This window comes from Papaver somniferum, chromosome 9 (genome assembly GCF_003573695.1).
Source record: "Papaver somniferum cultivar HN1 chromosome 9, ASM357369v1, whole genome shotgun sequence".
NCBI classification, from domain to species: domain Eukaryota; kingdom Viridiplantae; phylum Streptophyta; class Magnoliopsida; order Ranunculales; family Papaveraceae; genus Papaver; species Papaver somniferum.
In genome coordinates, this window is record NC_039366.1 from 69,205,573 (window position 1) to 69,277,661 (window position 72,089).

The 72,089-nt window shown below is 38.4% G+C and overlaps 2 protein-coding genes, 1 long non-coding RNA gene, 1 other non-coding gene and 1 pseudogene across 4 annotated transcripts; 1 reads left to right on the forward strand and 4 right to left on the reverse strand.

Moving 5' to 3' along the window:
• Window positions 1–18,580: 18,580 nt before the first annotated feature.
• LOC113309584 lies at window positions 18,581–19,739 on the forward strand. The gene is made up of 4 exons (XR_003340681.1): window positions 18,581–18,671; window positions 18,842–18,932; window positions 19,042–19,328; window positions 19,522–19,739. It is a non-coding gene; the product is annotated as an uncharacterized LOC113309584 (long non-coding RNA).
• Window positions 19,740–34,098: 14,359 nt separating this feature from the next.
• Window positions 34,099–36,158, reverse strand: LOC113309209 (GDSL esterase/lipase At1g28590-like). The gene is made up of 5 exons (XM_026557620.1): window positions 35,847–36,158; window positions 35,479–35,691; window positions 35,232–35,383; window positions 34,855–35,128; window positions 34,099–34,672 (listed from the first exon to the last, which is right to left on the reverse strand). The coding sequence occupies exons 1-5, from the start codon at window positions 36,121–36,123 to the stop codon at window positions 34,416–34,418; spliced, it is 1,173 nt and encodes a 390-aa protein (XP_026413405.1). The 5' UTR covers window positions 36,124–36,158; the 3' UTR covers window positions 34,099–34,415.
• A 6,991-nt stretch (window positions 36,159–43,149) lies between these two features.
• On the reverse strand, window positions 43,150–43,254 carry LOC113314515. Its single transcript, XR_003342454.1, has one exon. It is a non-coding gene; the product is annotated as a U6 spliceosomal RNA (small nuclear RNA).
• A 353-nt stretch (window positions 43,255–43,607) lies between these two features.
• Window positions 43,608–45,635, reverse strand: LOC113308006 (GDSL esterase/lipase At1g28600-like). Its single transcript, XM_026556477.1, has 5 exons — window positions 45,149–45,635; window positions 44,789–45,001; window positions 44,486–44,637; window positions 44,113–44,386; window positions 43,608–44,029 (listed from the first exon to the last, which is right to left on the reverse strand). Exons 1-5 carry the CDS (start codon window positions 45,414–45,416, stop codon window positions 43,767–43,769), a joined length of 1,170 nt encoding a protein of 389 aa, XP_026412262.1. The 5' UTR covers window positions 45,417–45,635; the 3' UTR covers window positions 43,608–43,766.
• Window positions 45,636–51,555: 5,920 nt separating this feature from the next.
• Window positions 51,556–57,610, reverse strand: LOC113312097 (annotated as a pseudogene).
• Window positions 57,611–72,089: the final 14,479 nt, after the last annotated feature.

Sequence of the window (72,089 nt, forward strand, 5' to 3'; positions counted from 1 at the left end):
TCACAAAGTTGACCACAATAATAGTCATTCTTAAGAAAATGTTTCAACCCTAATATCCTAAAGTAATTAGGTTTAGTTTCAAAACTTAATAACCGACACATCTGAAATTCAAATGTTCCCAGAATTGGAATAAAAGTTTTTTGTGGGAAAACAAAATCAATCTGGGTATCATAGCCTGGGTAAACCACATCAACCAGAGGATGGGTTTCTAACAACTGAACTTCTTCCTGGACATTATTAGGTTCGGGAGAGCTAGTATGAAGGTAAGAGCTAAAGGTAAGGTATCTATGTAAGAGCTAAAGGTAAGGCACAAGGAGAATGATAATCACCCCCAAACTTAGAGTTTTGGGTGTCTCTAGATAGACTAGCTACAATTTCCCTAATTTCTAGATCATCGGAATCCTTAAAATGGTCAATTTCTTCGTGTAGATTATACTCATATGATGCATCCTCACTCATATTTAAAAGCTCTATGAGTTCATCTTCTTCGTCTAAGACTAATGTTTCTAAATCGCTAGACTTTAAAACAATATTCTCAGAATAAACTCGTTCCTCTAAACTATCGTTGGCTTCGTAAACATAAGGAAATACTACATCGTCTAAAACGGGAGTATCTCTAGTCAAATCCTCGTCCTTTTGAATAGGTGAATACTTATTAAAATTATTTGGATTTGAACTAGAAACATTATCATTATTAAGTTCAATTGGAGTAACAAATTCCTGATCACTATGCCTACTTATTTCAAATTCTTCATCAACACTATCCTCATCATAATCATCATTATAATGACACAAAAATGGTTGGACCTCATCTAAACAAGTAGTGTTACCAATTTTATCCTCGTCATCTTGATTATGTGAATAACTATCTTCATTCTCAAAGGTATTATTGGATACACTATATTGGAAATTCAAGTTATTTCGAGCAAAACTTTCGTTCGTCTCTAACTCAAGTCTACGTGTCGATTCAGCTATCCTCTCAAGGGTCTCCTCCAAAGAAAGTTCCCTTAGTGTTGGATCTAAGTTTTGAGTTAATATATTGAGGATATCTTCTAAAGATTCAGTCGTTGTTGCAGTCCTTTCGTCCATAACTACGTTATTCACCTCAGCTAACTTACATGTCGATTCAGCTAACTTTCATGTCGACTCAGCTAAACTTCTGAGAGACTCTTCTAGAGAAGGAATAAGAACTGAAGGATCATAAAAAGGACTACTTTTCAAAAGTTTGATTGTATCCTCTAAATACGAAGAACTAGTATTATAATCTTCTTGCTCGTAAGACTGATGCGCATGCGGATAGTAATTGGGCACACCATGGTATGACCCAAACTCTTGAAAAGGTTGGCGTGCCCAATCACTATTCACACTATGATCATAAAACGAGTAATGTTCATGTTGCTCAGTTGGATAATCATTGTATTGGCTATACAAGTTCGACATCCTAACTGCAAGGGGATTCTAAACAAGCACAAAGAAGGCTGAATCGACCACAACAAGCCAATTTTATCTAGCAAACAAAAAGCATGATGGCTCCACTTAGATTTTTTCTAGACCATCTTTTAATCCTTCGAAAAGGAATTCGTTACAATTTAAGCAAACCCCTCTGGAATCAATCCGAGTCAAAATAAGTTGAATATAGGCGAGGGAAGATGCGTTGAGCTTTGATACCCAAGGCCTCACCGCATTACAAGGCGGCGCAATCACGCATTCAACTCACAGAAACCATCATGAACTTCGAAGTATGCTTAAAAGAGTAACCAATATTTTTCGAATGACTTTCCTATTAAGCTCGTTACCCTATCGGTCTCGTTCTAGTCAAAATTTTAGGCTTAGGTTCGCGTTTGGTTTCGTTTTCCTAAGGCGGGCAAGAAGAGAATGGTGATGAAATCCGAACCCTTATCTTGTATGGCCAGGCCTTGCCCTTAACTAGGAAATTAAAACAACCGTATTCGATTCCTCAACATATATGCATACAAAATCATCCAGTAAACCCGCTGACATGGGATTCACAGGTGTTTAGAATTCTTACCTCCCGTTCCAGACGGGGGATGAACCGTTGAAGTCGACTTGGGCCACAACTCCCATGTCATGTACGAACCCGAGGGGCCGAGGCGATATCGTAATCGCCGTCCTTCTCTGCAAACAATTTATTTAAAACTACCCTTCCGTAGGTTTTTAAAAAAAATGTCCAATGTCCAAAAATATAATTTAAAAAGTGTCCAAAAAATAAAAGATTACAAAAATAAAAACTCTAATTACAGTTTCTAAAAATAAAAAGAAATAACTATATACAAGGAAAAAAAAATTCTTCTTCACTCCTTTTGGATTTCTCTTTTCTTTCCTTTTTTGGCCTTGCTTTCTCTTTTTAGCACTTTTTATTTTTCTCTAGCTTAGCTCCGAATCTGAAAGCAAACAAAAGCACCAAAAGGCGTAAAAAATAACAAAAATAATAAAAATAAAAATAAAACCTAAAAAAAATTTTATACACAAGTCCGCGTCGGCGGCGCCAAAAATTGATCGAATTTTATATAGTGGTAAATAGAGTTGTCGTTCACTCGGACTTGATGAATTGATTTTAAGAATTAATAAACTAAAAGAAAAGAAAAAATATACACAAAATATTTTCACAGGATGAAGAGTGTTACTGGGACTAGGATTCCGTCGAATTCATAACATAGGGTTCAATTTATTTATTCTCAACAATTAAGCTCAATGAATAAAATTAACATGGTCTCTGGTTTTGCCAAGGTAGATTCTCAAAAGATTTGTTGTAAATCCTAAGCATGATGTATCAAAACATTTAAGCTAAGCATACCTCATCAAATTAAATGACACCAATTAATTCAAATCATATTTCAATTAAAATTAATGCAAAAGTCTTAAAAAGAATTAAATAATTTTACCCATGTATGAAATTCGTCTTCCTCCGTCGTCCCAGTGTTGGGGTTTAGCTCATCACGTCGAAAACACACTTAAAATATTTATTCATGGCTAAAAAAGTGTTTACAAGATGATGAAATGTAATGAGCAGAATAAAACAATGATTTTGCTCTCCCAAAACTCCCCTCTCTCCATCCATGTGTTTAGTCCTACTAGCGCCCTATTTATACACAATAACCCATTACTCAAACATTATTTCAAAATCTTCTTCCATAACTCCAACAGATCTTCTCTTTAATGAAAGATATCTCATGAATAATTTCTTTCTCCGTTATCACAAATCTTCTTTATTTGCTAGAATAAAATCCTAGGGATATTATCTTTTTTTATTTTTTAAATAAAACCCCAGATTTTCTTTCTCCTTTTCAATAAAAACCAACTCATAAATATATTATCTCTTTTACCTTCAAGATATGGAAACTTTATGTATAATAGGCAAGAAGATATCATTGCCTCGAACCTTTAAAATATCCCATAAATTCCGTGAATTTGTTTCAAAATGAAGAAGGAGAGGGTGACTTTATCCATTTGTTGGGTGCCTTTAACAAGATTGGTGCTCTTATCTGAAATGAGGATGCCTTTAACACTTTTAAGCCAATTCTTCCAAAAATGTTTATTCCCCAAAAATACCTACAAACACAAAAAACACTGTAAATAAATACGAAATCGAGTGCCAACAATATATAGTATTGATATCAATTTAGACACAAAAATGTGTCTATCAAATACCCCCAAACTTATTATTTGCTAGTCCTCGAGAAAATATAATATAGAAAAATAAAATGACTACACTTAGCACGTGCAGCAAGCCATTAAACCGCTAGGTGGCCCTACCGGCGGAGTGTTTTTTCCGGAGGGTTTACCAGAGGTGTACCCGCAAAACCATTACTCCAGACCCTAGCTATCTACGCAGAACCTTGGAAGGCACTAAAGAATCTCCTTGATTGGCATACTTATTGACTACAAGAGGAAGTACCCTGATGCGAAATTCCAATTATTGTACACGAGTTTGCACTCAGGCATACTAAAATTCATATAAAGTGACAGAGCTCTACTCAGATAGTTTCTAGACATCATAAACCGGAGTCAACCAATCACAAGGATAGATTAACAAGATGGATGTAGAGAAAAACATAGATGATGTTAACTAAGGTGAACCTATCCTAATGGACTGAGATACTGGTCTGGACTAATATCAACACACCGGCATATACAAGGGAACCGATGGTCAATAATCCTAACTCTAGGTCAACTCAGCTGGCATATACAAGGGTACCAGTGGTCGACTTTATTGTATTTATTCCGGTTGGTCTGGTCTCAAATTTTTTTTTTTTTTGATCTCAGTCACTCTATTTCACCCTAGCAATGTTATAAAGTAGAAAAAGAACTGATCAGGATTCTTTCGATGTTTCCATCACGAGAATATGGCGAAACTACCATTTTTTTTCTAACACCTGAGATCTGTTCTTTTATTAATAGACTCTTTAGATGTTTCCATCTAATCAGATTGGTTCCTCAACTCCTATAACCAAGAAGCTTCCATCCACTTAGATTGGTTAGTGCCATCCTTAATAAGCATAAATTTTTAGGCTCTGGAGTTTATTTAATGCAACTAAAAAGTTTCTCCCACACCCCCAAAGTTAAATCTAACATTGTCCTCAATGTTCTAAAGATAAAATTAAAATCATGAACAAGGAGAAACTGTTACCACTTGAAGCAAAAGATATAAGGAAAGATATTACTGTGTCGCATGAATATTGGGTTACCTCCCAAGAAGTGCTAAGTTTAAAGTCTTCAGCCAGACTAAGAAAGGATTAGTCACCACGAAGAATCATATAGCAGCAGCCGAAATAATTGTGGGTCATCTGGATGAAAAAGTGTTACCCACAAGAAGAGGAAACTGCAACAGACCAAGAAGATACCGAACATACCCTTGCTTAAGACAACTACATCTAGTTGTGGTTCAGGTTCAGGCTCTATAAAAGGGTCTAAGTAAAAGGTTTTCATCGGTTGGATTTCCTCAAAGCTAAGATCCGATTCAGGTATTAGAAACACATAACAACAACCTGAATAATTGTGGATCCTCTAAGTCAATTAGATTTGACTCACAAAGTTGACCATAATAATGGTCATTCTTAAGAAAATGTGTCAACCCTAATATCCTAAAGTAATTAGTTTTAGTCTCAAAACCTAATAACCGACACATCTGAAATTCAAATGTTCCCAGAATTGGAATAAATGTTTTTTGTGGGAAAACAAAATCAATCTGGGTATCATAGCCTGGGTAAACCACATCAACCAGAGGATGGGTTTCTAACAACTGAACTTCTTCCTGGACATTATTAGGTTCGGGAGAGCTAGTATGAAGGTAAGAGCTAAAGGTAAGGTATCTATGTAAGAGCTAAAGGTAAGGCACAAGGAGAATGATAATCACCCCCAAACTTAGAGTTTTGGGTGTCTCTAGATAGACTAGCTACAATTTCCCTAATTTCTAGATCATCGGAATCCTTAAAATGGTCAATTTCTTCGTGTAGATTATACTCATATGATGCATCCTCACTCATATTTAAAAGCTCTATGAGTTCATCTTCTTCGTCTAAGACTAATGTTTCTAAATCGCTAGACTTTAAAACAATATTCTCAGAATAAACTCGTTCCTCTAAACTATCGTTGGCTTCGTAAACATAAGGAAATACTACATCGTCTAAAACGGGAGTATCTCTAGTCAAATCCTCGTCCTTTTGAATAGGTGAATACTTATTAAAATTATTTGGATTTGAACTAGAAACATTATCATTATTAAGTTCAATTGGAGTAACAAATTCCTGATCACTATGCCTACTTATTTCAAATTCTTCATCAACACTATCCTCATCATAATCATCATTATAATGACACAAAAATGGTTGGACCTCATCTAAACAAGTAGTGTTACCAATTTTATCCTCGTCATCTTGATTATGTGAATAACTATCTTCATTCTCAAAGGTATTATTGGATACACTATATTGGAAATTCAAGTTATTTCGAGCAAAACTTTCGTTCGTCTCTAACTCAAGTCTACGTGTCGATTCAGCTATCCTCTCAAGGGTCTCCTCCAAAGAAAGTTCCCTTAGTGTTGGATCTAAGTTTTGAGTTAATATATTGAGGATATCTTCTAAAGATTCAGTCGTTGTTGCAGTCCTTTCGTCCATAACTACGTTATTCACCTCAGCTAACTTACATGTCGATTCAGCTAACTTTCATGTCGACTCAGCTAAACTTCTGAGAGACTCTTCTAGAGAAGGAATAAGAACTGAAGGATCATAAAAAGGACTACTTTTCAAAAGTTTGATTGTATCCTCTAAATACGAAGAACTAGTATTATAATCTTCTTGCTCGTAAGACTGATGCGCATGCGGATAGTAATTGGGCACACCATGGTATGACCCAAACTCTTGAAAAGGTTGGCGTGCCCAATCACTATTCACACTATGATCATAAAACGAGTAATGTTCATGTTGCTCAGTTGGATAATCATTGTATTGGCTATACAAGTTCGACATCCTAACTGCAAGGGGATTCTAAACAAGCACAAAGAAGGCTGAATCGACCACAACAAGCCAATTTTATCTAGCAAACAAAAAGCATGATGGCTCCACTTAGATTTTTTCTAGACCATCTTTTAATCCTTCGAAAAGGAATTCGTTACAATTTAAGCAAACCCCTCTGGAATCAATCCGAGTCAAAATAAGTTGAATATAGGCGAGGGAAGATGCGTTGAGCTTTGATACCCAAGGCCTCACCGCATTACAAGGCGGCGCAATCACGCATTCAACTCACAGAAACCATCATGAACTTCGAAGTATGCTTAAAAGAGTAACCAATATTTTTCGAATGACTTTCCTATTAAGCTCGTTACCCTATCGGTCTCGTTCTAGTCAAAATTTTAGGCTTAGGTTCGCGTTTGGTTTCGTTTTCCTAAGGCGGGCAAGAAGAGAATGGTGATGAAATCCGAACCCTTATCTTGTATGGCCAGGCCTTGCCCTTAACTAGGAAATTAAAACAACCGTATTCGATTCCTCAACATATATGCATACAAAATCATCCAGTAAACCCGCTGACATGGGATTCACAGGTGTTTAGAATTCTTACCTCCCGTTCCAGACGGGGGATGAACCGTTGAAGTCGACTTGGGCCACAACTCCCATGTCATGTACGAACCCGAGGGGCCGAGGCGATATCGTAATCGCCGTCCTTCTCTGCAAACAATTTATTTAAAACTACCCTTCCGTAGGTTTTTAAAAAAAATGTCCAATGTCCAAAAATATAATTTAAAAAGTGTCCAAAAATAAAAGATTACAAAAATAAAAACTCTAATTACAGTTTCTAAAAATAAAAAGAAATAACTATATACAAGGAAAAAAAAATTCTTCTTCACTCCTTTTGGATTTCTCTTTTCTTTCCTTTTTTGGCCTTGCTTTCTCTTTTTAGCACTTTTTATTTTTCTCTTAGCTTAGCTCCGAATCTGAAAGCAAACAAAAGCACCAAAAGGCGTAAAAAATAACAAAAATAATAAAAATAAAAATAAAACCTAAAAAAATTTTATACACAAGTCCGCGTCGGCGGCGCCAAAAATTGATCGAATTTTATATAGTGGTAAATAGAGTTGTCGTTCACTCGGACTTGATGAATTGATTTTAAGAATTAATAAACTAAAAGAAAAGAAAAAATATACACAAAATATTTTCACAGGATGAAGAGTGTTACTGGGACTAGGATTCCGTCGAATTCATAACATAGGGTTCAATTTATTTATTCTCAACAATTAAGCTCAATGAATAAAATTAACATGGTCTCTGGTTTTGCCAAGGTAGATTCTCAAAAGATTTGTTGTAAATCCTAAGCATGATGTATCAAAACATTTAAGCTAAGCATACCTCATCAAATTAAATGACACCAATTAATTCAAATCATATTTCAATTAAAATTAATGCAAAAGTCTTAAAAAGAATTAAATAATTTTACCCATGTATGAAATTCGTCTTCCTCCGTCGTCCCAGTGTTGGGGTTTAGCTCATCACGTCGAAAACACACTTAAAATATTTATTCATGGCTAAAAAGTGTTTACAAGATGATGAAATGTAATGAGCAGAATAAAACAATGATTTTGCTCTCCCAAAACTCCCCTCTCTCCATCCATGTGTTTAGTCCTACTAGCGCCCTATTTATACACAATAACCCATTACTCAAACATTATTTCAAAATCTTCTTCCATAACTCCAACAGATCTTCTCTTTAATGAAAGATATCTCATGAATAATTTCTTTCTCCGTTATCACAAATCTTCTTTATTTGCTAGAATAAAATCCTAGGGATATTATCTTTTTTTATTTTTTAAATAAAACCCCAGATTTTCTTTCTCCTTTTCAATAAAAACCAACTCATAAATATATTATCTCTTTTACCTTCAAGATATGGAAACTTTATGTATAATAGGCAAGAAGATATATTTGCCTCGAATCTTTAAAATATCCCATAAATTCCGTGAATTTGTTTCAAAATGAAGAAGGAGAGGGTGTCTCTATCCATTTGTTGGGTGCCTTTAACAAGATTGGTGCTCTTATGTGAAATGAGGATGCCTTTAACACTTTTAAGCCAATTCTTCCAAAAATGTTTATTCCCCAAAAATACCTACAAACACAAAAAACACTGTAAATAAATACGAAATCGAGTGCCAACAATATATAGTATTGAGATCAATTTAGACACAAAAATGTGTCTATCAAATACCCCCAAACTTATTATTTGCTAGTCCTCGAGCAAATCTTGAAAACAAAATCCTAACTCACTAGGTGGCCCTAGTGACCGAGTTAATCTCGGGAGGGTTTACCAGAGGTGTACCCACAAAACCTTTACTCCAGATCCTAACTATCTACGCTGAACCTTGGAAGGCACCAAAGAATCTCCTTGGTTGGCATACTTATTGACTACAGGAGGAAGTACCCTGATGCAAAATTCCAATTGTTGTACACGAGTTTGCACTCAAGCATACTAAAATTCATATAAAGTGACAGAGCTCTACTCAGATAGTTTCTGGACATCATAAACCGGAGTCAACCAATCACATGGATAGATTAAGAAGATGGATGTAGAGAAAAACGTAGATGATGTTGACTAAGGTGAACCTATCCTAATGGAGTGAGATACTGGTCTGGACTAATATCAACACACTGGCATATACAAGGGGACCAGTGGTCGATAATCCTAACTCTAGGTCAACTCAGCTGGCATATACAAGGGTACCAGTGGTCGACTTTATTGTATTTATTCCTGTTGGTCTGGTGGTCTGGTCTCAATTTTTTTTTTAATCTCAGTCACTCTATTTCACCCTAGCAATGGTAAAAATAAAAAAATAGAAGTGATCAGGATTCTTTCGATGTTTCCATCACGAGGATATGGCGAAACTACCATGTTTTTTTTTCCTAACACCTGAGATCTGTGCTTTTATGAATAGACTCTTTAGATGTTTCCATCTAATCAGATTGGTTCCTCAACTCCTATAACCAAGATGCTTCCATCCACTTAGATTGGTTAGTGCCATCCTTAATAAGCATAAATTTCTAGGCTCTGGAGTTTATTTAATGCAACTAAAAAGTTTCTCCCATACCCCCAAACTTAAATCTAACATTGTCCTCAATGTTCTAAAGATAAAATTAAAAGCATGAACAAGGAGAAACTGTTACCACTTGAAGCAAAAGATATAAGGAAAGATATTACTGTGTCGCATGAATATTGGGTTACCTCCCAAGAAGTGCTAAGTTTAAAGTCTTCAGCCAGACTAAGAAAGGATTAGTCACCACGAAGAATCATATAGCAGCAGCCGAAATAATTGTGGGTCATCTGGATGAAAAAGTGTTACCCACAAGAAGAGGAAACTGCAACAGACCAAGAAGATACCGAACATACCCTTGCTTAAGACAACTACATCTAGTTGTGGTTCAGGTTCAGGCTCTATAAAAGGGTCTAAGTAAAAGGTTTTCATCGGTTGGATTTCCTCAAAGCTAAGATCCGATTCAGGTATTAGAAACACATAACAACAACCTGAATAATTGTGGATCCTCTAAGTCAATTAGATTTGACTCACAAAGTTGACCATAATAATGGTCATTCTTAAGAAAATGTGTCAACCCTAATATCCTAAAGTAATTAGTTTTAGTCTCAAAACCTAATAACCGACACATCTGAAATTCAAATGTTCCCAGAATTGGAATAAATGTTTTTTGTGGGAAAACAAAATCAATCTGGGTATCATAGCCTGGGTAAACCACATCAACCAGAGGATGGGTTTCTAACAACTGAACTTCTTCCTGGACATTATTAGGTTCGGGAGAGCTAGTATGAAGGTAAGAGCTAAAGGTAAGGTATCTATGTAAGAGCTAAAGGTAAGGCACAAGGAGAATGATAATCACCCCCAAACTTAGAGTTTTGGGTGTCTCTAGATAGACTAGCTACAATTTCCCTAATTTCTAGATCATCGGAATCCTTAAAATGGTCAATTTCTTCGTGTAGATTATACTCATATGATGCATCCTCACTCATATTTAAAAGCTCTATGAGTTCATCTTCTTCGTCTAAGACTAATGTTTCTAAATCGCTAGACTTTAAAACAATATTCTCAGAATAAACTCGTTCCTCTAAACTATCGTTGGCTTCGTAAACATAAGGAAATACTACATCGTCTAAAACGGGAGTATCTCTAGTCAAATCCTCGTCCTTTTGAATAGGTGAATACTTATTAAAATTATTTGGATTTGAACTAGAAACATTATCATTATTAAGTTCAATTGGAGTAACAAATTCCTGATCACTATGCCTACTTATTTCAAATTCTTCATCAACACTATCCTCATCATAATCATCATTATAATGACACAAAAATGGTTGGACCTCATCTAAACAAGTAGTGTTACCAATTTTATCCTCGTCATCTTGATTATGTGAATAACTATCTTCATTCTCAAAGGTATTATTGGATACACTATATTGGAAATTCAATTTATTTCGAGCAATACTTTCGTTCGGCTCTAACTCAAGTCTACGTGTCGACTCAGCTATCCTCTCAAGGGTATCCTCCAAAGAAAGTTCCCTTAGTGTTGGATCTAAGTTTTGAGTTAATATATTGAGGATATCTTCTAAAGATTCAGTCGTTGTTGCAGTCCTTTCGTCCATAACTACGTTATTCACCTCAGCTAACTTACATGTCGATTCAGCTAACTTTCGTGTCGACTCAGCTAAACTTCCGAGAGACTTTTCTAGAGAAGGAATAGGAACTGAAGGATCATAAAAAGGACTACTTTTCAGAAGTTTGATTGTATCCTCTAAATACGAATAACTAGTATTATAATCTTCTTGCTCGTAAGACTGATGCGCATGCGGATAGTAATTGGGGTCACCATGGTATGACCCAAACTCTTGAAAAGGTTGGCGTCCCCAACCACTATTCACACTATGATCATAAAAAGAGTAATGTCCATGTTGCTCGGTTGGATAATCATTGTATTGGCTATACAAGTTCGACATCCTAACTACAAGGGGATTCTAAACAAGCACAAAGAAGGCTGACTCGACCACAACAAGCCTATTTTATCTAGCAAACAAAAAGCATGATGGCTCCACTTAGATTGTTTCTAGACCATCTTTTAATCCTTCGAAAGGGAATTCGTTAGAATTTAAGCAAACCCCTCTGGAATCAATCCGAGTCAAAGTAAGTTGAATAGAGGCGAGGGAAGCTGCGTGGAGCTTTGATACCCAAGGCCTCACCGCATTACAAGGCGGCGCAGTCACGCATTCAACTCACAGAAACCATCATGAACTTCGAAGTATGCTTAAAAGAGTAACCAATATTTTTCGAATGACTTTCCTATTAAGCTCGTTACCCTATCGGTCTCGTTGTAGTCAAAATTTTAGGCTTAGGTTCGCGTTTGGTTTCGTTTTCCTAAGGCGGGCAAGAAGAGAATGGTGATGAAATCCGAACCCTTATCTTGTATGGCCAGGCCTTTCCCTTTACTAGGAAATTAAAAAATCCGTATTCGATTCCTCAACATATATGCATACAAAATCATCCAGTAAACCCGCTGACAGGGGATTCGCGGGTGTTTAGAATTCTTACCTTCCGTTCCAGACGGGGGATGAACCGTTGAAGTCGACTCGGACCACAACTCCTATGTCATGTACGAACCCAAGGGGCCGAGGCGATATCGTAATCGCCGTCCTTCTCTGCAAACAGTTTATTTAAAACTACCCTTCCGTAGGGTTTAAAAAAAAATGTCCAATGTCCAAAAATATAATTTAAAAAGTGTCCAAAAAAATAAAAGATTACAAAAATAAAAACTCTAATTACAGTTTCTAAAAATAAAAAGAAATAACTATATACAAAGAAAAAAAAAATTCTTCTTCACTCCTTTTGGATTTCTCTTTTCTTTCCTTCTTTGGCCTTGCTTTCTATTTTTAGCACTTTTTCTTTTTCTCTAGCTTAGCTCCGAATCTGAAAGCAAACAAAAGCACCAAAAGGCGTAAAAAAGAACAAAAATAATAAAAATAAAAATAAAACCTAAAAACAAATTTATACACAAGTCCGCGTCGGCGGCGCCAAAAATTGATCGAGTTTTATATAGTGGTAAATAGAGTTGTCGTTCACTCGGACTTGATGAATTGATTTTAAGAATTAATAAACTAAAAGAAAAGAAAAAATATACACAAAATATTGTCACAGGATGAAGAGTGTTACTGGGACTAGGATTTCGTCGAATTCATAACATAGGGTTCAATTTAATTATTCTCAACAATTAAAGCTTAATGAATAAAACTAACATGGACTCTGGTTTTGCCAAGGTAGATTCTCAAAAGATTTGTTGTAAATCCTAAGCATGATGTATCAAAACATTTAAGCTAAGCATACCTCATCAAATTAAATGACAACCAATTAATTCAAATCATATTTCAATTAAAATTAATGCAAAAGTCTTAAAAAGAATTAAATAATTTTACCCATGTATGAAATTCGTCTTCCTCCGTCGTCCCAGTGTTGGGGTTTAGCTCATCACGTCGAGAACACACTTAAAATATTTATTCATGGCTAAAAAATTGTTTACAAGATGATGAAATGTAATGAGAAGAATAAAACAATGATTTTGCTCTCCCAAAACTCCCCTCTCTCCATCCATGTGTTTGGTCCTACTAGCGCCCTATTTATACACAATAACCCATTACTCAAACATTATTTCAAAATCTTCTTCCATAACTCCAACAGATCTTCTCTTTAATGAAAGATATCTCATGAATAATTTCTTTCTCCGTTATCACAAATCTTCTTTATTTGCTAGAATAAAATCCTAGGGATATTATCTTTTTTTATTTTTTAAATAAAACCCCAGATTTTCTTTCTCCTTTTCAATAAAAACCAACTCATAAATATATTATCTCTTTTACCTTCAAGATATGGAAACTTTATGTATAATAGGCAAGAAGATACCTTTGCCTCGAACCTTTAAAATATCCCATAAATTCCGTGAATTTGTTTCAAAATGAAGAAGGAGAGGGTGCCTCTATCCATTTTTTGGGTGCCTTTAACAAGATTGGTCCTCTTATCTGAATTGAGGATGCCTTTAACACTTTTAAGCCAATTCTTCCAAAAATGTTTATTCCCCAAAAATACCTACAAACACAAAAAATACTGTAAATAAATACGAAATCGAGTGCCAACAATATATAGTATTGAGATCAATTTAGACACAAAAATGTGTCTATCACATGCCCTAGCCGTGGCCGATCCCACACCTTGCAATCCCTAATCTTTCATAAATTATTATTTCTCCTATCTCATGAAACTTCCCTGTTTCAGCAAAAATCATGGTTTCTTCATATTTTCTCAAATATTGCTCAAACCATGAGAAGGACAAAAGTTAAATGGTCACATGACCGACTAGGATACTCACGCCAAATATTAAAATATTATTATTTTAATATTTTTCTAAATTTTGATCAAACAAGCAAAGTTCTACTTGCTCATTCGAGCAAAATCGAGAATTTCAGTCAAAGATCGAATTCTTCTGAAAATACAAAATATTGCTCAAACGCGCATCAGAAAATACCGAAATTCTCAGGACTGAGACACGGGCATGCTCCCTTGACCGACCAAGGGCGGCTCTAAGGCGTGCAACGAGTTGGTCCCATACGTTTTCACAATTTTGACCTAATTTGCACAATTGCTCATATTGGGTCCAAACTCTTTCCAAACAACTTGGCACTAGATCAATCGACCATCAGCTGGTTCCACACCCTCAAGGTCCGGTTTTATGCCTTCTTGGACGGTCCCTCACTTCTCCATAAATTAGGTTTTAATACCTAATGCTCAGACGAGCACTATTTCAATAAATGATGGAACCGGCATTTAATCATCATTCTTTCACCAACCGGTCAACTCAGGACCCTGGTGTACTCTCACTCGAAAAATTGGGCACCACATGGTCGTCCATCATTCCATGTGGTCGGTCCCTCTCCTATTTTCAGCAATTCATCAATTAACGAACAATTGACCAAAAATTAGGGTCTTGAACAAACGCTCAACAAATCATCATTCTGAGCAAGTTCAAACACTAAATAAATTTATGTTGATTCAGTAAATAACACGCAAATTAATCATACAATATTTGGTAATCTACCAATATTTTAATTAATATTTTATTGGGTCACGCCACCAATAAATAATTCGTCGAATTGAGAAATACTTGCTCAGTTGCTCGAATATTGATCCAACTATCAATATTCGATAATTTATTCGTCGAATTGAGCAATACTTGCTCAATTGCTCGAATATTGATCCAACTATCAATATTCAGTAATTCGTCGAATTGAGCAATACTTGCTCAATTGCTCGAATATTGATCAAACTATCAATATCCAGTAATTTGTCGAGCAATACTTGCTCATCAGTTGCTCGAATTTACAATATTCGAGCATTGTCTAACATGTTCTACTGAGCATTCGATCACTCATGCTCGATTCAACAAAACCTAGACTCATTGTCTAAACAGTCAACAACTGACTAATTAAATACACGTTTGTCATGCAGAATCCACGATTCGTGAGACATCAATCATGTCACATGGGGGGATATCAATTAGGGTTTTGGTATGGTGGCCTACGGCACGTGGATTCATCCACGATAAGAAATGTGAGTAAGTCGTGCAGCTGTTGAAGGAGTTAGCAAAGTAGTGGTTGGATGGTTAACCAAGTCTCCGCACGACCTGGAATTGGTTTTACCACGATCTTCCACTTTCCCACTCTTTCACTCATGAAACCGTCACACTTACTGGGATCAATGTGTTCGCTATTCTGCGCCTGGGCCGAGAACAAAGCATTGGTTGATAGTGTCACAAGGCTGAGCTTCGTAGGATTCGTGTATATGAGGGAATTTCCTCGATCGAACAAAAAAGACATATTGGTTATTGGTGCGGAATTTCTTATTTAGTTGACAATATAAATAAGTCTCTTGATCCACGATTGAGGACAACAATTTTTCGAGCAATCACTCTCAAAAATTCCATCAATCGCCCATAACTTATTCGAACTTCACAATTCATCAATTTGCAGAAACCTTCAACACATCCACAATCCTTGATCATCATTGATCCCACATAATTCTCAGCTTCCCTCCTACAGATCAACCTATCTTCCTTTTTGTGACCGAATTAAATCTGGAATGGTCATTGACTTGGTTTAGGCCGGAGTCCTACATATTGATCTCTCGAATCTAAGCACTACCTTTGCGGTGCATCTGTGTGGGGTTAAGCAGTTTTCTCGGTTGAGGAGTCTAGTCCGCAACTCTCCACTTTCCTAAAAAACCAGCAAATCGTTTTTCCCCATCTACAACGTTTTACCTCTATTGGGAAAAAAACAAATTAGTAAGATTGAGCATATCTTCCCATTCTAGGAAGTACCTCTCATCATCTTTAAACTTTTGATTTTGAACAAACCTTGAGTTTGATGAATGATTATGTAATCATTAATCCTTCCCCTTGACTTAGAGTTAGGTTTCTAAGAAGAAGATTTTGGATTGTGGTGAGTTTGATGATGAACATCATGAAAAAAACCGTCTTTTCAACTTTCATAGGATAATATTTTTCTTATGAAGCTTACTGACTTGTATTTCTTCCCAGCTCCTTCATGGAGGAGATCGTTTGAGCACTGAAGTGTTTAAAACTCCATTTTTACTTTGATCTACAACTCTCCTGAGCATCTTCAGGAACATGTTGAAATCTTAAAGAAAATCGATGAAAAGGAAGTAGATCTGTTTATTTTGAGGGTCTTCAAGACTCCAAATATCGCATGGATCGTGATTGAGTCCGAGCTCTACTCATAAATTCTAACAGAACTCTACACAGTGGTATGAAATCCACTTCTCTCATGGAGATTATGAAAATGATATAGAGATGTTGTTAGGGAGGTAGAATAGATCTTCATACCTCCCTGTTTCTAGCGCCAAAATTTAGTTGCATCTTTTCTGATGACTACACCCATGTAAATATAAAGGGTATAAACTACCCAAATATTCAAGATTCAAGATGAACAAGATGTAAATAACATGAAAAGTAAAGATTGACACAAGTATATAACGTGGTTCGGCCATGAAGACCTACGTCCACGGGAAAGAAGATGTTTTCTTTATTGATTATAAGGTCTTACCCTTGAAAGAACTACAAATGTCACTTAGACTTCTTACTCTCTATTTATCTAGATCTCTCTCAGGAATTCTCTGTAGAAAGAACATCTAAAATGTTACATAAGTTGTCCATCCCCTTCTACATGGACTGGTATTTATAGGAAAATTAGACTTGTGACGGCATGGTCTTGCCGATCTGGTGGAGTTGTCGTACATCTCCTTCATCGCTTCAGACTGGTTCTATACTATCCCTAGTGATGGCTCGCTTGGTTCTCCCTCCGAATCGTCTCGCCTTGCTCGTCATCGTGTATCCCTTATCTGGGGAACCTCGTGCTCTATCACCTCTGGGTCGAAGTATAGATCGTCCGAGCCTTCCACTACGATGTAGATTTATCCACATCTGTTCTTATCCTTCATTAAATGCAATCCTTCTTTCTAGACTTGACCGTCTTAGCGGATTAGACCACTCCTCACACGCATCATTTATGTGGTGTTTGTAGCAGGCGTCTCGATTCAGACGAACTCACCTTTTAGAGTAGGACTCGATGTTCCTATCCCATCATCTTATCATGTATTCATCCCTTAGGATGTTGACACGTGATTATCGGGTATTTTACCCTCACAAGGAAGGGCCAAGAACATGTTGATCAGATTTAATAAAATTTCTGTATACTTCTCATTTTTGTAATTATACCTGTATCTAGTGCCATCAACAACAAAGTGACCAACCGTTTACTATTAATTTTCCAAGTAAAGAGCAACGATAGTCAAATATCCCGAAACACACTATTATTTTGAGTGCTGATGTTTTACACGTACGTAGATCGCCCTCACCAAAATACTCTCACCAAAATACTCTGACTACTTTGAAAAAGAAATAAAATAGAAGGAACAAAAATATTCTGACACTAATTCATTCTCTTGTGGTTCTACCAACTCTCTTAAATCGAGATGTCTTTGTTAATTACTGTTCACCCACAACACCAGTAAAATTCAATAATGTAAACGGACTATGTTATCATCTCTTTCCTTTTAAAGTTTAAATATGAGCAACCCAATTCAATCTCAAACCGGCCACTAACAAAATTTGATCCTTAGATCTCCTCATTTCAATAGTCACTCATTGGGTCTCAGATCTTAATGTTAAATTCAAAAAGCCTATTTTGCGTTTTGTTTAGATTGTGTTCAAATACTTTGTACAAACGTAAAAATTCCTAGCGCTTACTTGCCTACGAGGAAGACAATTGCACAGTACTTATCTAAGTAGTGGGCCGAGTGAAGCTCAACTAATGAGCTGCTCAACTCATTTCATATGTGATGGTGATTTGTTTGAAGAAGAAAATGGATGTACCAACATTGAACAAATACAGTTCCATTCCATCATTTGATTCCTATATAGTAGGTTGAAATTCCCTTTGGATGAATCACGGAGTCGTGCAATAAGTACGTACACAACGAACTATTCTTTCGTATTTTACTAAAGAATATCATGTTCTTGCCGCAATTCAGCGATACACTACGGTGAATAAACTTCTTGAAACTGAGTTTACTGGCAGAGTAAGTGAAGATACAACTCAAGCTTAAGGGTGCACAGGAACCGAGCCGGACCGACGGACCGTCCCGGAACCGGTGGTCCCGTACCTGTTTTTGTCCCGAACCGAGGAAGGGGGTACAGGTATCGGTCCAAAAAATAGGAACCGAGGCTGGGGAGGTACAGGTATACGGTCCTGTCTAAGTCCCGTACCGTCCGGACCGAAAGTACCGACGATTTCTAACCATTAGATTTAGGGGTACTGAACTAATAATAACCGTTAGATTAAGGGGGGTATATATAGAACCTAACGCTAGGGTTTTTCATTTTCGTTTTTTTCCGTCTTCTCTCTGAGAAATAGAACTGAGAAGAACTCTGTCTCTGATTCTCTGAACTCCATAGATTAGTCTCCATTAAATCATTAATCTCCAACAACGAACAACACCAGTTACTCCACCTCTCGATCCAGAAGAAGAATGAGAAAAGTCAGTGATTTGTGTAAATTTTTTACTTTTTTTGCTTTTTTTTTCTCCAATTTTAATCAATTTCTATTAGTTATTGTGTTAAAATCGTTTGATTTGGACTATGGGTTCCTTGATTTTTTAAATTTGAGATTTATTTGACTTTTGATTAATTTAATTTAGGGTTTCAAACTTTTAATTTCACAGGGTAAGTTATCACTCACGCCAGGGAGAAGACGAAGGGAAAGGATTCAAGGAAGAAGGAACCATCCAACTTTAACCAAGGAAACCCATTAAGGTACTTTTTATTTCTTCCTTTTTTATAATTTTTTCAATTAATACTGTTTGAGACTGAGTGTTCTTTAAGATCTTTGGAGCTAACCAATTTTTTTGTTTTGATTATACAGAGCCATGGCCTATTCTTCTTCTTCATCATCAATCTTTGTATTGTCTCTAGTCATTCTGTTCTGTTCTATTGAATCATCATCAGCTCAAATACCACCTTATTCTCCATGTTATGGTAAAGTTTCTTTAGCTCTTCATTATGAAACTCTGTGTCCATACTGTTCAAATTTCACGGTGAATTACTTACCACAAATCTTCAACAATGGACTCATTGATATCATCGATCTTCAACTCATTAATTCCTTATGGTAATGCCAGAATTACTTCTGATAAAGTCATTACCTGCCAGGTATATATCCCTACTCTCCTAGTTAAATCAATTTCCATGTTTTTGATGATCGTCATTTTCAAATTCAGTTGATAAGAATCAAAATTCCGATCTGAATTTTTTGTCATTAACTATGTTAAAATGATCTACAAATGCTCATGTTTTAGGGAAAAGTAGAATTTTTGGTTGAAATTCTTGTTCTGAATGATTGCAGCATGGACCAACTGAGTGTGAATTGAACACAGTGGAGGCATGTGCACTACAAGTCTGGCCTGCTCAGGTAGCACAATAGTTCTGTCTGTTTTTTGATCTGAGGGGGTTCAATGTGTGTGTATTTGTACTATGTATACTTTTATTCTTTTTTGTAATTTTTTTCACAGTAGTTTAGTTGTATAGAGCATGTCCTTCCCTGGTTCAATTTTATTAAACTAATCTTCCTCATTGTCTTTTAATGGGTTTTGCCGTGCATTGATGACTATACTCTATAAGCGGAACATGACAGCCGGTAGTTATTGTAAGCAGTTAAGCGGGTAGCTTCATTCCATAGGCTAAAATGTAGCAAACAAGCAGAGTATTTTTAGGGTTAGTGGAGGATCATGTCTTTCCTAATCCAGGGGATAAATGACACTTTAGTGAAAACAACACATATTTTATGCTACTAAGAGTTATACATGATATTCATTTTTCAAGTAATGTCGTGTTTGTTGTCTGTCTTTAACGCTGTAGCTATCTTTTTTTGTTTATTTGTTTTCTTGGGAACAACTTTAGTCTCATGCCTCTAGCTGAGGATGTTCTAGCTTGTATTATGTACTTACGTTTATGTTTATTTGTGAGTTCTCTGTGATGAATCATGGATGCATCAAGTCTAGCTTGTGGAACAGCTACTCCTATACCTACTTCAGCTGCTACACCTACACCTGCTACAGATACATTTGTTGGATCCTCTATCCAACCAACTTATTATCGTACTGTAGACTTGTAGTATTGTTTGTGTTGGTCAGTGTGTGTGTTTGTGTGCTACTGTACTGCTTCTTGTTAGTTGTTATTTTTTCAGATTTTCAAGACTTTGGTTGTTTGGCACTTTGGATAGCTAGTATTATTGCCACTTGTTAGTTGTTACTTTGTTCTTTGATTGAGATTTGCTTAATATATTGAAAAACAGGTAAAACTAACAGGAAAATTTGTCTGAAAAACAAAACAAAAAAAATTATCTGAAAAATCACAGGAACCGACCGGTACCGGTCCCGTACCGGAACTGTACATGTACCGAATGGTATCGGAACCGAGGTACACGGTACCGGTACCGGTCCAAAATCTGGGAACCGACCCTTGGGAGGTACAAGTACTCGGCCTCGGCAAGAACCGAGCCGAACCGTACCGTGTGCACCCTTACTCAAGCTAAAGACTCAGTGCAGGATAAGAAATTCAGTGGCGCAGGATAACAAATTCACGTGAATTCTGTTTTAGTGTCATGTGTTCTCAGCACGTGTGTGTTCACGTGTGTTTGTTATTAGTTTGTACGGACATCTATAAATGCTGTTTAACATCTAGCTTATTCTGTAATAAGATTTACTATTTTTCCTGTGTTGATCATTCTGATCTTAATCACCATTAATACCATGCTATCATGGTATCATACATGTTAGATTAGGGTCTCATCATCCTTTTCTCTTTCGATCCCGCATATTCATAGTGCTTCCTCAAGTATCTGCTGCTGTTTTAATCACTGTACTGAAGATTTATTATGTTTTAGTGGTTTTTCTTTGGTGATTCTTCGATTTTTCTTGTTTCTTGATCTCATTCTCTCGATCTATGTTTTTAACGCTGCTTTTCTCATTCACAATCATCAAGATTTGTGATTAGTTTTTTCATCAATTTCTCGTATTCTTGAAATTTTTTTGGTTCTTTTTTCTTCTCAAAGCTTATGTCTGTTTTATGATTCAAAAATTTTCATCAACAACATCTTCAACAATGGAAAATACAACAACAATTACGTTCTCAAATGTCTCTTTAAATCAAATCAACAATTTAATTTGTTACTTCACTTGGAGAAATTTGATGCAACCTGTTATTCAGAGATACAAGTTAATGAGGTTCTTGGATGGATCTTATCCATGTCTACAACAATATACATCTCCATGTAACGAAGCAAACAGAATAGAAAATCCAAATTACTCAGACTGGATTGAAAAAGACTCTACAATCAGAATGTGGATTAACTCAATGATTTCTAATTCTGTTGTCGCTTACTTTTCAAGATCTACCTCATCTCATAATTTGTGGACAAGTATTGAAGAAGATTTTACAGAGCATCAACAACTCATTCAATTCAGTTACGGACAAAACTTCTCAACACTTCTCAAGGTAACAAATCAATTCCAAATCTTATTATGAAATTAAGCTTTTGTCCGATCAACTAGCTGCATCTGGAGAGATTGTATCTGATAGAGAATTGGTGGTTATTTCTCTAAAACCATTGAATTCTGATTATATTCCATTTTCCACATTAATGAGGCATATAAATCCTCCAATTACTAGTATAGAGTTACATAACAACTTGCTCAGTGAAGAAGAAGTTGTAAGTGAGAGAGCTAAAATCAAAAAAAGTGATTTGGATGCAAAGGCTTTTATGGCAAGCAATTATAGAGGTTCATCTAGAGGCTATTATAATATAGGTAGACACTCAAATGCTGGTAGATTTCCAAATCCAGCAATCTTTGCTAGACACAACTATGGAAGAGGAAATCCTGCTCCTGACAAAATTCCATGTCAGATCTGCAATTCAGATAGCCATCTTGCACAAAATTGTAATCACAGATTGAATTTTTCATGCAAAGGCAGAGCTCCTCCAACCAATCTCAGTGCAATGCTATCTCTAGCTGATATTTTTGACAATGAAGAATGGATTATTGATATTGGTGCCAACAATCATATCACTTCTGAAGTTACATCATTACATGAGACTACTCCTTATGATGGCAAAAAAATTATCAACACAGCCAATGGTGGAGGTATGACCATTTTTCATACTAGTAACTCTAGTAAAATTTTGAATGATCACTCTTTTCAGTTAAATGACATCCTCTTAGTTCCACAAGCATCTCATACTTTACTATCTTCTCATAAATTCACTTCAGACAATAAGTGCTCCTTAACTCTTGACTCTCATGGTTTTTCTGTGAAGGATTAGACTTCTGGGAAGATCTTTTTCCAAGGACCACATAGGAATGGTCTCTATCCAATCACCTTTACATCCTCTCCACAAGATTTTTCATCAATCACTGACAGTGCTATTTTTCATAGAAGATTTGGTCACCCTTCATTTCAAACTCTTCAAAAAATATGTACTGCTCTTCATTTGTATAATGTGTCCAATAAGCCATTCCATTGTAATGAATGCAAACTATGTAGGTCACAAAAGATGCCATTTCAAATGTCTAGTACTGTAGCTCAGAAACCTTTACAATTGTTGCACATGGACCTGTGGGGTCCTTGTCATGTTGCATTATTGTTTGGAAATTTGTGCTATGCAAATATTGTTGATGAATATACCAAGTATTGCTGGGTTATTCCATTGGTCTCCAAAGCTGATTTTAAAACTTCTTTTACTTCCTTTGTTACTAGAATAGAGAAATTACTTTCTCATTCTGTCATCAATATTAGAACTGACAATGGTGGAGAGTTCTTAAACACATTCCTTTAAGAATATTGTGCCACTGATGGTATTACCCATGAATTTTCTTGTCCTCATACACCTGAACAAAATGGTGTTGCTGAGTTAAACATAAACATCTTCTAGGAGTAACATGAGTTCTTTTATTACAATCTGGTTCACCAAATGAGTTTTGGGTTGAAGAACTTCAAACAACAAACTATCTCATAAACAGACTTCCAACCAGATCCATTTCCTTTTTGACTCCCTTTGAAATGCTTTTTCACACAAAACCAGATTATAACTTTCTCAAAGTATTTTGTTGCTCTTGTTTTCTTTGATTAAAGCCTTATACATCTAATAAATTAGAACCTAGAAGCAAGCATTGCATTTTTCTAGGATATAGTCTTAATCATAAAGGGTATAGGTGTTTGGATCCATCTTTAGGAACCATATATATCTCTAGACATGTATCTTTAAATGAGTCATGGTTTCCTTACAATGAGCTTACTACTTCCATCTCTCCATCTTCTTCTGCATCCTTCATTCCTACATCTGTTACTGTATCTTCATCTTCAGTTCCTATGACTATTCCAGATCCATTACCAACTGCACCTTCTTCTTCAGTTCAAGTGCCTATTACTAAGAATGATCATTCTATGGTTACTAGGGGCAAGAGGGGTATTTATACTCCTAAATCTTAATTTGCAAACAAAAAGTATAATGCTTTAATGAACTAAAAACCAAGTACCCTTTACATACTGCTTTTGTTTGTCACATACCAAAGAGTATTGTAGCTGCAAATAGAGAAAGGGTTTGGAGAGTTTCTCCAGTTGACGAATATAATGCTTTAATACAAGCTGAAACTTTGTCTTTAGTTCAACCTGAAGCTTCTCAAAATCTTATTGGCTGCAAATGGGTATTTAGGATCAAATACAATGCAAATGGGAGTATTGACAGGCACAAGGCTAGATTAATAGCCAAATGATTTCATCAACAACCAGGACTTGATTATGAAGAAACCTTTAGTCCTGTTTCTAAGCCAGCAATAATCAGAATCATACTTTCTGTTGTAGTATTTCGATTGCGATAAATAAGGATTCGTTGCTCGGACTTGAAAAGATTTTTAAAACAAAAATATATACAAAATTTGTCACAGGATCAAGAGATACTAGGACTCAGGATTCCACCAATTCTTATACTCATGCGAAACAACTATTAATTCTAGACAATTATAGCTTATAATGATAACAAATATCGACTCCTTTCTTTGCGAAAAATAGATTTTATAAAGTATTAGATGTAAATCATAAGCATGATGCATCAATAGTTTCTAGACTAAGCATACATCATCAGATAAAATCACAAATTATCAAGAAAAATCATAAATCAACTTATAATAGTGCAAATAGTCATAAAAGAATTAAATAGAATTACTCATGCATAAAGAATGGTTTCCTCCATCATCCCAGTATTGGGGTTTAGCTACTCATAATAATCATATTCTCAAAATACATACTTGATGCTCAAAATATGATTAAAAGAGTGAAAAATATAATACAGTGAAACTACGACCCTCTTTAAGCGTCCAGAGAAGAACGATACTTTAGCGCTGCTGTTGAATAACGACGCAAGTCTGCTGCTTCTAGCACTGTTGAAGAACGACATCCCTGGAGGGTCTGTTCTTCGTCTTCTTCTTCCTCCTCGAGCAGCAGCAGCAACAGCAGGAAACTTTTCCTGCAACTCCTGTTCTTCGCTCCTCCGGTCTCTCTCTGGTCCCTGCTCGACCCCAAACACTTGATCACCTTTCTAAGACTCGAACCAGCCTTTTCATACCCAGCAAAACTCACAAATCCGAGTTTATCTATGAATATTCTTTTTATTCTCTTCGGTCAACAGTTGAGAGAAAATCTCACTTCAATCCTCTCTGTACGCGTCTTCTGGCCTATTCTAACTCTCCAAACTTCTCCTCTGACTTGAGCAAGACTAGGTACATCTTTATCCAGCGTAAAACTCTCCCAAAATTCTTCACAAAATCTTTGAAAATAAACATAAAGAATACGTATCCCTGTTGAACTTTGATTCACTTCTCCTGGCCATTCTATCCCAATATGTTCGACCCAAACGCACACACAAACCCTGTTTTTCTCTAGTAAGTCCAGCCCAATCGAATTCCACAATTGAATCTCTTTAAAACTGCCCAAAGATTCTCACACAAAAATTGCTCCTTGCTGCTGCCAGTTTCCCGCCAAAACGAATGTTTGAAAACGTGAAGAAATGTGACCTTCCCCTATCCAGTCCCGGTCTCCCTTTAGCAGATGCCTGGAAATGGGTCACCCCTTAGTAATTAGGTTACCCTTATCCAAAGTGGGAGTCCGTATAGTAATTTTCTCCCACGAGCGTAAAAACCACTTTTTTAGCCAATTTCGCCGCAAAAGCTTATTTCTCCAAAAATACCTACAGGGACATAAAAAGCCATAATAAATATAAAATCGAGCACTAATAATATATACAATTGAGATTATATAAGACTCAAAAATGTGCCTATCACTTTCAATGGCAGTTTAATCCAACTGGAAGATCGATTAACTTGATGTTAGTAATGCATACTTGCATGGTGATTTGTAAGAAGAAGTATATATGACACAGCCCCCAGGATTTTCTGATCCAACTAAACCTCATCATGTTTGCTTACTCCACAAAGCTATCTATGGTCTGAAGCAGTCACCTAGGGCCTAGTATGATAAGCTCATCAATGCCTTGAAGTCACTTCATTTTGTCAACTTATCATCTGATGCATCTTTATTTGTTCATGAGGATGGTTCTCAAATCACAGTAGCCCTTTTATATGTTGATGTCATCTTGCTTACAGGTTCTTCTCCTTGTTTTATCAAGTATGTTATATCTCATTTGCAAACTACTTTCCCTGTCAAAGATCTGGGTAACCTACATTTTTTCTTGAGATTTGAAGTTCAGAGAAGTTCATTATATTTGTCTCAAACCAAATATGTTGTGGACTTATTACACAAGCATAATAACGAAGGTTCGCTACTGAGAAACTCACTCAAACTTCAGGTGATCTATTATCAAATACTACTGAATACAAGTCCTCAGTGGGTGCTTTACAATACCTCACTTGGACAAGAACAAATATCTCTTTGCTGTTAATCTGGTTTGTCAGTATATGCAAAATCCAAGAACTGATCATCTACAAGATGCCAAGAGAATACTGAGATATATTAAAGGTACCTTGGATTATGGTTTGCATTTCACAAGTGGCAGTTCTTTTCTTTTGGGATTTTCTGATGCTGACTGGGTTGGTTCTATAGATGATAGAAGATCTACAGGTGGATATTATATTTTTCTGGGATCCAACATTATCTCTTGGTCATCTAAGAAGCAGTCATCTATTGCAAGATCAAGCACAAAAGTTGAATATAAAACTCTGGCTAATAGTGCCGTTGAAATTGTCTGGGTATGTTATGTTTTGAATGATCTTCATTTTTCAGTCCCAGGTATTCCTAGAATAGGGTGTGATAACATTAGTTCTATCTCTCTAGATAAGAACCATGTTCTACACACTAAGATGAAGCATGTTCAGCAGGATTTTCATTTTATTCGAGAATTAGTGCAGAATAAGGTATTGGATATTTTCTATGTTCACAATCTTGATCAAGTGGCTGACATCTTTACAAAAGGTCTTCATAGTCCAAGGTTTCAGCAGCTCAGATCCAAACTTATGGTCACTTCTGTACCCATCAGTTTGAGGGGGGATATTGGTAGAGTAAGTGAAGATACAACTCAAGCTAAAAACGCAGTGCAGGATAAGAAATCCAGTGGCGCAGGATAACCAATTCACGTTAATTATTTTTTAGTGTCATGTGTTCTCAGCAGGTGTGTATTAACGTGTGTTTGTTATTAGTATGTACGGATATCTATAAATATTGTCTTAACAACTAGCTTATTCTGTAATGAGATTTACTGTTTTCCTATGTTGATCATTCTGATCTTAATCACCATTAACACCATGTTATCAGAATTTTCAACTTTCACAACTATCGGCCATTTCTAGTGTTGTGTTGTATAAATACAACTAATTAACAAGACAAAGATGATAAAAATGGTGTAAACACCTTCTGAATCGAAGATTCAGGCCAAATCTGGCTTAAGAAGCGCATCCAACAAAACCTATTTCATTAACTTTCAATTATTAGAGAAGATAAGCTTCTCTTACACATTTATGTCCAATGATAATCCTTAAAGAATACACAATGGATCACGGACGCGTGTCTAATAATCAACGGTCGATAAATAAAATACTAAGGCATTCTACTTCTTAGATTAGGGCAGCCAAAATGGTGACCCGTACATCAAAAGAGAGAATAAGGAAAAATCCGTTAGGCCATAGTATGCAACATTGCCTCCCCCTGAAGAAGATCCTTGTCCTCAAGTATAAATCTAGGATAATGAGCTTTGATGTTTGAGACAGCTTCCCAAGTGACCTCCTCTGCTGAAGAGTGTGTCCATTGGATCAATACTTGGCGTACCTGCTGTTGGCCAATGAACACAGTGCGTGACTGTAACACCTTTTCAGGCAACCTAATGACAACTCCATAAGGATCCACAACAGGTAAAGTAGTAGAGGGTGTGTGCTTGAGGCCAATGTGTTTCTTCAATTGTCATACATGGAATACAGGGTGGATAGAGAACTAGAGAGTAAGTCCAACCTGTAAGCCGCAACACCTACCTTTTGTAGCACCTGAAAAGGGCCATAAAACTTAGCTGATAGTTTGAAATTCTTCCTGAGTGACACATATGCCTGCCTGTAAGGTTGAAGTCGCAAATAGACAAAATCCCCACTGCAAATTATTTGTCAACCCTTGAAGTATCAACATATAGTTTCATACGTTCTTGAGCTTTATGGAGTGATTATTTGAGCAGATCCATCATAACAACTGCAGCCACAAAAGTTGTAATAGTAGTAGGGGAAGCCATATGGGGAGGGACATACCCATATAGGGCTTAAAAGGGAGACATTTTCAAGCCTCTGTGGTAGCTAGTATTGTACCATCACTCTGCAAGACACAACCATTGACTCCAGCTGCTGGGTTTGTGGCCACATATGCATCTCAAATAATTTTCCAAACATGCATTAACTCTTTCAGTCTGGCCATCTGTTTGTGGATGACAAGCAATGCTCATATTCAAGCTATTCCCTATAGCTTTGAATAAGTCTTGCCAGAAATTACTGGCGAACACTTTATCTCTGTCAGACACTATAGAGGAAGGCAAACCATTGATCTTGAAGACATTATTGAGGAATGCTTGATCTACAGATGCAGCTGTGTAAGGATGTTGTAGAGCAATGAAGTTAGCATAGATTGTTAACCTGTCCACTATAACCAGAATTACATTCTTTCTGCTACTAACAAGTAAGTCATCAATAAAGTCCATAGTAATGTGCTGCCAAGCTTGATCAGGAATTAGTAAAGGTTACAGGAGGCCAGCAACATTTGTTTGATCACTCTTATTTCTATGGCAAATGTCACAGTGAGACACAAAGAGCACTATATCTTTCAACATTCCTTGCCAGTAAAAATGGCTCTTAGCCCTGACATAAGTGGCTTGCATACCAGAATGACCTCCTACAGCAGAGGCATGCAATGATTGTAATATGTGGTATCTGACATTACCTTTTGTGCCAATGTATATTCTGTTTTTGTATCTCAGAATGCCTTCCTTGTAGGTGAAATGTGGTACAGTATCAACAGTGATGAGTATTTGAGATATAAGTTGTTCATCCTTATGGTCTTTTGCATAACTGAGTACCACATCTTGTATCCAAGATGGAGTAGAGAGGGATAAGGAATTACAAGTAACAGAAGCAGTAGGTCTTATAGAAAGTGCATCAACAACTACATTCTCTGCATCTTTTTTATACTGTATCTCATAGTCAAATCCTAAAAGCTTAATAAGCCACCTTTGGTATAGAGCAGTTGTAATATTTTGTGTAAGGAAGTATTGTATACTCTGATGATCAGTTTTCATGATGAACTTGGCACCCTGCAAATAATGTTTCCATCTTTGAACAGCAAGGACAATAGCTAAGAATTCCTTTTCATAAGCTCTGGCTCTTGGACCTAATGGTTTGCTGAAGTATGCAATTGGATGGCCTTCCTGAAGCAATACTGCACCAACACATAAATCACTAGCATCATTTTCCACTACAAACTTCTTAGTAAAGTCAAGAAGAGCCAAAACATGAGTATTTCTCATGGCTGGATTCAGCTTCTCAAAGGAAATGGTTGCTGCAAGACTTCAAAGAAAGGAATTCTTCTTAAGTAAGTCAGACAGAGGTTTACTGACGGCACCATATCCTTGCACAAATTTCATGTAGTACCCAGTTAGGCCAAGAAAGACTCTTAATTCCTTGATATTTTTGGGAAGTGGCCAATACTGCATGCAAGAGATATTTGTAGGATCAACACAAAATCCTTCAGATGTAATAATGTGACCCAGATACTCCAAAGATGATTGTCTAAAACTTTATTTAGACAATTTTGCAAAAAGCTGGTGCTGTCTCAATAAGGACAAAACAACCTGGAGATGCTCTAAGTGCTCAGTCATACTTGAACTGTAAATGAGTATGTCATCAAAGAAAACCAAAACAAATTTCCTCAAGAATGGCTGAAAGATGTCATTCATAAAAGCTTGAAATGTTGCAGGAGCATTTGTGAGGCCAAAGGCCATGACTTTGAACTCATAGTGGCCTTGATGAGTTCTAAATGTTGTCCTGAAAATGTCCAAATCACTGACCCTGATTTGGTGGTAGCCAACTCTAAGATCAATCTTTGAGAGAACTTTAAATCCTTTAAGTTCATCAAGCAGCTCATCAACAATAGGAATAGGAAATTTATCTTTGATAGTAATGCTATTGAGTTTCCTATAATCAACACAGAACCTCCAAGAATTATCCTTTTTCTTGACCAAAAGTATTGGGGATGCAAATGGACTGTGACTTGGTTGAATAATCCCAGACGAAGCATATCTTTAATTAATTGCTCAACTCCTTTCTGTACATAGGGACATTTATAGGCTCTTTGATTGACAGGAGTTGAGTTGGGTTGTAAGGGAATTGTATGATCCAAACTCCTTTTTGGAGGAAGTTCAGTGGGTTCTTGAAAAATATCATTGAATTCTTGTAATAATGGTAGTAAAATTCCAGGAGTTGTAGGGGGTGTTGAGGTTGGACAAACGAAAAATAAATGGGTTGTCATTCCATGAGAATATTTGTAAAAGTACTTTTTAATGGTTGTACTACTCATCATTAAGAAGGAGTGTTTAGGGGTAGTCCCTTGTAAAGTAATGTGCTGGTTGTTATAATGAAAGGAAATATTGAGTTTGGCAAAGTTGAAAATCACATCACCTAGTTCCTGAGCCAATCTTCTCCAAGTACTATATCACAACCTCTCAGTGGAAATACTCTCAAATCCTCCATAAATGTGTGTCCCTGCATACTCCATTTTAGTTTAGGAAAATACCTGAACTTACTGTTTTGGCTCCATTAGCAACAGTAACCATCATTGGTGGGGTTGGTGCAATGAAACAATGAAGTGAAGAAGCCAAATCACTAGCAATAAAGCTAGTGGTTATGCTTGTGTCAATAAGAATAGAGACTTTTTTCTTGTTGATGAGACTAGTAATTCTAATAGTATCACTAGTGACAGTGCATGTGAGAGCATGTAGAGATACTTCAATATCAGAGTGTACCGGGGATTCATTTGCTTCTTCAAAAATTTCTTCCTCCTCCTCAGTATCCTATGACTCAGGAGTATCCATATGAACCATGCAAAGTTTTTTCTTCCATCTACAAAAGTGGCCAGGTCTATAGACATCATCACAATTGTAACACAACCGTTGAGACCTTCTCTTGTTCATCTCTTCCTGTGATAGCCTTTTAATAACTGGGGGTGGAGGGTTAGGCTTTGGGGTACTAGGAGCAGATTTAGGTGAAGTGAGAATTGACTTGGGTGATACTGGTGTAGGAGAATATTGTCTATGAGAGTTATAAGGGGTAGTGAAAGGTTTGGTAAATGGTCTAGTAGTTGTGTTGGTTAAGTGGAGTTTTTGTTCTTGTAGTCTGGCGAATGAGAAAGCATCAACTATAGTTTGTGGGTGAAACATAGACACAGACTTACCAGTTTCATCCTTCAACCCACTAAGAAAACTCATGACAAAGTAAGCTTCACTCAAGGATTCATACGTAACATTAGAGCTTTGAGTGACCCAAACTGCTCATAGTAATCATCAACAGATGAACTTTGTATGAGCTTGTTAAAACTACCCACAAAATTCTCCTCAACAGGGTTTTAAAACCGAGCACATAGATGGTGAGATAAATTATCCCAAGTAATTCGATTACGATTAATCTGAAAATTCAAAAACCATTTTTCAGCCATACCCTCAAGATAGATAGCTGCATTGTCGACTTTCCTGTGCTCTTCAATGTCATTGAGTTGAAAATATCTTTCGCTTTTCTGGATACAGCCTCTAGGATTCTCTCCATCAAAACATGGAAAATCCAGCTTTGGAATATGATGATGGTGAGTAAAAAAGTTAGAACGATGGTGCTAAGATTCACCTTCATCTTCAAGATGGTGAGGATTGACGGGTTTACTGACTAACTGAATGAGGTTTCGATTGTTCTCTTGTAAATCTTCCTTGAAGCTAGTCTTTACTGTATCGATCTGAGTAGTAAGATCTGTGGAAAGGGTTTTGAATTCTGCTTTGAGTTGAGTGATGGCTCCTGTGTTAGCATCAGCTTTATGAGAAACCTCTTTGAGAGTCATTTGTAATCAGAAAAAAAAAATTGGGTGGATAGAACGCTCTGATGCCAATTGTTGTATAAATACAACTAATTAACAAGACAAAGATGATAAAAATGGTGTAAACACCTCCTGAATCGAAGATTCACACCAAATGTCGCTTAAGAAGCGCAGCCAACAAAACCTATTTCATTAACTTTCAATTATTGGAAAAGACAACACTAGTGAAAAATGGAAGTTAAACCACTGGTAGGACATGAGGTAATATCACTAAAAACGACTGTGTTCCTCAGCTGTAATCTAGAAGTGCTTTTTTCCAAAACGACTGTGTCTCACATTCCTTGATTTATTTAAAAAAACCACTGGTTTCAACAGTTAAGTGATAATACTGATGATCACAGTAGTTTATTTTGATTATATTCTATAAAAAAATGGGATTTGATTCAGCTGAATCTTAAGCTGATTCAACTGAATCAAAAGTAAGATGAAAACTAAAATTAAAAAGAAAACCCACTTAAAGATTTATATTAAAAGATAAATTCAATGTACAAATTCGGTCATTTTAATATGAAAATTTCAGCACTAACAACAACGTTAAACCTCAAAAATGCTTCAAATATCTTCATACAGTTTAGCACTCAACCCTCAATATTGCGTCATATAACATAAGAGAAATTATACCGAAGAAAGGTACCCAAGGTAAATATGAAATTGGATGAAGTTCCCCTTTGCAGCTAACCACGACTCTATGTAGCGTGTCTTGCAGCAAGCTTCGACTATTGTAGTTGTTGTTACAGTTCACAAATAGCTACAACTCCTCTTATCCCATTCTGGTTCATTCTACATAACATGATTTGCATCATAGTTCTTTAAATGGTCACTGAAAATAACAATCAACCATACTACTGGATGCGTTAGCCAGCCAAGCTACAGATCACGATGCAGTTAGGTTGGCTATATAGGTCACATTTAACAGTTTTAAGCTGAGAGATGTTGATCTTGAAATTAACATGTAAAATTTATGCAAGAGCCTGGACAAAAGAACATACCAACCATATGATTTTTATTACTCAAGTCCCAAATTCAAGTATTCAATGAATGGTTGACAATCTGTGCTAAATGAACAGAAACACCAGAAAAATACCTTCTACGAGCAACTTTTGACACCTTAGAGATTCTGCATCTTTCTCAACAAGGCGTTCCTCAATCTACATTGCGATGTAATTATTAGACCTCAATAGATATATATGGAATGGAACTATTGAGCAGAATACGTCCAACAAAATCAGAATGAGCTATAAATAAGTTACAATTTTTGCTCGACTAAGAAACTCTTCATTTCGAATCCAATCTTCCCAGGTTCACCATCAAACATAAATTTTTGCATTGATATAGCTGTGCCAGGACACAAGAATGTCTTCTCGCTAGCATCATGAAGGATGCTGAATAATTCAGTAGATGATATAGAAAACCTAGAAGGCTTTCCTTGAATGAGATCCTGGATAAAGCATATGCACCTTTGAATACCTTAAAACTGACAGATACTATAAAACCGTTAATGAATAACAAATACTAAAAAAAATGTCTAACCAATAGAGCAGCACCAGCCTTGACATAACTCTGAGGCAGAGGAAAACCCAGGTTTACGGATAAACAATGCCAATGCCCTTACAACTGCAGATCCATGAACTCCCTGCAACTTATTTCTTGTTAGAAAGCATCCAACAATAGATGAAACACATATATTGCGCCGACCAAACCACATCTAATGAAATGCCATGTAAAAACAGGAAACATATTATAAATAACTGAATAAGGACGAAACAACAATTACAGGATGCCTTTGCCGAATCAATTATTCCTTTGCCATGAGCTCTAACCACTACCCGTAGACTGCCAACTTCCTAAATGGAAAGTATATATGTAAACAAGGAAGACTCTTGGAGATCCATAACTACTCTTGTACCTCTATTTTGTAACATTAAAGTTATTTAGATTTTCCTCTTTTGAAGCTTATGTAGCGTAGGAATAGAATGCAATCTTCTGTCTGTTTCCCAAGAGCTAAGAGTTGTCCATGTCAGTTAAGTGCATTCATGTCAGTTATTTAGATTTTCTACTCTATCCATTAATCAATCGTGCAATTCACCTAATGTCAAGTAGGTCCAAAGAATATAACAAGGGGCGGGAAGTAACAGCTTAAATCGGATGCATCCAAATATAAGAAATAAAATACTGAAAACTATGGGCTAAATGAAATTCTAACTACAATAAATAAAACAAAAAGCAATATGAATTTTATGACCAGATCATTACCTCCAACATCACAGTATGCAAGCTTCTATTACACATTTATGTCCAATGATAATCGCTAAAGAATAGGCAATGGATCACAGACGCGTGTCTAATCAGTGGACGATAAATAAAATACTAAGGCACTCTACTTCCTAGATTGGACCAGCCAAAATGGTGGCCCGTACATCGAAAGAGAGAATAAGGAAGGAGCCGTTAAGCCGTAGTATGCAACATGTTGCTTGAGCACAGTTTTTGTTTTCCCAGTTCAGTTTGTGGAATTTTCACTTACAAACCATCCGCTAAAAGTTGTCAACGGTGCTTGACCAAAAGTAATTTTATTTAGAGAGCTTGATTACGGCCAATTGCAGTAGTAGTAGTGATATCATTTTCGGGGAAGAAAAATTGGTAATTTTCCCGCATCAAACCATCCGCTAAAAATTTGTATGCAGCTTCAGTGAGGTGGATACCATCCCAGTTGACATATGTTGATGGATCATCACAAACTATTCCATCAACACTTCCACATTGAAAAAATTGGTTACAGTTGTATGGATCTTTACATCTACAACATGCCGTAAGAGCTCCACCTTTAAACCCTGAATAAAACAGGAAAAAATGCACTAACACAAATATTCTTTGCCTTCGCCGTAGAACAACTAATTGAACCGTATTGAAATGTGAGTCTAAATTGTCATTAGTGGCAAGACACTGCAATCTGTTCTAGATGATCATATTTGTGGGCAAACATTAAGAAATTGTATGGAGTAAGATGACATACCTAATTTTTCAGGAGACCGGTAAAACTTCATGGCGACATTGTAGTAATCAGCATAGATAGTTTTGACACTTGGGTATTCTTCTCTCAAAGCAGCCATCTCTTTCTGAAGAAATTTGTTGTGGTACACAGAGAATTCGTTGAGCCACTTGATACAACCATTCTCATCGTAATCCTCTTTCTTGGGGCTCTTGAATAGGCTTAAATATAACGCTGAACACCCAATTGGGAAGTTCCCAGGGACCATGAACGTTACAGCACCTTCCTTTATTAAAGCCTGTAGTCATTAATCCGAATGTTCAACCGTTAACTTGACACTTTATCAGTACAATATATGAAGGTTTTCCTTTACCACTTCAGTTTCTTTGTCTTTGTGTTACCTTGATCACCAAAGAAATGGCTTTGATTACATCAGGTACAAAAGTGCGAATCTCTTCTAGACCTCTTCCTTGGAAAAATGGACCATTATAATCGTTTCCACCAATTTCTCCCATGAGAATCAAAGATGTTTCCAAAAATTCATGGCAATCATCTAGTGATCATGAACCAAATGAATCCCAAGATTAGTGAATAAATACAAAAGTGATTGATAATTAACAGCAGAAAAAAAGTAGAAAGCAAACATACTTGAGGACGGATTGCAAAGGGAAGGCAAGAGTTGTTTGAACCATTCGAGTTGAACTCCAAGAGAGTCATTGGTAACGCTCCAAATCTTTCTATCTTCAAAGAAAGAAGCATCCAGAGCTGTAGCGCCTCCAACAGCAAAATTCACCCCCTGCTTTAAATCTTTATTGCTGTTTCCAAGATACGGTGGTAGCAGCGGTAGTCTTATGGCTTGAGCTGAAACATACAAGGATATCAATTGCAAAGTTTTTATTCTTAAGAAACTTTTTACAACAGTTTTAAATACTTTGCATGATATATAATTACATTAAACGTCGCCAAAAGTATAAACTGTCTTATTGGAACAAAAAAAACTATGATCGGATACATACCAATGAAATCAAGAACTACACGTCCATCAGAGAAGGCACCGGTGGCTCGATGGAAGTAGGTCTCTCCGTAGGGTAATCTGCCAACATCAGCATTTGGTTTGTTGTAGAGAGTATTCCCGGTATCAGCGAGCGAATCTCCAAAGCTGAAGATGGATTTGTAATAATACGACCCTAATACTGGATTAGCAGTTGTAATTAAAATGATACAGACTATGATCAGATTTTTAAAGGTCAAATGGAAGAAACTAGAGGAGGAAGGAGAGAAAGATGAAGCCATAGTGGAAAATGCAAAGAGAATTGACAATTTGAATTGTTCACCCCTCAACTTTATGTCACGGACTCATGGTTACAGGAATGTTAGTTAGATGGTATTTTTTAATAAACCGGAAGTCAACACAGACTCACACAATGGCTTCAAAGCTCATTGCCTTCCCTCGTTCCTATTAATTTAAATGCTCATTCAAAACATGATAAATATTATATGACTGACTTACTGCTCATCTGGTAATGATATCAGCAACACCGTTCCTCCTCTCTATACTTATGTTTAAAACTCACATTCTCAAAGAATGCGAGCTAGATAGTCGTGATGTGGTGATGACTGTACGCCTTCAAAATGAATTACGCCTAATGATTTTGATGTTAGCTAGATCTAAATACTATGGTTGCTGACACCAAAACCACTAGGCGAAACTTTAAACATCTGTCGTGTGTGGTTTTTCCACTAAAGGATTAATTACAATACATTTTTTTTTGAAACTGAAAATTTGAATTTAATTAAGAGTGGGAAAGTATATAGTTTGCTTCCTCCAGCACTTTGGCAGAGATTTTTTGTGGAGGTTCTAGCAACCAAACACTGCTCAAACACTTTAATCTAGCTAACTTAGCTAACGAATCAGCTACTTTATTTTTCTCTTTGGGCACATAAACACAATGCCAAGAGGTAAACCTATTAAAAAGAGTTTTAATATCCAGAATTAAATTACGCAACCTCCAATCAATGTTGAAGTTGTAGTTATTAACTGCATCTACTACTATCTTTGAGTCCATCTCGAAAACTACTTGTTGCAAAGCTCTCTCTTTAGCCCATTTTATCGCTTCCCATAACGCTTTGCTTTCAGCATGTTCTGCACTTGACAGCCTTGTCAGATAGAAGCATTTCGAGCCTCTATGGGTACCTACAAAATCACGGATGATTAGTCCAATTCATCCTGAATGATTAGAATGCAAATAAGAGCCATCAATATTAATTTTCAAGAAACCCCTGTGGGGTGAAGACCAATGAAGATTCTCTCTTGTATGCACAATATGTGCATTGTGAGCTAAAGTTGCTGAGAGAGTTTCATATTCTGAAATCTCCTTTTTGCATCTCTGAATCACATAATCTAAAGAAGAGAGAGTATTTTGAAAAGCTTTTTCACATCTTGCAGACCAAATACACCAAGCTATAATGGATATTTTGCAGATTAGCCTTTCTTCAGGGAGACATCATTAGAAGTATGAATACCCAGAACTGCAAACCAAATTTCTTTAGAGAAAGGACAAGACAGTATAGTATGTGCAGGAGATTCAGGAACTTGTGCACAGAGAGGACAAGAAAAATCTCCATCTTGGATGACATTGTGGAGTTTGTCTCTTGTGGGAATAATGTCTTGTATGCATTTCCAAGTAAAATGTTTTATTCTTGGTGGAATGTTTAACTTCCAGAGCTTGTTGTAAATTCCCTAGATTCTTTGACCTACAGATTCATTTGCAATCTTTTCATCCATTATTTTTTTGTATGAAGATTTAACTGAGAATCTTCCATCCTTTTCAAGCAACCAAACCAACCTGTCATTGCAGTTATTATGAATAGAGAGCTTCTGAATAAGTCTTGTAGTGGAGTCTTCAAAGAGATTATAGATCAAATTTGTATTCCACCCTCCTATAACATTATCAAAAAGTTGATAAACATAAACATATTCATGAATGTTTGTTGCTCAAATTCTTGGACTTGGGGGAGTATCTAATTATTCAATGCACCTGTCTTTCCAAATCATGATTTTTGTGCCATTTCCAACAGACCAACAACTCCATTTTTGTATGAAGAGAAACTCAGAGCTAATGCTCCTGCATGACCAAGTAGAATTAGCATTATTCTGAGAGTTGAATATTTGACCATCTGGGAAGTATTTTGCCTTCAGTGACTGGCACAAATAAAATAATCATCTTCACATAATCTCCAAGCATATTTAGCTAGTAGAGCTTAATTGAAAAGTTCTAGGTATCTAAAACCTAGCCCTCCTTCCTGTTTAGGTTTATTAACATGTCTGAAAGCAATGTAATGCTTACCCTTGTTATTCTTTTTGTTTCTCCAAAACATTTGTTGTCTTGAATTCATAACATCAATGGTTGTATCAGGCAGCTTAAAAGAAGACATGTGATGCACAGGGATGGCATTACTGACATTTTTAATCATGACTGATCTTCCATCTTCAGATAAATTGATATCAGCCCATCTTGAAAACCTTGTATCCATTTTTTGAATAAGTGATGAAAAAGGTATTGTTTTGTTTCTTCCCACAAAGAAAGGAAGCCCTAAATATTTTTCTTCATAGATATTTAGTTCTCTAACTTGAAGAAGACCACTTACAAGATGACAAGTTGAAGGAGAAGTATTAGTACTGAAAAATACAGCTGACTTATGAAAATTAATGAGTGGCCCTGAGCATGCACTGAAATTCTCTATAACTTGAAGAAGCTTATTAGTTTGATATTGATTTGCTTTGCAAAATAGAATGCAATCATGTGCAAAGAGCATATGATTGATTTTTGGGGCAGATCTGGAGATTTTCATACCCGTAATATAATTTCTTCTTTCTTGTCGATTCAATTGTCTTGAAAAAGCTTCCATTGCTAGTATAAAAAGATAAGGGGAAAGAGGATCCCCTTGTATTATTCCTCTTGTAGGAATAAAAGGTTGTGAAGGAGAGCCATTGATCATAACTTCAATTTGATTTGTGCTTATGCATTGCATGATAAGATGGCAAAAATTTTCACAGAAACCAAACTTGTTTAGAACATCCATGAGAAAGGACCATTCTAGTCTGTCAAATGCTTTTGACATATCCATCTTGAGTGTTAGATGACCTGTTCTTCCCTTTTTCCTTTTCATTGCATTAACTAACTCTTGGACTAAGCATATATTCTCATTTATTAGTCTGCCTGGAACATAAGCTGACTGCATAGGAGAAATAATGTTAGCCATGTGCTTTTTGAGCCTTAAAGAGATTATCATTGATATCAGTTTGTGAATAGTATTACACAATGCTATTGTCCTGAAATCCTCAGGTTTATGAGATGTAAAAGTCTTGGGAATTAAACAAACCCTTGTGAAGTTAATCTTCTTGAGAAGGAATCCAGATGTAAAGAAAGCTTTCACTGTGTTGCAAACATCTTCTTTTAGTATCTGCCATTGGGATTGATAGAATCCTGGACAGGTGAAGTCCAAGGTTCCATATTCATTAATGCTTGATGAATTTCTAACTCAGAAGGAATAGCTACTAACATCATCTTGTTCTGAAATAATAGAAGGAATATGTTGAAGAAATTTTGAACTGTCAGATGGATTTGAAGTAGAGCTAATATTCTTGAAATGAGAAACTATGAGACTTTCTATTGAACTTATATCTTGGCACCATGAACCATCAACATCTTGTAATGAATCAATTTTGTTTCATATTAGAGTTTTTGTCCATATCATTGTAGAAATGATCCCTGGATTTCTGTCTGTTGGATTTAGCTTGAATTTCATTAAGAGCATCAATCTCTTTCTCCACCCTTAAAACCTCAGAAGTATTAGAACCATAAACATCAGTTGTTTGGAGATTAGACAATTCTTGTTTAAGATTAGTAACTTTAGTATTTATTTCTCCAAAAATATTCTTACTCCATTGAGATAAGATATGTCTAGTATTAGACAGTTTATCTGAGAGGATCAAAGCTGCAGAACCTGTTTTGTTAGAATTCCAAGCATTTAAAATAGTATCTTTGAAAGTATTGTTTTGCAGCCAACGTTCAAAGAATTTCCAGTTCTTTCTTTTTTGACTAGACTTGTTATACATGGATAGAAGGATAGGCAAATGATCAGAACCTTTTTGAGTTAAATATAAAAGCTTAGCATCTGGATAGCTAAGAGTCCATTCACTATTAACTAGTGCCCTATCAAGTCTAGACTTTATTCTGCCAGTACCATGACTATTACTAGTCCAAGTAAAAGGATTTCCGCTAAATCCTAAATCATGCAAATCAGCATCTCTAATACATTTTAAAACTTCTGGTGCAGTGAGTTCAGTATTAGTATTTCTCTCAAAGGCACTCAAGGTAATGTTTAGGTCACCTAGGAGAATCCAAGGGATGTTAACTGAAGTACTCAATCTTCTAATGTAATCCCATTGAGCTGGTTGTTCATTTCTATAAGAAATTCCATAGACACAAGAAAGAAACCATTCTCCTCTACTAGGATCATTTTTAACTAGGGCGTGAAACATATTACTAGAGGAATTTAGAATATCTAGGGTGAAACCATCTTTCGATAGAAGGATGATGCCACCAGCCTGACCTACAGAAGGGACATAGGATTTATTGGGTAACTTTAAACCATTAGTAAGGTTTAAGATTTTGTGATCATTTATCTTACTTTCACACAAGAAGATGATATCCGGAGAGTGAATATTATTTAAGTGCATATATGATCTCTAGTATCTTTTCATAGAAAACCATTAAAATTTCAGCTTAATGTTTCCATTTTAATGTAAACCTGAGGATGAAGAAACTTGATACTCAAGTTATGGAAGTCTCTCTGAACATATGAAAGTAATGCATAATTTAAAACCCTAGTATTAAAAGTGATGTGGTTGCAATAAATGTGAATATGAAAATGTAAAAAATTGTAAAAAGAAATTTTATGAAGAGTAAGGACAATTACCAGAATTTTTGAGGCCTCATTCATCTCATGAGAGTTCTCTCCTGCTCTTTTTTCTCCTTCTTCAATGAGATCATGCTCCATATCATCATTTTGGATAGAGAATGGAGTAGCCCCAGTATTACTTTCCACGACATCAGTAGGATCTTTTTTTCTGGATCTCTTGTGGTTTCTTATTTCTCCTTCTTCAATCTGGGTCTCTTGTTGAGCTTCTTCCTCCATTTTCTTACGGCTAGCTTCGCAGATTCTTTCTAGCAACATATCAATGTCATCACAAATCTCTACACCATATGCTTCATCTAGTTCATGCATATAGTTTATATATTGATCATTTGTAAACCTTATGATTATAAGATCATGAGCTACATTGACACATTCTTCTTCATTGTGATCAATGACATAACAGTTAGGGCAGAGATTATGGGTTTGTTTTTCCCAATGAAATATAATCCAGGTAACTCTTCTAGCAGTTGTATTCCACCAACCTCCCCTGTGTAGTGGCTTAGTGAGGTCTATTTTGATTCTAGCATTGATGGTAGTACCAAAGGAAGGTCTGTAATCTTCGGGATCTGTAGAAATCTTGTCTCCTAACTCTATAATGGATTCATTCACAACTTCAACAGAGTGATGCTCAGGTAAAAGATTTTTAAACTGCAAGTCTCATTCTTGAAACTTAAAAACCCAATCTCTAGTAGGAATAGCAGAATCATATTTTGCAAGTTTAGATGACATTTATTAACATTCCAGGGACCTTTGTTGAGAATATAGTTCATTGCTTCAACTGTGAAAAACTTGAACATAAATAGGTTTCTATCTAAAGCTCTTACATCTTTAACCCTGAAACGATTCCACAATATGATAACTCCTTTCCTGACAGTATCAGTTTCAACTGCATCTTTCGAAAAGAGCTTGCCAATCAGAGTTGTCTTCCATTCATCTGAAGCTTTTGTGATAGCATACTTAGAACCAACAACTTTTCTTAGGTTTCTGTTTCCAATATCACGTATTTGAGTACTTTGCATTTTCCTGGTAATTGCTGAGATTTGAGAGTTTGGAGAAGAAGACATTTTCTTAGAGTTTGCAATACCAGGATAAGGGAATATTGTGCTTTGAAGATGTTGACACGAATATATACAACTAACATAAATAATAATAATTATTTCCGGATAATATTGTTTCCTTGAATAACCATTGAAGATTATACGTAATTGAATGGAATCTTTTTGAGCGGACTTTGAAAAACATCTCAAAGGAGAAAATTTTGCCTTGAGACTAGGTGACCTGCAGTTACGGAGTTTCCAAGAGGGAAAATTTAGAGACTTGAAATTTGAAAGAGTTGGATCGCCAAGATGATGTTGAATCAGAACTTCTTGTTGGGGAAGATCTTCGATATCATTTAAATCATACACATGATAAAGAAAGTAATACTGGTACATACTGTAAAAGTCCATCCTTGAAAGGTTGGTTTGCAAAACTGCTTCAAACTGTATTCATGATACTTGACTTTTTGTGATCTCAATCAAATGAAGAGGGAGAACAACTAAGACTAGAGTCCAAAAATGGATGCCTCCCATGATTTGATGAGGCCCTGAAAAAAATTAGCAAGCCATAAGAAACTTAATAACTATGCATGAAGACATACAAACAAACAGAGATTAAACCCGAAAAAAACTAAAAAACGAAAGACAAAGACTAGAAAAATTAAAAAAATAACTAGGGATAACTAGACACAATCATCTATACGATAATCCATAGAAAAACAATGGTTATGGTCACTTTCATGTAGATTAATGCAGCAAAAACTAATGAAAAATGGTGAAAATCATGGGAAGAAAAGCAAATTGATTTGACTCAGTTTATGCCCGATTTGCAGATACTCTCCATTGTAATTCCATTATTTTCAAAAAAGGTGTCTGTTGTTTGTGTTAATTATAATACATGGTGAAAGGACAAGGAGCACAAATAACATTTTTTGTTTATTGGCAAAGGAAAATAACATTGATGAGAAAAAAAAAGAGATGTAACTACTCATAGGCATGCATATAACGAAAGATGTAACATTGGACACAAATAACATTCTTTCTAGAAGATGTAACTACTCATAGGCATGCATATAAGGGGGAAAAAAAAGAGATGTACACGGATAAGAGGACTCTGAATTCTGAGGAAAAAAACACCAATCTTTCTCGTTCATTGATGAGAAGACTCGACCGGGAAAAAAAGATGCATACATCTTTCTCGTACATTGATGAGAAAGGACTCGAGGGGAAAAAAAAGATGTAATTGAACATTGATAAAGGGACTCCGGACTCTGAGGGCAAAAAGACAAAAAAAATTTTTGGAAATTTAGACCATTTCTCGATTTGTGTGTGTCACCCTTGAGGAGGGGGGCCATGCTAATCTTCTGTGTATTGTTCCTTTTTTATCAGATGTCCCCGAAGGGACCAGCTTACGGAGAAGCTCTGGCTATTTAAACAGACTACTGTTTTGCAAACTGGGGGATGTGGTACTAAATGAAAGCCCAAAATAGACAGAAATTCAAACATGGTAGTTAAAGTTTCTGAATTATTTTTCTGTGGTGGTCAAGACTTCGAAACACTCTAGTCACAACTTCCTATCTTGGAGTTTTCGACCCTAATGCGATCCTTCCGACTTCCCTGACAAACCATTTTTGATGTAATACGCCTATTTTTGAGAATGCCCCTATCAAGTCTATGAAATGATTTTTTTGATTTTGATTGCCAATTCCACAGCACTCGACTGTGAAAGAGACATACATGCTATCAGTTATCAGTTAGTCTCTCCAATGCAGATTTCAAGTTCCATTGATTTTTTCTTCTCATGAATAGCAAATTACAAGGACAAGCATGCGAGAAGAGACCAAAGAAGAAAAAAACAAAAATCATCACCACAGATAGATATTCCTCATCAGGAAAAGATTACAAAAATCATTTCATTCAGAGAGCTTGATTACGATCTGTGGCAGTAGTAGTAGTAATGATGATATCGTTTTCGGGGAAGAAGAATTGGTTATTTTCCTGCATCAGACCATTAGCTAAAAATTTGTATGCAGCTTCAGTTAAATGGACTCCATCCCAGTTAACATAAGTTGACGGATCCTCACAAACTTTTGCATCAACACTTCCGCATCGAACATATTGGTTACAGTTGTATGGACCTTTACCTCCACAACATGCCTTCAAAGCTCCACCCGTAAATCCTGCACAAATATAAAAAACGTACTTAAATAATGTGTTAGATGACATTTGACATTAAACAATGGGATGGAAGAAGATGGCGTACCTAATAATTCAGGAGACTTGTAAAACTTCATGGCAACATTGTAGTAATCAGCATAGATAATTTTGACACTTGGGTATTCTTCTCTCAGAACGGCCAACTCTTTTTGAAGAAATTTGTTGTGGTAGACTGAGAATTCGTTGAGCCACTTGATACAACCACTCTCATCGTAATCTTCTTTGTTGGGGCTCTTGAATAGCGTTAAGTATAAGGCTGAACACCCAATTGGGAAGTTTCCGGGGACCATAAACGTCACAGCACCTTCCTTTATTAAAACCTGTAGGCCATTAATCCATTGTTGAACCTTAATTAGAGAATTTATCAGTAGAATATATGAAAGTTTAGCTTTATAATTTCATTTCTTTGTATTAATTACCTTGATCGCCGAAGAAATGGCGTTGATGATATGGGGTACAAAAGTACGAATCTCTTCTATACCTCTTCCTTGGAAAAATGGATGATTATAATCATTTCCACCGATTTCTCCCATGAGAATCAGAGATGTTTTCAGATATTCATGACAATCATCTAGTAATCAAAATTCAACATGTAAATTAAGGTTTAACATGTTATTTTAAGTTCAACTCACTGAGTTCAAAAAAATTTAGTTACCGATTCGTGATGATTATTTGTTGAACTTTTTATAAAGGAGAAAAAGGAAAAGTAGAAGCGAACATACTTGAAGATGGATTGCAAAGGGAAGGCAAGAGTTGTTTGAACCATTTGAGTTGAACTCCAAGAGATGCATTAGTAGGAACCACAATCTTTCTTTTTTCAAAGAAAGAATCATCCAGAGCTGTAGCTCCCCCAACAGCAAAATTCACCCCCTGTTGTAAATCTTTTTTGCTGCTTCCTAAATAGGGTGGTAGTAAGGGCAATCCTACAGCTTGAGCTGAAATATACAAACGATATCAATCAAAAAAAAAAAAAAAATCTAAAGAGCAACGGTTTTTAAATAGTTAGCGGGATATAAGCGTCGCCAAAAGTATGATTATTACACAGTTATTGTTCGGAACAAAAAATATGATCGAAAACATACCAATGAAATCAAGAGTTATACGGCCATCGGAGAACCGACCAGTGGCTCGATGAAAGTAGGTTTCTCCGTAGGGTAATTTTCCGACAGTTTCATCTGGTTGGGAGTAGAGTACGTTTCCGGTATCAGCGATTGAATCTCCGAAGCTGAAGATGGATTTATAATATGATCCTAAAACTGGATTCGCTAGAAGGATACAGATTATGATCAGATTATTGAAGTTCAAAAGGGAGAAAAGAGAGGAGGAAGGAGAGAAAGATGAAGAAGCCATAGTGGAGAATGCAAAGAGAATCCGAAATTTTAAATATTTAAACGGAAATGATGACAAAAATGTTAGCTAGCTATATAGTCGCGGTATACGCTATTAAAAATAATGTTTAAACTTAATTCATTTTAAGAGTTAAAAGACTATATAATAAGCTATCTATCATAGTCAGTAACAAACAGTCAACACACAGTAATTTTTTTCCAAATCGCATGAAATTGGGGATATTTACTGCACACCCCAAATGATTAAGAACTGTATATTCAATTTTTGTGCCATCATTGAACTCGAACATTACTTATACGAAAAAGCAAACCCCTTAGAAGTTCAGCTTTTTACATGTTTGGTTCAGCCGATCGTTTAGAACATTTTTTTCATTCTTTCCATTGTTTACTTTCAAGGGGAATCATTTAAGGCTAATAAAGATTATTTAAACATATGGAGTAGTTGTCACGATGTCTTTAATGAAGTTATCATATAGTCTACCATACGAGATAATCTTTCAAATCATACACACATGACATCACTTAAAAAATATATATTAAGTTTTCAAATGGTTGTTGGTGAGTGTCGTTGGTTGTTGGAGATATCCATCCATTCACCTACCCTAACATGAGCAATGCGTTGAATACTTCAAAATCCTTTCTAATTATCTGGTTAATTCCACAGCACTCGACCAAAGTACTTGACAGCTAAAGCGAACATGCATGCTATCAGGTCTATCAAATGATTGCCAATTCCACAGCACTCGACTGTTACTGTTAAGGCGGACATACATGCAATCAGTTGTCAGTTTGTCTCTCCATTGCAGCATATCAACTTCCATTGATTTTTTTTCTCTCATGACTAGTTGATATACAAGGAAAAGCATGCGGGAAGAGGCTAAAGAACAAAAATGTGTCGGGATTTTCTTAGGGAATTACCGACAACCGCGGAATAACGGATCTTGAGATATTATGATGAATAATAAGTAAATCAAGCACAAGCAACCATAATAATACGAGAAAGATAAATCAACTCACAAGACACAAGATTTATAGTGGTTCGACCAATACATACAAATTTTGTATATATTGTCTACGTCCACTTTGAGCCGCACCAACTCAAATCCACTATGAAGAAAAACGATTATAGCGTCGTGTAAATCCCAGCAAACCCTTGGTTACACCGCAACAATTAACCGAGACGATAACCTTGTTTCTTGTTCCTCACCAATATGCTCTCACAACGAAACCCTACCTTTAGCCCTAAAATCTATACAAGAAATCTCTCACCGATCTCTTAATCGTTTTCTACACAATGCACAAATTCTACAAGGCCTAACTACCTATTTATATAGGTTACAAACTTGGCAACCAAGAATTCTAACCGGTTTAAGAAATCCCTTCCCTAAATAACCACGACTAACTTTAGGAAATAATTAATTAGTCTTCAATAACTAACAATCTCCCACTTTGAAGACTTATTGATTGTCTTCCATTCTTCAACTTTGGATTGACGGTGCTAAAACATCTTCCTTGTTAGTGCGGCTCCCCTCCCAGATCCTCATTCTGAGAGACCAACTAAAGCCTTGCAGATCTTTAGCTTTTCTGAAGTAACTCCCTTGGTAAACATATCCGCAGGATTCTTCGAACGAAGAATCTTCTCGAGCTTCAACTCTTCTTCTTCTAAGAGATCCCGAATGAAATGATAACGGATATCTATATGCTTCGTCCTAGCATGATAGGATGAGTTCTTGGCTAAATATATAACACTTTGACTGTCGCTAAACAGAACACTATCTCCTTGTTCCTTGCCAAACTCAGCTAATAATCCTTGTAACCAAATCATCTTCTTGCTCGCTTTCGTCACCGCTACGTACTCCGCTTCCGTAGTAGACAATGTCACCAACTTCTGTAACCGTGAGTTCCAACTCAGCAGCTGACCCCATAGTATAAACATAACCGGTCGTACTTCTCCTTTTATCTACATCACCTACGAAGTCTGCATCCACATAACCCCTCAAGATAGAACCACCTTTTCCATAACACAATGGTACATTTGTGTTACCTCTCAAATACCTGAGAATCCAATTCACAGCTTCCCAATGTTGTTTTTCTGGGTTGCTTGCATATCTACTCACTACTCCCACTGCATGTGCAATATCCGGTCTCGTGCACACCATAACATACATTAGACTCCCAATAGCCGAAGAATATGGTACGTCAGACATGTACTCCTTTTCTTGATCTGTCTTTGCACACTTCATACTTGAAAGACGAATTTGACTTCCAAGTGGAGAACTAACTGGTTTAGCATTCTCCATATTGAACCTTTTCAACACTCATTCAATATATTCAGCCTGACTAAGCATAAGTACACCCTTAGCTCTGTCTCTTATGATCCTCATACCAAGAATCTTCTTTGCTTCACCAAGATCTTTCATATCAAAATCACTTGCTAATTGTTTCTTCAAATTCTCAACTTCTTGTAGAGATGTTCCGGAAACCAACATATCATCCACATACAGTAGTAATATGATGTAGTCATAATCATTCCTTTTGAAGTAACAACAATGATCTGCATTACACCGTGAGTAACCACTTCTATGCATGAAGTTATCAAACTTCTTGTACCACTGTCTCGGGGCTTGTTTTAAACCATACAAACTCTTCTTTAGCTTGCACACCATCTCTTCCCTGCCTTTTACTATGAATCCTTCTGGCTGCTTCATGTAAATTTCTTCATCTAGGTCACCATGAAGAAAAGATGTCTTTACATCCAACTGTTCAAGGTAGAGATCTTCAGAAGCCACTAGACTTAACACTACTCGAATAGTAGTCATCTTCACAACTGGAGAAAATATCTCGTTGTAATCAACACCAGGTTTTTGTTGGAATTCTTTCACAACCAACCTCGCTTTGTAGCGAATTTCTCCATTTGCTTCAGATTTGATCTGATAAACCCACTTGTTATGCAACGCCTTCTTACCACTTGGTAATTTTACTAACACCCAAGTGTCATTCTCATCAAGTGAATTTATCTCATCCTCCATAGCAAATTTCCACTTGCCTGAATCATCAGCCGCTAGTGCTTCCTTAATATCTTCAGGTTCGCCTCCATCCGTAAGTAATAGATAATTCAAAGCATACCTTGGGTTTGGTTTAGGAGTTCTTGACGATCTTCGTACTTCTTGTGAAACTGTAGGAATAACTCCCACTGCAGTAGAAGTCTCTTCAACTTGTACTTCTCTGCCATCAGCAACATCATGCTCTTCTTGTTCCACACTTCTTCCAGAAACATCATCAATATCGATATACAACTCCTTATCGACGTTGCTTGACCTGACATCTTCAACTTGTGTTGTATTCCTGTCCTTGTACAGCTCATTCTCATTAAAAGTGACATCTCTACTTCTAATAACTTTGTGACCCTCATAGTCCCAAAGTTTATACCCAAAAGCGTCAATTCCATAACCAAGGAATATGCACTTCTTTGCTTGAGCACCTATCTTATACCTCTCACCGGGACTAAGATGAACATAACCAACACAACCAAAAACTTTCAAATAGGAAAGATTTACCTTTTTCCCAGTCCAAACCTCCTCTGGTATCTTCATATCTAATGGACTACTAGGTGTTCTGTTAATTAGATAAGCAGCCGTCTCTGTTGCATGTGCCCAGAAGGTCTCGGGCAAACCATACTGCAACCTCATGCACCTTGCATGTGCATTCAACGTCCAATTCATACGTTCTGCTACTCCATTCTCCTGTGGCGTCCTTGGAACTGTTCTCTCCAAACGAATTCCATTCGTAGCACATAACTGTAAGAATTTTGTTTTGTCATACTCACCACCGTTGTCTGACCTTAGACACTTCAACTTCATACCAGTTTCTGTTTCAACCAAAGATTTCCACTTCTTAAACACTTCATACACCTCGAACTTATTCTTCATAAAGTAAAGCCACACATTCCTTGAGTGATCATCAACAAATGTGACATAATACTGGAACCCGCTGTGAGATGCAACATCAATTGGTCCATATACATCTGTGTGAACCAAATCAAGTTTTGCACTTCTCAAGTCTCTTCCTCCTCTGCTGAAGCTAACCCGTTTTTGTTTTCCAACAGTCTTCACGAAAACTCATATCAACAGACTTCACCTTAGGTAGATATCCTCCCGAACATAGAATGTTCATGTTCTTCTCACTCATGTGCCCTAACCTTCTATTCCATAAGTTAGTGTCCTCACCACTACTATCCACTGCTAAAGTAGTTCCATCTGAAGTCCGGTATAGAGTATTGACTCTAACTCCTCGAGCTAACACCATAGACCCTTTCTTTACCTTCCAATTGTGTTTTGTAAACACAACTTCACAGTCATCATCGCAAACTTGGCCCACATACACCAATTTCTTCTTCAAATTTGGAACGTGTCGTACATCCTTCAATTTCCATGTCGAACCATTGACTTTCAAGATCACTTCACCTAAACCGACGATGTCGCATGCTTCACCGTCACCCAAGAATACTTGGCCATAGTATCCTTTTTTATAAGAGATCATAATACTCTTATCACCCGTTGCATGGAAAGAAGCTCCCGAGTCTATAATCCAAGACTCATCTTGCTTGTCCTCAGAGAGTAGTAGAAAACCTTCTGTAATCACATTCTTGTTATCAACAAGGACCTTCACCGGTTCCACAGCTGCAACTACGTTGACCTCTTCTTGATTACATTTGTTTCCACCATTATTAGCACCTTTGTTTTCCGGACAATCGCGCTTGTAGTGTCCTACTTTCTTACACGCCCAACACTCAACAACACCTCTAGTCCGGGATTGAGATATCCCCATAGATTTCCCTCTAGACTTCCATCTGGATTTGTTGTTGTTGTTCCTATTTGAACTCCTGCCTCTATCTTTATCATGCATACTTAAGGCCGATCTTGAAGAACTAGAAACATAACCTCGTTCTATTCTTCTCTCCTCTTCAGCGATCAACCTTTGCTGCACATCATCAAGCTTCAACTTCTCGCTCCCCGCGGAATTATTAATGGTTGTCCTTGCAGTCTCCCAACTCTTTGGTAATGACGACAACAACCGTAAATCTTGAACTTCATCATCGAAAGTAATAATAACTTTTGAAAGTTGAGAAATAATTGATTTAAACTTCCCAAGATGTGCTGAAATCGCTTCGCCTTCTTGCATCTTCAGATTAAATAATTGTTCACACAACATAATCTTCCCCGAGGATGATGACTTTTGATACAACTTTTCAAGTTTATACATAAGATCCTTAGTACTAGTTTCCTCTTATACGTTATTGTAGACTTCCTCCGTTAGGAATCTACAGATCACGGCTACACACTTGTGATCAAGAGTATTCCATTCATCGTCTTTGAGTGCTCCCTTTTTCGCAACTCCACCCAATGGATCAGCAAGGTCTTTCTCATATAGGTAGTCCTCCATTTGAGACTTCCAAAACGCAAAGTTCTTCCCATTAAAAAATTTAACCCTAGCTACCGTACTTTCGTTATTATCACCCATAACTCCCACTCCAATCGTACTACGATAAACCCTAAATCTCTAACCCGAGCTCTGATACCAGTTGTCAGGATTTTCTTAGGGAATCACTGACAACTGTGGAATAACGGATCTTGAGATATTATGATGAATAATAAGTAAACGAAGCACCAGCAACCATAATAATACGAGAAAGATAAATCAATCCACAAGACACAAGATTTATAGTGGTTTGACCAATACATACAACTTGTATATATTGTCTACGTCCACTTTGAGCCGCACCAACTCAAATCCACTATGAAGAAAAACGATTACAGCGTCGTGTGAATCCCAACAAACCCTTGGTTACACCGCAACAATTAACCGAGACGATAACCTTGTGTCTTGTTCCTCACCAATATGCTCTCACAACGAAACCCTAGCTTTAGCCCTAAAAGTTATACAAAAAATCTCTCACCGATCTCTTAATCGTTTTCTACATAATGCACAAATTCTACAAGGCCTAACTACCTATTTATATAGGTTACAAACTTGGCCACCAAGATTTTTTACCGGTTTAGGAAACCCCTTCCCTAAATAACCACGGCTAACTTTAGGAAATAATAATTAGTCTTCAATAACTAACAAAATGACCACCGAGTTTAGAGAGCTTGATTGCAATCCGTGGTAGTAGTAATGATTATATCATTTTGGGGGAGGAAGCATTCGTAATTATTACGCATCAAACCATCAACTAAAAATTTGTATGGAACTTCAGTTAAATGGATGCCATCCCAATTAACAAACGTTGAAGGAGAATCACAAACTTTTGCATCAACACTTCCACAATGAACATTTCGGTTACAGTTGTATGGACCTTTACCTCCACAACATGCCTTAAGAGCTCCACCAGTAAATCCTGCATAAAATAGAAAACAAATGCACTTAGACAAATATGTTTTTCTTTTGTTGTGGACAAACTCAGGTACTGATTGGACAACACAATATGACATTTGTGGGGAACATAATCAATGGAATTGAAGAAGAAGACATACATAATAATTCAGGGGAGTTGTACAACTTCATGGCAACATTGTAGTAATCAGCATAAATAATTTTGACACTTGGGTATTCTTATCTTGAGACGGCCTACTCTTTTTGAAGAAGTTTGTTCTGGTACCCCGAGAATTCGTTCAGCCACTTGATACAACCACTCTCATCATAATCTTCTTTGTTGGGGCTATTGGATAGCGTTAAGTATAAGGCTGAACACCCAATTGGGAAGTTTCCGGGTGTTAAAATATATTGTATCTTGCATGTTACGATATCCCATATCTTGCATATATTGTATAGTTATCCTGTAGTTATTGCGTTGTATTCGGTTACCTTATTTGTCGTCTGTAATCCTGTATAAGTGTATCGAGTCTGTATTCCTTCTTTATCTTGCAATATACAGAAACCCTTTCATTAGATCTCTATGCTATGACAAATTTTGTCATGGTATCAGAGATAGGTAAGATTCAATGATCCACTTCCGTTGCTAATCAAAAAGAACCAGAATCAGTATCGTGATTAAGAAACAAGAAATCTGTCTCATCCTTATCTCCTGTTTAAAATCCAAACCTTATTATCATATCGCGTGAAGAATCTCAACCCATCACTGTGAAGTTCGATGGATCCAAATATAATCATTGGTCTTTTCTCATGAGAAGTTATTTAAAGGGAAAAAGCATGTGGAAATATATTGATGGAAAAGAAAAAGAGTCTGTACTTAGCACTAGCGGTAAAGACAAAGATGCTGCAGAAACAGAACCTTCTGAAACCTGGGAAATCAAAAATGACAAGATCATCACTTGGATAAGTAACACTGTTATTGCATCCATAAGTATGCAACTTACTGGTTTTGAAGAAGCCAAAGAAGCATGGGATTTTCTGGCTAAGAGATACACACAATTCAATTTTGCACAAAGATACAAGCTTGAACAAGATATTCGAGCCTTGAAACAACAACCGGAGCAAACAATATCTGATTTTCACTCCGAAATGTCAATTGTATGGAATCAACTAGCACTTATGGAACCTAAATGGACAGTTGATGTAGAATTGTGGCAGACATACAGAGAAGAATCACGGCTTCTTCAACTCTTAATGGCTTTAAGGGATGAGTTTGAATCTGTGAGAGCTTCTATCCTTCATAGAAATCTAATGCCAACTGTAGAAAGTGCCTTGTCTGAACTTATTACTGAAGAGACGCGCAAAAGAATCAAACCAGATATTCCGGCAGTTCTTGCAGTATCTTCTCGTCCAATCTCTAATCCAAGCTTTAGTTCACAGAGAAACTTTTCAGCCTCAACTTATCGTGATCTTTCCCAAGTACAATGTCACAACTGTAAGAATTACGGACATCTAGTAAAGAATTGTCCATAACCTGTGAATACCAATAACTCCTAAGGAAACTCTCAAAGATTAACAATGAAAAATTCAACACCTTCACCATGCACACCACAATGCAACTACCAAGGAATTTGTACACATTGTAGGAAACTGCACTTCTCCATCTTCAAGAAATATGAGAAACAAGAGAAGATTTGGCACTGCTGCTCCATCATATTACTCTCCAGGTCATGTTACTGCTGCACCAGCTCTAGAGCAAGCACATGACTCATCAAAATCTATCAAATAACTTTGCAACTACAACAAATTTGGCAGACATTCAAGAGATGCTGAAACAAGCTCTTGCAATTGGTAACAATCCTACAGCAGCAACTGCTTTTTCAGTCCCTTCAGGTAATTTTTCGACTGAATGGTTTCTTGATTCAGGAGCATCAAACCATATGACATATAACTCAAATTTATTTGAGACAATAAACCTATTGTTACTCCTAAGATTCATACAACATATGGAACAGGAATCATTTCTACTCATATTGGGCAGGTTAAAATTTCAAACAAGATACACATAGCAGATGTCCTTCTTGTTCCCAAAATTAAGATGAATCTTATTTCAATTGGTCAATTATGTAACAAGGGTTTTAATATCTTCTTTTCATCTCATGGTTGTGTTATACAGGATCCCAAAACAGAGAGGCTTATTGGGATAGGCCGTAGAGTTGGTCGTCTTTACCTCCTGGAGTCTCTAGCTATTCCTCAATTCAACAATAAACTTGTTGCTGTTCTAGCTTCTACTTTACCGTCCATAGTTTCTCCGTTTATTTCTTGGCACTCTAAGCTTGGTCATGTCTTTTTTTCTCGTCTCTCCTATATGATTAGTAAAGGACTGCTAGGTTTTGTTCCTTTAGACAAAGAGCCTTAGTGTATTGCTTGTAAGATGGGTAACCAACCAGCTCTTACTTTTAACAACATTACTACCATTTCTTCTGCACCTTTTGATCTCATTCATTCTGATGTCTGGGGAAAGTCTCATATTTGTTCAAAAGGGGGAGCTTTATATTATGTTATTTTCATTGATGATTACACTCTTTATACATGGGTGTATCTTTTTAAATCCAGATCATAGTTCTTAAGGATTTACACTGAGTTTTCCAACATGATCAAAACCCAATTCGAAAAATCCATTAAAATATTTCGAGCAGATCGGGGAGGTGAATACATATCCACTCCTTTTAAAGAGTTTTTAAAATCTGAGGGTACTCTACTTCAATTATCTTTCATTGAGACATCATAACAGAATGGTTTCGCAGAACGTAAACATCGCCATATCATAGAAACATCTAGGACACAACTTCTCTCTTCCTTTGTTCCCTCTCATTTTTGGGGAGAATATGTTTTCACTGTTGTATACACTATTAATCGAGTTCCTACTGCTGTTATAGGTGGTATATCTCCATATGAATGACTATATAGTAAGAAACCAGATTACTCTGAGCTGTGTGTGTTTGGTTCCACATGTTTTGTCCTACTTTCTGAAATAGAATGCAACCAACTTGGTAAAAAGAACACTATCTATGTGTTTCTCGGTTATGGCATAGAGCAGAAAGGGTATAGATGTTACGATCCAGAAAGTAGGAGATTAAAAATTTCTCATCATGTTACCTTCTGAGAAAAGATACCTTTTTGGTCCCTTCCTAGTAGTAAAACTTCTTCTCTAGAAACATTTTCATATTTAGATCCATTCGATGATGAGTTTCTATCTGTCTCGACTTCTCCTAGTACCCCTGATAACAATGTCTTTAAACCTACATCTGTTGAATCCACAGAAGCATCCATTGACCACTCTATGAAAGATTCCAATACAACAACTCAACATGGGGATCCTGCACATGAAACTGCTCAACTGCCTCCACGAACACGGCGACCTCCATCTAAGTACTCTGACTATCAATGTTCGTTAATAACTATCTTAGCAGAACATGAACCTAAAAACTACAGGGAAGCTGCAGTACTGCCATACTGGCAAGACTCGATGGGAGAAGAACTAACATCTCATCAAAGGGATGGCACATGGGATATGGTTGATCTGCCTCCTGGTAAATCTGTTGTGGGAAGTAGATGGGCTTACAAGGTAATGACTAAATCAGATGGCACATTAGATCGTCGAAAATATCGTATAGTTGCACAGGGTTATACACAAGAGTATGGTATTGATTATGAAGAAACTTTTGCTCCGGTTGCACGAATGACTACAGTTCGTACATTGCTCGATGTTGCTGCTACTCTCAAATGGAACCTACACCAAATGGATGTTAAAAATGTGTTTCTTCACGGTGATCTTAAAGTAGAAGTTTATATGAGACCACCTCCTAGCTTAGAACATGCTCCAAATCAGGTCTGTAAGTTTCGCAAGGCTTTGTATGGACTGAAGCAAGCTCCTCGTGCTTGGTTTGAAAATTTTTCAACTGCAATTCTTAAGTATGGTTTCACTTAAAGTCCTTACGACTCAGCTATGTTTTTTCGATCAACTAGTAAGGGTATGATTCTTCTTTTACTCTATGTTGATGATATGATTATCACAGGAAGTGACCTAGAAGGTATTCAAGCTCTTAAATCTTATCTCCACTCTTGTTTTGAAATGAAAGATCTTGGTTTATTGCGATATTTTCTTGGGGTAGAAGTTGGCAACTCTTCTGAAGGATTTTTCATCTCACAAGTCAAGTATGCATCTGAAATTTTGCATCGTGCTGGTTTAACTGATTGTAAGACTGCAGACACACCACTTGAATTAAATGTCAATCTCAATTCCGTCGAAGGCAAAGCTCTTTCAAATCTTACTCTTTACAGGCAGCTAGTAGGAAGTCTAAACTGTCTAACTATTACCAGACCAGACATCAGATACGCAGTACATGTTGTTAGTCAATTCATGTCTGCTCCGCGGTCACCACATTATGCTGCTGTTCTTCGGATTTTACGATATATCAAATGTACCTTGTATCAAGGGTTATATTTGTCATCTGCTTCTGATCTTCATCTTCGTGCGTACTCTGACTCAGATTGGGCAGGAGATATAACTGACAGACGACCAACAACTGGGTATTGTATATTTCTTGGTAATTCTCTCATTTCCTGGCATAGCAAGAAACAATCTGTTGTGTCACGCTCTAGTGCAGAAGCCGAGTATAGAGATTTAGCTCATACTACCTCTGAGATTATGTGGATAAGATGGCTTTTGGGTGACTTGGGAGTTCATCTGACAGATCCCACTCCTCTCTACAGTGATAACAAGGCTGCTATTCAGATAGATCATAATGATGTCTTTCATGAACGCACAAAATATATTGAAATAGACTTCCATTTTGTTCGTCATCATTACAAGCATCAGACTATTGCACTACCTCATGTGTCTTCTGAGTTACATCTTGCAGACCTCTTTACCAAGTCTCTACCTTCTCCTCGCATTCGTTTTCTGGTTAACAAACTCAAGATGTGTTGTGCACCGTCTTGAGTTTGAGGGGGGGTGTTAAAATATATCGTATCTTTCATGTTACGATATCCCATAACTTGCATATATTGTATAATTATCCTGTAGTTACTGCGTTGTATTCTGTTACCTTATTTGTCGTCTGTAATCCTGTATAAGTGTATCGAGTCTGTATTCCTTCTTTATCTTGCAATATACAGAAACCCTTTCATTACATCTCTATTCCATGAAAAATTCTATCACCGGGTACCATGAACGTCACAACACCTTCCTTTATTAAAACCTACAGTCATTAACCCGTTTTCTTAACCGTTAATTTGAGAATTTACGGTTTATAATATGCGAAGATTTTATTTTACATCTTCAATTTCTTTGTATTACCTTGATCGCCGAATAAATGGTGTTGGTGATTTTGGGTACAAAAGTACGAATCTCTTCTAGACTTCTTCCTTGGTAAAATGGATGATTCTAATTGTTTTCACCGATTTCTCCCATGAGAGTGACACTTTTTATCCTTATCCAAATTTCACCAAAATGTCACCTAAATGTAGTTACCTAAAATCAGTGAGAGGCTAAAGTGGGATTCTAGGGTTTTGAAAGTGAATTACGGGAGGTTGAGCACGAACAATAGTCTTCGCCTAAACCATGCACAGTGGTCGTTCAAAGGCTGCTTCAGTCACAGGGAAGCAGATGAAGAGAGAGATCATAGAGCTTGTAATTGCTTCGAGAGCTTATGAGAAAGTTGATGTTAGTTTGGATAAATAGAGGACCTATTTATAACATAATTCTCTAATATCATGTCGGTGAAGATAAGGATTGCTTGTCGTGCCGTACAGAGCCATTCTCACGTCTCCTCAGGAACAGATAGAGATAAACTAGGTTGAGTTTATCTCATTATTCCACCGCAATTACTCTCTTACGTGGTGAGAAATAGGCCGATTATTTCTCACATGTGCCTGAACCACCAGACCAATACCCTAATTGATATCCCCTCATTTGTGTGAAGTTGACTCAGCCTTTGTGATGATGTGTTGAGAGAGAGAAATATTCTATTTAGCAGAGTTGTCCAAGATAGAGAGATTTCTCTAATTCGTGAGAATGACTAGGATGAGTCACGTGAAAATGCATGGAATGCCTCAGAAATCGTGTGCAGAGTACCATAGGAGCTGAGGTTTAGATCCCTCTCTCTATGGCCGGTCACATATGTCACGTGGAGACCATATTATTGCTTGTGGGTCCCTTTGTTGAGAATGTGGAGCTCAAGAGAAGTTATCCACGTTTTTCGATAAACGTGTACAGTTCAAACCCAATTTACAAGTCGTGAGTGTGTTTGAGACGCTGAGAAAGAGGCCTGAGGTCTAGATGAGGCTTGTGCCTAAGTCTTGTACCTGCATAAGAATCTTCTGACAAGATGGATCAACTCAGATGAGGCCACCTGAGATTTAGCCTACGCAACTGAGGCTCTATGAGATTTGGCCGATGCGTCTGGAGCTGTCTGAGATTTGGCTGATATGTCAGGAGCTGTCTGAAATTTGGATGACGCATCTGGAGCCGTATGATATTTGGCTGACAAGTATGGAACTGTCTGAGATTTGGCTTACGCATTTGAGGTCGTCAGAGATTTGGCTGACGGGTTTGAGACCTTCTGATATTTAGATGACGGGTTTGAGACCGTTTGATATTTAGTTGACGGGTTTGAGACCGTCAGAGATTTGGCCAACGGGATGGAGTCCTTTCAAGACTTGGCCAAAACGATGAAATCTCTCAGAAGTTAGCTGGGATATGTTTGGGAGGGAAAAGAAGGCTCGCACGCCTGATAATGTCTCTGCGAGACTTCGGCTCACTTGTGTTTGACTAGCGTATCTTGTAGAGATATGATAGGAATCAATTGTGTCCGTATTTATGGGGCCGACATGACCAGTGTATCTCAGAAGGATGTTCTAGAAGTCTGTCGAAAGGGCCCAGGGGCAGAATAACCATCGTATCTCATGGGAAGGTCCTAGGAATTATTATGAAGCCTCGGTAAGTTGAGTCAGAGCCTATGTAATGACCCTCAAGCTCGTCAACGCTATTAGACTAGTCAAGAGACGTATTAACCGCTAATAACTCGATTAGTTTAACACGAACGTTAATTAATAAACATTAATCTAACAACGATTTAAATACGAAACTAATATCGTTAGATAGGTCTCGAAAATTTATGCAAGATGGACTATCGAACGCGTCAATCGGATATCGGATGAAGAAGATATCATCAGTTTTGTGAGAAGGGCAAAATAGTCATTTTGCAGTTTAGCCGCCTTGGCAACCCTTATCCAATTCTTGGGTTCCTCGGTAATTCTCGTCAGCCTTATCTCTCACTCGAGAAGATAAACTCGGTTTGTTATTTTCTTTCTTCTTATTCATTCTTCTTCTGCTCTTCTCTTTTTTTCTTTTCCGGCAATTCTGAGAAATTATTGGGTACGTGAGGTCGACCATCGCAGGAGTTATGTTAAGGATTGACGGTTTTGTGGTTGTGTTAATGTTTATCGAGTTCGGGAAAAAGAACCTGATGTTGTTGTTGATGGTGGTTTTTAGTTTAGGGTGAAAATCGTAAAACCTTAGTTAAACAGTGACGTCACACTTGAGTAATAATGTCGCCACTAGAACATTTATTAAACCGTTCAACATGTCTGCGTAAAATTACCTGGGTACCTTTTTTTTATGTAAATGTCATGCTCCACGGAAGAGCCCTCGGTACTGACTGGCATCATCTCTACACATGCCAGCCGCACCACCGTGCCAATGGCATGCCACTCCAGCCACATCTCAACCATGCCAACCACATCTCCGCGTAAAAAGGCATGCCAACCATGCCAGAAGCACCACCGTGCCAATGGCATGCCATTCCAGCCACATCTCCGCGCCAAAGGCATGCCAACCATGCCAGCCGCACCATCGTGCCAATAGCATGCCATGCCAACCACATCTCCGCGCCAAAGGCATGCCAACCATGCCAGTCGCACCACCGTGCCAATGGAATGCCATGCCAGACACATCTCCGCGCCAAAGGCATGACAACCATGCCAGACGCACCACCGTGCCAATGGCATGCCATGCCAGCCACATCTCCGCGCCAAAGGCATGCCAACCATGCCAGCCGTACCACTGTGCCAATGGCATGCCATGCCAGCCACATCTCCGCGCCAAAGGCATACCAACCATGCCAGCCGCACCATAGTGCCAATGGCATGTCATGCCGGCCACACCTCCGCACCAAAGCCACGCCGGCCATGCCTCCATGCCGATGTCTGCCAAGCGAAGGGTTGCAACAATAAACTACCATCCTTCCTTCTGAGATGCAAATATCAGCCGTCCAAGTTCGCCACCAAACGCGTGGCAACTTTTGGCCTACCAAGCCCTAATTTTGGCTGCACCTAAACTATGCCAAAACCCTAATTTTGGTTGCGCCTAAAACTATGCCGAAATCCTAGCTTGGTCGCACCTAAACCACGCCAAAGTCATGCCGACCATGCCGCTGGATGCCAAACGAAGGGTTGCAACAATCAACGGCCACCCTTCCCTCTGAGATGCAAATCTCAGCCATCCAAGTTTGCCACCAAACGCGTGGCAACTTTTGGCCTAATGCCAAACCTTAATTTTGGTCGTGCCTAAAACTATGCCAAAATCCTAGGTTGGTCGCGCCTAAACCATGCCAAAGCCACGCTGGCCATGCCTCCATGTCGCTGGATACCAAACGGAGGGTTGCAACAATCAACGACTACCCTTCCCTCTTAGATGTAAATCTCAGCCGTACAAACTTTCCACCAAACTAATTGTGGCAATCTCTTGGCTACGGTGCCAACTCTTGTCCACGGTGCCAAAACCCTAATTTGGCAATGGTGCCAAAGCCCTAATATGTCCACGCCAAAGCCATGTCGCCCATGCCTACATGCCGCTGGCTGCCAAACGGAAGGTTGCAACAATCAACGACTATCCTTCCTTCGGAGATGCAAATCTCAGTCGTACAAGCTCGCCACTAAACCAAACGACTTGTGGAAACCTTTGGCTACACTGCCAACTCTTTGGCCACGACGCACACTTAGATATGCAAATTATATGATCACGGCACCAAACCCTAATTAAGCCACGCCAAGAGCATGCGCAAGCCATGCCAGCACCGTGGCCACGCCACTGGCTACCAACGGAAGGTAACCACAATCAACGGCTAACGTCCCTCTCAAGATGCAAATCTCGACTGTCGAAGGTCACCACCGAGCCGGAAAGTCTCCCAAGCTCAACTTACCAAACAATAACAACATGCTACACAAAACACACGAGACATCAAAACATGTCACAAACTGGGGGTTACTCATCGATGTATTGGTCTGGCGGTTTACAGCGTGCGGCGTACACTACGCTCGTTACAAGAAAGTGTCGTAAGAGTGAGGCGGTTAGTAAATATAAGAAGTAATGGTGAAACGTTTCCTTCATTATGGAAACATCAATTCCAGGTGTTACCCGTTACCTGTTTCTTCCATTTACTCAACCGTTTCCACTTCTTACGAGACCAGGGTATGTTTCATTGCGACTTGTATAAATAGGTCTCACCTATTTCCACCAAAGGACAAGTTTTGGTCAGGAGCATACCACACTCAGAAATCACTTGTTAGCTTCCCAATCTGCTAGCGTTTCACTTTCTGATACAAGTCATCAAACAACTACTCTTCCAGAATCAACTATTCTGGTCTCAACCACTCTCTTCGCTTCCCTCCCTAAGACCAACCCTTCTCCTTCACTTTGTGACCGAAACAAGTCTGGAACGACCATTTCTTGGTTTAGGCCGGATTTGCACAGATTGATATCTCGAATCAAAGTACTCCCTTGCAGTACATTGTTTAGGTTTTATACTCGTTTCTCACCCACACACCCGAAATTACCAAAATCAGCAGAAACTGTTTTCACCCTCAAACAATTGGCGAACACAGTGGGAGATGAATCTCTCGGTTACAATATCGATTTCCAATTTCACTTTTCAACTTCAACTCAGGAAGATGGTCGATTTTAGAACTGAATCCACGATCCCAAATTCCTCTCAAACTCTGGCAAATGGCGATGTCTCCTCTCCTAACACGGCATCCACTGGAGCAGCCGATAAGGAAATCCCAAGGTTGGCCGAGTTGGCACGAGTTCAGGAGATCCACACCAGGTACATGGACCTGATGAAGGAAGTGATTAACAACATACTCGACTTCCTTATCATATTGACATCGGATTCGGGTGGCTCACACGACCCGGAAACTCCAAGGCTGGGGATTGACGTCCCGGACGATCACTCTCAGGTCAACGGTTTCACCACCAACCGGAAACCAGTAGGCCAGGAGGTTGCCTCGTTGGTAGAAAATTTATGTGAACTCCTACACTTTTCGAAAGATCAACGAATGGAGACGTTTACTGCCATCAATCAAATAACATTAAACGCATCTCTGGTTCCTTCACGCTTGGAAACTTCAAGAATACCGGAGATGTCCATCAATAATATCATGTTCACCGACGACGATATGATGGCAGAAGAGGGACATAACCGGGCTTTACACGTCACAGCTCGTATCAAGGATGTGGAGTTCAAGAGGGCCCTTATCGACACAGGAGCGTCCTCCAATGTTATTACTCTCAGAACGCTCAGAACATCCAAGGTGCGTCCAAGCGAGGTCGTGCAACAACCTACTACGATGACAGATTTCGAAGGCAACCAAACCAGCACGTATGGATACATCAACCTGAATTTATCGGTAGGACCGGTCCAGTTAAAGGTGAAGTTTGAGGTAATCGAGAAAGATCCAGATTACCGCATGATACTGGGAAGGCCGTGGCTCCATGACAACAGAATCATTCCTTCGACATATCACCAGTGTCTGAAAGCTATGCTAAACGGAGAAGTCATCCACATCACCGCGTCATTATCCCCTTGCGCGCCAATCTGTGGCATGGATATGTTTGAACCAATGAAGAGTTCGCGGGACCCGACAGGCAAGACTCACCACACTCCACTACCGAAGTGGGCGTCAATTGAAGAGAGCGATAGGCTCGCGTCGTTTCATGGAGAAACCCGATCTCACATCATCTCTTATAAATGGAAGCACACCAGTCTTCCCCTGCTAAGCCAAAGTTTGGCTCGCTCCCATACCAAACCAGAGCGGTCTTTTATAACGAGTCATGATGAAAAAGGGAAAACTGTATATCAGCGTCGTTGTTAGAAATTAACAGGGGAGACTACCACCCAGTCTCTCCGCCCAATAGAATGCAATCACAACGACCATCCACAAGAGGAAGTGTCGGATGCACCACAGTAACTACAGGACGGGACCAACTCTACCACGGATGAACTTGAAGTTGTCAACATCGGGAGCAAGGAATCTCCGCGACCCATCTCAATCAGCTCGACTCTGTGCGCCGACGAACGCGCGAAGCTGGTAGTCCTTCTCAAAGAATATCAAGACGTATTCATATGGACATACGAGGAAATTCCTATCTTGTACGAGAAGCTGGTCACTCACCATCTACACATAATACCCGGATCCAAACCAGTTAAACAAACCCTGAGACAGTTCATGCACGACATGGAAGAACAGATCAAGATGGAGATTCAGAAGCTACTGACCGTTGGTTTCATCAAACCCATTCACCATCCTACGTGTTTGGCCAACGTAGTTCCGGTAAAAAAGAAGAATGGCCAAATCAGGTGTTGCGTCGATTTTAGGGATCTGAACAAGTGTTTCCCTAAAGATGATTTCCCACTTCCTAACATTGACATGCTGGTAGACGCCACCAGTGGACACGGTATGTTCTCTTTCATGGACGGGTACAGCGACTACAATCAAATAAAGATGTACGAACACGACGCAAGTAAGACGGCTTTTCGAACTCCTCTCAGAAACTTTTACTATACTGTGATGCCCTTCGGTTTGAAAAATGCTGGCGCCACTTACCAACGCGCCATGACTACCATTTTTCACGACATGATGCACAAGCATGTTGAAGATTATGTAGATGACATAGTGGTTAAATCAAAAAATCGGGTGGCCCATATGGAGATTCTACGGCAAGTGTTTGAAAGGTGTCGCGAGTACAAACTGAAGATGAATCCATTAAAGTGTACTTTTGGTGTCTCTTCGGGCAAGTTCCTAGGTTTACAGGTAACCGCCGAGGGAATTAAAGTCGACCCGGTCAAAACCCAAGCCATCCTCACAATGCCACCACCGTGAACTGTGAAAGAACTCCATAGTTTCATGGGTAAAATAAACTACATTCGCCTCTTTATACCGGGATTAGCTCATCTTGTTGCTTCGTTTATACCCTTGCTGAATAAAGGAGCGAGCTTTGTCTGGACCCCGTTATAACAGGAGGCGTTTCAGAAGATTCAGAAAATATTGTCTTCCCCAGCCATCATGAAGTCTCCCATACATGGAAGATCATTGTGCCTCTACACTGCTTTCAGTGATACTGCCGTCGGAGCTCTCCTCGCCCAAGAGGATGACGAAGGGATTGAACATACCATATACTACTTCAGTCGGACTTTAAGCGATGCCGAACTCAGATATCCCAAAGCAGAAAAAGCGTGCTTGGCCCTGATTCACTCCATCCAGAAATTCAGACATTACCTGCTTTCCAACAAAGTGGTGCTGATATCTAAGTCTGATCCTGTGAAGTTCCTCCTCTCAAAACCGACTCTGATAGGAAGGTCAGCCAAATGGCTCTTCCAAATGTCAGAATTTGACATAACATGCGCTTTCCCGAGATCTATCAAAGGGCAAGCAGTTGCAGATTTACTAGCAGCATTCGAGGACCTCCCTGGAGATTTTCCGGAAATCTCTTTCATCAAAGAAGAAACGTGGATACTATTTTTCGACGGCTCCGCCACCCCTAACAACGGTACCGGATGAGCAGGTGTGGTCCTAGTATCCCTGGCCGGTGAAGTCTTCTCACACTCCTTCAAGCTAGACTTACCTTGCACCAACAATTCAGCAGAATACGAATCCTTTCTCATCGTACTGTCATTAGCTAAACAAGCTGGAGCCACGCGTCTGGAAATAAGAGGTGATTTTAAACTAATCATAAACTAGGTGAATGGAGTATACACACTGAAGGAAGTAACATTTGCCCCGTATAGATCCGAGGCACAAAAGCTACTAAATTACTTCGCCGACGCGACCATAACGCATGTTGGCCGCAGCGGCAACAAACATGCTGATTGTCTAGCCACATTAGCATCAAAACTGCAATTCGAGGCACAAAAGCTATTAAATTACAGTGAAAAGATGAACCGTGGCTTCAACGTAGATTTCACAACCCGAGGAGGCTGAAGCCGACGACAGGAGAACACCGATTATCCAAGAGCTTAACAGCTCGCTTTCCCATGGAAAGGTCAGTCTCAAAACTTTACGAAATTTCTTCATGCTCCGAGGAGTGTTGTACCATCGGAACCCGGACGGTTCCTTGTCAAGATGCCTCGGAGAGGAAGAGGCGCAACAACAACTTAACCGTGTCCATAGTGAAATTTCCGGGCTAAAACTAGTGGTAACACTCTATCGCCGTTTGCAACGCCTTGGCTACTACTGGCCAGAAATGGAGGCTCAATCTCGATTGCTTCAAGTAACCTGTTCCAATTGTCAAGCGCCGCTGCATCAATCGGAAGTCTTCAATATTATCCACGCGCGGGGACTGGCAGGAGCCATACATCCGTTACCTTCGCAACGGCGTGCTCCCCACCAATAAGAAGGACGCAGTCAAGATAAAACAAAGGTCCAAGAGATTCGTATTCCATAAAGGAATCTTATATCGTAAAAGCTTTGGAGGAAGTTTGATACGGTGTTTGAACGAGGCAGAAATCCCGGACATGCTGAAAGAAATGCACGAAGGCGAACACCAAGAAAAATGGAAATTATTTCTTCAGATACACGAGAAATACTACTGGCCAACCATGGAGGATGATGCAGCTGATTTTGTTCAGAAATGCAAAAAATGTCAAATCCATGGAAACCTTATCCATGTACCGTCGACTCCTCTGCACTCAATAAGCAGTCTGTGGCTCTTTTATAGCGGGGGACTCGACATTATTGGAAAGATCAACCCGCCGTCTTCAAAACAGCACGAGTACATGATAACGACGACCGAGTATTTCACCAAATAGGTCAAAGCCATACCTTTGCAAGGAACTACGAGATCCACAATCGCAGCGTTCATTAAGGAGTACATCATCTGCCGATTTGGCGTTCCTAAACATACCATCACCGACAATGGCACTCCTTTTGCCAACAAACAAGTACGGAAATTACTCGAAGAATATGGAATTAAGCAAGTTTTCTCCACCGTATATTATCCCCAAGGAAACGGACAGGTGGAAAGCACTAACAAAACTTTGATCTGAATCCTCAATCGAACAGTGCATGATAATCCTCGGACATGGCACAAACAATTACTAATCGCATTTTGGGTGTATCGGACATCACCAAGAAGTTTTACTGGCGCCTCTCTCTACTCCCTCGCCTACGGTGCGGACGCCATCCTCCTATCAGAAGTCAAAATCCCATCAGCTAGGATTGCCAAAGAAAGCAGATTTCGATGGAATGAAGCCGAAGCATTGAGCGCCAGGATAGCAGAGTTGGACACTGTGGATTCCAGAAGATCCAGAGTGGATGAACACGCGCAGGCGTACAAAAATAGAGTTTCCAGAGCATGTAACAAATCCGTGAAGCCTCGGGTTTTTCAAATAGGAGATTTGGTACTGAAGACTGCCAAACACATCCAGCAAGACGCGTCTGCACCAAAATTCTCCCCGAAATGGGAAGGGCCTTATATAGTCACGAAAGCATACAACAGTAGGTACTACAAAGTCATTAAAGAATACGGAGGAAAACTGGAAGCAGTCATCAACGGAAAATGGCTCAAGGCATACTACGCCTGACCGTCTCCTCACACCTCGCCATATCATAGCACGGCTGGCAGGCATCTTTCCGCTTCCTTTCACATCTCAGTTACCAAGTTTTTTTTCTTTTTTTTATTTGAAGCAAATCAATAAAATTCTCTTATTTCTTCAAAAAAACGATACAAAAAAAAGGAAAGAAAAATACACGCTCGAGACCCAAAAAGAAACCAAACATCTCGCAACTACATAAATCAGAAAAGCCCATCCAACATATTGTAGTTCCTAGAAAGCATCATCTTCAACCGGTTTTGATACCTTTCAGTCCTACTCTTCAAGTTCTGGATTGACTCTTCCACCTTCTGTGACTCCATGGCCAAAGCCTTCTCCTCTTCCAAAATAACCTTTGCAGCAGGAACGACATCATCAAGAATACCGGCTCTGTCGACCTTCACAATGTCAAGGCGATGCCACAACCAACTCACGTTGAACTTCAGGGACTCACAGGTAGACACCATGATCTCCCTCTTTTGAATAGTTGGTTCCACGACGACACGGATGGATATACTTTCCATTTAAGCGACCATAAGAAAGAGACAGTTCACTGTGGAAACCAAGGCAGACGAGCAATGTTGCACCACGCTTCTGGTAGCGATGTGGCTGTATCTTTTCCATATTTTTGTGTAAAGAGTCATGAATTCCTTCCGCACTAGAAACCCACCAACGTTCTGGTAGTTAGAAGATAAACACTTCATGCGGATTCCGAACGACAAACCTGCATTGGGATACTCATGACAAGAAATTCCTAAATCAGCGTTTTCCAGATCTGCAGCGGTTGGCAGGATCGGACTTGAAGGAAAGGGAGCAACCAAGTCATTCTCATCAACGACAGTCACGCATGCTCCAACAGGATATCACTGCATAGAAGAAAATCTTTTGTCATTCATCAGCAAATAATGAAGCGTCTTTTGATCAATGGAAACATACCGGTATAATCTGCTTGACTCGGATGATCCGGGTAGGACAATTGTTGCGAGAGTCAGGCCTCACGCGCTTGACTAAAGAATCTAGCTGGCTCGAGGAGGATTCACTTCTGATTGACATGATAAAAGAAATATGGACTCGACAGGAGGAAACCTTTGTCTTGAAACGGGAAAGACGATGCAGCTTCACCGGCATAAATACTACGGAAAACCTAAAGGAAGAAAGGGAAACGGAGGACGAGCAGATAACATGGGACTATATAACGGCCGGAAAATCATCCTCAAACGAAACCTCTTGTCAAAACCCTAATGAAAAGTGAACAAAAGAAAAAACACGAGGGCGTAACACCTTGGAGTTTTGAATGAGGATTCCATATCTGAGCCACGCATGGAAGAAGGCAACCAAGCTGCGCTAGCAAGTGCTTCCCAGCGCCATGTTAGGTCAACGCCCACGCCAAGCCAACGCCCATCCCAAGCCAATCCAATGCTAACGGCTCCATCCCAAGCCGATCCACTGCTAACAGCTCCATCCCAAGCCGATCAATGCTAACGGATCATTCTAAGACGATCCAATGCCAACAGTCTGCATCCCAGCCAACAACCACCTCTGCCATTTTTCTTCATAGACGGAAGCACCACGAATCGAATTTGCACAAAAACAGCCAACGAAAGAGTCATGGATTCTCTTTATCTCCCGAAAAGGTTATTCGGATCTTTCTGACCATATCTTCATGACTTTCCATTTAGATTTTTGTCTGTCACCATCTTATGCTTACCTCGCAACAATGCCCATGTTATGAGCTAAGCAGGGGACTTAATGTTGATGGTTGTTTTTAGTTTAGGGTAAAAATCGTAAAACCTTAGTCAAACAGTGACGCCACACTTGAGTAATAATGTCGCCACTAGAATATTTATTAAACCATTCAACATGTCTGCGTAAAATTACCGGGGTACCTTTTTTTTATGTAAATGGCATGCTCCACGGCAGAGCCCTCGGTACTGACTGGCATCATCTCTACACATGCCAGCCGCACCACCGTGCCAATGGCATGCCATGCAAGCCACATCTCCGCGCCAAAGGCATGCCAACCATGCCAGCCGCACCACCGTGCCAATGGCATGCCATGCCAGCCACATCTCCGCGTCAAAGGCATACCAACCATGCCAGCCGCACCAATGTGTCAATGGCATGCCATGCCAGCCACATCTCCGCGTAAAAAGACATGCCAACCATGTCAGCCGCACCATCGTGCCAATGGCATGCCATGCCAGCCACATCTTCGCGCCAAAGGCATGCCAACCATGCCAGCCGCACCATCGTTCCAATGTCATGCCATGCCAACCACATCTTCGCGCCAAAGGCATGCCAACCATGCCAGACGCACGACCGTGCCAATGGCATGCCATGCCAGCCACATCTCCGCATCAAAGGCGTACCAACCATGCCAGTCGTACCATAGTGCCAATGGCATGCCATGCCAGCCACACCTCCGAACCAAAACCACGCCGGCCATGCCTCCATGCCGATGACTGCCAAGCGAAGGGTTGCAACAATCAACGACCACCCTTCTTTCTGAGATGCAAATCTCAGCCGTCCAAGTTCGCCACCAAACGCGTGGCAACTTTTGGCCCAATGCCAAGCCCTAATTTTGGCCACGCCTAAACTATGCCAAAACCCTAATTTTGGTCGCTCCTAAAACTATGTCAAAATCCTAGCTTGGCCACACCTAAACCACGCCAAATCCATGCCGGCCTTGCCGCTGGCTGCCAAACGAAGGGTTGCAATAATCAACGGCCACCCTTCCTTCTGAGATGCAAATCTCAGCCGTCCAAGTTCGCCACCAAATGCGTGGCAACTTTTGGCCCAATGCCAAATCCTAATTTTGGTCGCGCCTAAAACTATGCCAAAATCCTAGCTTGGCCGCGCCTAAACCATGCCAAAGCCATGTTGGCATGCCTCCATGCCGCAGGCTACCAAACGAAGGGTTGCAACAACGGCTACCCTTCCCTCTGAGATGCAAATCTCAGCCGTACAAACTTGCCACCAAACGACTTGTGGCAATCTCTTGGCGGTGCCAACTCTTGGCCACGGTGCCAAAACCCTAATTTGGCCACGGTGCCAAAGACCTAATGTGGCGACTCCAAAGCCATGTCGGCCATGCCTCCATGCCGCTGGCTGCCAAACGGAAGGTTGCAACAATTAACGTCTATCCTTCCTTCTGAGATGCAAATCTCAGTCGTACAAGCTCGCCAGTAAACCAAACGACTTGTGGCAACCTTTGGCTACGCTGCCAACTCTTTGGCCACGGCGCACACTTAGCTATGCCAATTCTATGGTCAAGAAATCAAACCCTAATTAAGCCACGCCAAGAGCATGCACAAGCCATTCCAACACCGTAGCCACGTCACTGGCTACCAACGGAAGGTAACCACAATCAACGGCTAACCTCCTTCTCAAGATGCAAAATCTCGACCGTCGAAGGTCACCACCGAGCCGGCAAGTCTCCCAAGATCAACTTGCCAAACAATAGCAACATCCTACACAAAACACACGAGACATCTAAACATGTCACAAACTAGGGGATACTCATCAGGGTATTGGTCTTGCGGTTTACAGCGTGCGACGTACACTATGCCCGTTACAAGAAAGTGTCATAAGAGTGAGGCGGTTAGTAAATACAAGAAGTAATGGTGAAAAGTTTCCTTCATTATGGAAACATCAATTCCAGGAATTACCCGTTACCGCTTTCTTCCATTTACTAAACCATTTCCACTTCTTACGAGACCAGGGTACGTTTCGTTTTGACTTGTATAAATAGGTCTCACCTATTTCCACCAAAAAACAAGTTTTGGTCAGGAACATACTACACTCAGAAATCACTTGTTAGCTTCCCAATCTGCTAGCATTTTACTTTCTGATACAAGTCATCAAACAACTACTCTTCCAGAATCAACTATTCTGGTCTCAACACTCTCTTCGCTTCCCTCCCTAAGACCAACCCTTCTCCTTCACTTTGTGACCGGAGCAAGTCTGGAACGACCATTTCTTGGTTTAGGCCGGATTTGTACAAATTGATCTCTCTAATCAAATTACTCCCTTGCAGTACATTGTTTATGGTTTAGACTCGTTTCTTACCCACACACCCGAAATTACCAAAATCAGCAGAAACTGTTTTCACCCTCAAACAACTGTTAATCAAAATTAGGTTCTATAGAACCGATTGATGTATATAAGATTTATAAGATGAATTATGGAGCTATTATTGATGAAGATTTATGAGTAGATGTTTAATTAAAGTTCTACAGTTGTTCTGAAGATGAATCGAAGAATCAAAGAGTTGGGGTTTATGTTCTTCCCCAAATTAAGAACTAGGGTTTCATAAGAAGTTCAAAGAAGAATTAGAAAAACAAATTGATGTTTATTAAAGGGGATTTGACTTGGGTATTGATCAATTGGTGGTGTTGATTCAAGTTCAGAGAAGCTTTGAGGTAATTGTTTTACTTAACTGATTTGAAATGATTATTCATATTCATTGTAGAGTATTTATAAATGTGTATGAAGCTAAGAATTGGGTTGATATGGAATGGAACTGTATATGTTTGTGGTTTAGGTTTATTTTTATCTACAAGGATTAGTTTATGTTGAAGATGAAATTAAAATTAATCTGGTTGTGTAGATTGAGCTGAAATGGATGTTGTTCACAGAATTGAGACTATAAATAGATTCAGTTGGTCGAGTGAGTTATACAAACTGTGGATGGAAGTATAATGTCATGTATCCATGCCATGAGCCACACCGAGCCATGGTTAACTGAGTGGCCACAAGGGTAGACTCAGCACTAGCAGATGTTTAATAATACAGATAAGTCTTGTCCTCGAGTTCCTTGTCATTTATTAATGTATCTAAGACCGTTAGTGTCTGAAAACCAGATTGGGTATTTATTGAACCAATCTGTAATCGAGATAGTCAATGAATAAAATAGTTTTTGCTTTCTTCTTGAAAGTTAGGCTCTGTATTACAGAGAGAAAGCAGCTTGCTGCTGAATTGTTTTCTTCATTCCTTGTAGTTGTATCAATATACACTACAATTGGTATCAGCCTTCCTTCCTGGATCTGTTTTCATGGAGGAAAAACTTACATTCGCCGGTGTTAATTCTGGTCTCAATCAGCTAGCAACAACAGTTGCTCAGTTAGCTATTTCAGTAAATCAAACATCAGATTCTGTTGGTACTTTATCCCAATGTGTTACTCGATTAGATTCTGATTTCAATTCAATGAAAACCGATATACATGACATCATTCAGTTCCTCGGCTTCACTCGATCTAAGGATTTGGAATCCGGTACAGATTCTTCAAATTCAGATGACCACCAAGCTGGATTTCGTTCTGTGATTCACCGCTTCTCTCACAAAGAGCATAGTAAGTTTACTCGAACCC

Bases quoted from the DNA above. Each gene is read 5' to 3' on its own strand.
- LOC113309209 (XM_026557620.1), bottom strand. From the start codon at position 36,123: ATGGCTTCATCTTTCTCTCCTTCCTCCTCTAGTTTCTTCCATTTGACC. The intron at 35,692-35,846 runs GTATGTATCCGA...TGTATGTTTCAG, and splicing joins TGTAGTTCTTGATTTCATTG to CTCAAGCCATAAGACTACCG. The intron at 35,384-35,478 runs GTATGTTTGCTT...CATGATCACTAG, and splicing joins CCTTTGCAATCCGTCCTCAA to ATGATTGCCATGAATTTTTG.
- LOC113308006 (XM_026556477.1), bottom strand. From the start codon at position 45,416: ATGGCTTCTTCATCTTTCTCTCCTTCCTCCTCTCTTTTCTCCCTTTTG. The intron at 44,387-44,485 runs GTAATTAATACA...AATGGCCTACAG, and splicing joins CCATTTCTTCGGCGATCAAG to GTTTTAATAAAGGAAGGTGC. The intron at 44,030-44,112 runs GTACGCCATCTT...ATATTTGTGCAG, and splicing joins CAAGTCTCCTGAATTATTAG to GATTTACGGGTGGAGCTTTG.